This window comes from Nerophis lumbriciformis, linkage group LG18 (genome assembly GCF_033978685.3).
Source record: "Nerophis lumbriciformis linkage group LG18, RoL_Nlum_v2.1, whole genome shotgun sequence".
Lineage (NCBI taxonomy): Eukaryota > Metazoa > Chordata > Actinopteri > Syngnathiformes > Syngnathidae > Nerophis > Nerophis lumbriciformis.
This window is the reverse complement of record NC_084565.2, coordinates 8,758,994-8,831,082: the sequence shown is the minus strand read 5'-3', so window position 1 is coordinate 8,831,082 and position 72,089 is coordinate 8,758,994. Positions and strand designations below refer to the sequence as shown.

The window sequence follows — 72,089 nt, the reverse complement described above, 5'->3', positions numbered from 1 at the left end:
TTGATAAGACATTGGATTGCACATTTGAAATGCTGTCGTGGGGTTGTACACTTTCATTTTCAACACCATCAACAGCAGAACCATCATTTATAGCTTCATCATCATCATCATTGTCATCATCATTTTGAGAATACATCAACCTGTCACCTCCCTCACGAGTGAGGGAAGAGTGGATCGTGAGATCGACAGGCGGATCGGTGCGGCGTCTTCAGTAATGCGGACGCTGTATCGATCCGTTGTGGTGAAGAAGGAGCTGAGCCGGAAGGCAAAGCTCTCAATTTACCGGTCGATCTACGTTCCCATCCTCACCTATGGTCATGAGCTTTGGGTTATGACCGAAAGGACAAGATCACGGGTACAAGCGGCCGAAATGAGTTTCCTCCGCCGGGTGGCGGGGCTCTCCCTTAGAGATAGGGTGAGAAGCTCTGTCATCCGGGGGGAGCTCAAAGTAAAGCCGCTGTTCCTCCGCATCGAGAGGAGCCAGATGAGGTGGTTCGGGCATCTGGTCAGGATGCCACCCGAGCGCCTCCCTAGGGAGGTGTTTAGGGCATGTCCGACCGGTAGGAGGCCACGAGGAAGACCCAGGACACGTTGGGAAGACTATGTCTCCCGGCTGGCCTGGGAACGCCTCGGATCCCCCGGGAGGAGCTGGACGAAGTGGCTGGGGAGAGGGAAGTCTGGGCTTCCCTGCTTAGGCTGCTGCCCCCGCGACCCGACCTCGGATAAGCGGAAGAAGATGGATGGATGGATGGATCAACCTGTCAACCTTGTCAATAAAACCATCAAAATTCAACATTTTTGCTTTGTACCATATCTCATGTTTAGTACACTCATCATCTGGCAACAGAGACAACAAAGTTTTGTGCACTCTTCTGGTTTCATGATAAAAACCCATAAACCTGCTAAATTCCTCCCTTAGCTCATGTGAACGTGTTTCGTCATTTAACAGGGCAATGACCCCCTCTTTCAGCGTTGATAGTCTTTGCAACTTTGATTTTCTTTCCCCCTGCAAACTTTCAATTTTGTGACCTAGAGCTTTGGGTGTCATTTTTACCACACGTTTTTTCCCTTCAACCCCTTGCCCAACATTGTCACGTTCAGCCACATTGTCCTCCTGTGGCTGTTTATGTTCATCAGCGCACATTTGTGCTCCCTCCTCCTCCATTTGGAAAAGTCAAAGTTTTTCAACCCGCGCGCAAGTCAAGTCAAATAGTCACCAATGCATTGGATTTTTTCAATATTTGTGTGCACACATTTTAATAATGGCCGTTTTGCTTTTGTTTATGTCGGCGCGCCGCTAAAACATACCACACAGGTGTAGGACGGGGCTCAACGCTGCTCCGCGTCCTCCTCCACGCACTGCACGCACGCGCGCTGCTTGGCTCGGTGGGATGATCTGCTGCTGCTGCTGCTGGCTGCTGTCCCCAATGAGCGACCCTGTATCTCTCCAGTGGGACTCGTAGCTGCCGATGCAGAGCTTGATTGCAGAAGGTCTCCGCCGCTTCGCCGATCAGTTTCCTCCGCCGCCGATCACCAAACAAACGCTGACAGCGGCCCGTGCGTTCCTCTTCCAAAACGAGCCTCGTAGCTTGTTGCTTCCTAATAAACAACTCGCGTTCCGATGAGGAAGTTTTTGACTAAATGTAGCGGTAAAGTCCTATACTATACATAGTTTTCACGCCCGACTGATTTCCCATGATGCTCCGCGCGATCCGCCATTTTGAAAGGCAAGCGCACCGGTACAACATCAGCAAATTCATATATACGAACCCGTTCACAAACGTATGCATAATGGCCGAGAAACCAGCAAAAAAGAAGTATAAAGAAGGCTTGGACAACCAGACGTTGGAAAGATACAACCAGAAGACACAATGCATAGGCGTTGACCCGTACGAAGTGCCGAAACAAAGTTTCACGTATGACCACAAATGCCTCCCGGCCATAACGTACATAGACATTTTGAACTACCTCGTCAATTACACCAGTGCCTATACAATGGAGGAATTGAGGGCATTCAAGTCTCTGGAGGCGTACAACCAGTTTATTAACGGATGGGTCAGCGACGTTAAAAGCATGACTGCAAACGAGAAAGTGCTTGTAGTGGGCAGGGTATGTATATATAACGTACATTAAAACCATGTGTTTAGCGAGGACACGTCGGACTCCTTAGGATAAGGGGAGTCTGCCCAAGCCTGTCCTCTCCCATCCACTTATATTTATTTATATATGTGATAAATTTGTTGTTATGCATCTCTAATGTATCTAACTTATGACAAGGTTGATACCTAAATATTTTATCCATTGAGATCTACAACTCATTTCGTGTACAAGCAACCTGGGCTGAGATGGGCGCTATATATCCTGAGGGGGGGGGGGGGCTTTCGCTTTCGTGGTCCATCCCATAAAGGGCTTCGAGAATAGCAAATTGACAAAAAAATAAACAATACATCGTTCTAAAATATTTAATAAACAGATTGAGACGTAATCCTACCTGTTACAAAGTGATCAGAACATATTTTGGAATGTTGAGATGGCTCCTCTTTCCTGTTGATGCTTGCCAACCACAAGCGTCGTCTCTCCTCGCTGATTTTCCTTGTCTGTTCTCCTTCGTTGTGTCTAATTTTAGGAATACTGAAAAATCCTCGCTGCACTGATCCATCCCGTCGATTTGTACATCCATTCACCCAACAGGAAATAACCATTATGCGCCTTTCACCAGTGTTTGCTCGAAGCTATTGTCAATAATCGTGAAGCGTGTCAACTAGGCCAGGTGTGTTTTGTTTGCCTCCCAAGATGGCGGATGACCCGGGATAACCCGGATGTGTGACGTCACGTAAACACCATGTATTACTGCTACTGGTTGCCGAATATAACCGAAGCTAGTTTAGACGTGTGCAGCTGGCTAATAATTGATGTCCAGAATTGTGTCCATGTTTAACACACATATTTATTATTATACAGTCACGTAAATCAAACTCACTTGGTAACAAAAACGGAAAATAAACGGGAACAAACAAATCATAGCCTGGCACAGTCAAAAACTGTTGCGCCTCCACTCAGCAACACCTGAGCAAGATCCCAGCCCCTCCCTAAGTAGACTGGCACTTGGCCTTGAGCCAACCCTTTTAATGACGTCATACATTTGACGGACAGAAACAGTAAATGGCTCTAACATATATATTTATATATATATATATATATATATATATATATATATATATATATATATATATATATATATATATATATATATATATATATATATATAAATATATATATATATAAATAAATAAATATTTATTTATTTATTTATATATATATATATATAAAGGGACGGCGTGGCGCAGTGGGAGAGTGGCCGTGCGCAACCCGAGGGTCCCTGGTTCAATCCCCACCTAGTACCAACCTCGTCATGTCCGTTGTGTCCTGAGCAAGACACTTCACCCTTGCTCCTGATGGCTGCTGGTTAGCGCCTTGCATGGCAGCTCCCGCCATCAGTGTGTGAATGTGTGTGTGAATGGGTAAATGTGGAAGTAGTGTCAAAGCGCTTTGAGTACCTTGAAGGTAGAAAAGCGCTATACTAGTACAACCCATTTATCATTTATTATTTATATAATTTATTTATATATATATATATATATATATATATATATATATATATATATAGTATATGGCAACAGATGGATATAAAGTTGATCTATGGTGAAAACAAAAAATAATATATTACTTATTTTTTTACATTGTAATGACTGACACCCTTTTAGGTCCTCGGGACCTTTAACATTCACCAAAATTGAGGGGAGCCCTAAGAGTTACATTATATAATTTATTGGTAGTGGGAAAATTAAAAAATATCAAAATGGCCCCTGCATGCTTTTATTTTTCAGTGTTGGGCCCTCAGTGGAAAATGTTTGGACACCCCTGCTTTAAATACTAAAAAAAAATACTTCAATTGAAAAACAAAAGTCCTTGCATTTTGATCAAGTGAAGCTGTCATTTTGGAAAATGTATTTTCCATCATTGGAAAGTTGTAATACATCTAAAAAAAAAAAATCTATTATATAAAAGATGCTTGTCAATGAAAAACAGTTGCTGTAATTAATGTTTACATGAGCTTTATTGTCAAATGTCTATGAATTATGGAAAAACTAAAAAAAGAAGTCAAGTATATGGAAAGTTGTGGATTATACTTAAATGATAAATTGCAAATTCATGGAATTGCGATCCTCCTTGCTGTCAATTCAAATTCGTGGAATTGAAATTTGGGCCACTTTCTCTCAATCCAGTTCACTCGAACCTTGACTATAAATGTGAAGTGAATTATATTTATATAGCGCTTTTCTCTAGTGACTCAAAGCGCTTTTACATAGTGAAACCCAATATCTGTGTTACAATTAAAACAGGGTGGGTGGCACTAGGAGCAGGTGGGTAAAGTGTCTTGCCCAAGGACACAACGGCAGTGACTAGGATGGCGGAAGCGGGAATCGAACCTGGAACCCTCAAGTTGCTGGCACGTCCGCTCTACCAACCGAGCTATACCGCCCAAATCCAGTCCTAAACTTTGTAACTTTTTTTACACGAGCTCCAACATTATGACTGGACAGCTTGACCCTAACCTCGAAGTCAGTATTTGGGTGAGATTATACTTTTAATTTTACACAAATATATTTTCATTAATCCACTTTATTTATATAGCACATTTAAACAACAAAAATGTTTCCAAAGTGCTGCACAACAATATTAAAAAAACATATTCATTAAAGCAATGCACTTTACATTTAGCCCACTAGAGGGCGACTGTGTGCTTGTCATTGACATTAATAAAGCGGCAATAAGGCACCTTGTCCCAGTTGTTTGTGCTGCAGAAATATTTGGTCGAACTATTATGATTTTTAAGTGACAAAATATTTCTACAGGTATCAGCAAATTCATTTGATGTTTTTAATGCCATTTTTAACGCCACTTTAAAAAATGAATGCCCATGTCCGACCCCACAATGGTTACTATATAGTCAAACGCCTACAGCTGTTTGTAAACGCATAATTGTAAACCTTTGACAAGAATAATCGTGAAGAGTTGAACATGTTCCGGCCGTAGACAATGGCCAATTAAAAGGTTCCGCCTGTCAATCATCACACTGTACCGTCAATCAAAAATGATTAAAGCACTTAAGACCTCTAAATAAACATCCAATTCCGAATGAGCTGATAGATAACACTTTATAGTATTTTTTATTTTTATGTTGTCTCTTTAAAACATGCTGTAAAAATGCATATCCTCTGTAAGTATGACTTATAATAGCCACAAACTGGAAGACACGCTTCTAAATCAGGATACAATTAAAATAATAATAATAATAATACTTGGAATATGGAATAATAAATACTAGGAATAAACATGATGCGTGTGTTCGGAAATGGATGATTGATTGAAACATTAAAGGAAAAAAATTACAAAAAGCACATTAGATGCATTAGAATAGGCTCAGTCAATTTGCATTACTGTATTTTACACACTCAGTTGTTTAAATTGGGTACAATAGAGCAGTGTTTTTCAACCTTTTTTGAGCCAAGGCACATTTTTTTCATTAAAAAAATACAGAGGGACACCACCAGCAGAAAAGGTTAAAATATGAAACTACATCAGGTTGTCGTGCCTTATTGAATTTGTTGTTGTTGTATATTATTTTACTGTTGCCCCCCCTCATCATTTTAAGTGGGCCACGATATCATGTTATTGTTGTCCCCTTCATCATTTTATTGTGGCCCACCTCATCATTTTAAGTGGGCCACGGTATCATGTTATTGTAGTCCCCCTCATCATTTTAAGTAGGCCATGATATTATTTTATTGTTGTCCCCCACATCATTTTATTGTGGCCCAACTCGTCATTTTAAGTGGGCCACGATATCATGTTATTGTTGTCCCCCTCATCATTTTATTGTGGCCCACCTCATCATTTTAAGTGGGCTACGATATCATTTTACTGTTGTCCCCCACCTCATTTTATTGTGGCCCACCCCATCATTTTATGTGGGCCACGATATCATGTTATTGTAGTCCCCCTCATCATTTTAAGTAGGCCACGATATCATGTTATTGTAGTCCCCCTCATCATTTTAAGTAGGCCACGATATCATGTTATTGTTGTCCCCTTCATCATTTTATTGTGGCCCACCTCATCATTTTAAGTGGGCCACGGTATCATGTTATTGTTGTCCCCTTCATCATTTTATTGTGGCCCACCTCATCATTTTAAGTGGGCCACGGTATCATGTTATTGTAGTCCCCCTCATCATTTTAAGTAGGCCATGATATTATTTTATTGTTGTCCCCCACATCATTTTATTGTGGCCCAACTCGTCATTTTAAGTGGGCCACGATATCATGTTATTGTTGTCCCCCTCATCATTTTATTGTGGCCCACCTCATCATTTTAAGTGGGCCACGATATCATTTTACTGTTGTCCCCCACCTCATTTTATCGTGGCCCACCCCATCATTTTATGTGGGCCACGATATCATGTTATTGTAGTCCCCCTCATCATTTTAAGTAGGCCACGATATCATGTTATTGTTGTCCCCTTCATCATTTTATTGTGGCCCACCTCATCATTTTAAGTGGGCCACGGTATCATGTTATTGTTGTCCCCTTCATCATTTTATTGTGGCCCACCTCATCATTTTAAGTGGGCCACGGTATCATGTTATTGTAGTCCCCCTCATCATTTTAAGTAGGCCATGATATTATTTTATTGTTGTCCCCCACATCATTTTATTGTGGCCCAACTCGTCATTTTAAGTAGGCCACGATATCATGTTATTGTTGTCCCCCTCATCATTTTATTGTGGCCCACCTCATCATTTTAAGTGGGCCACGATATCATTTTACTGTTGTCCCCCACCTCATTTTATTGTGGCCCACCCCATCATTTTATGTGGGCCACGATATCATGTTATTGTAGTCCCCCTCATCATTTTAAGTAGGCCACGATATCATGTTATTGTTGTCCCCTTCATCATTTTATTGTGGCCCACCTCATCATTTTAAGTGGGCCACGGTATCATGTTATTGTTGTCCCCTTCATCATTTTATTGTGGCCCACCTCATCATTTTAAGTGGGCCACGGTATCATGTTATTGTAGTCCCCCTCATCATTTTAAGTAGGCCATGATATTATTTTATTGTTGTCCCCCACATCATTTTATTGTGGCCCAACTCGTCATTTTAAGTGGGCCACGATATCATGTTATTGTTGTCCCCCTCATCATTTTATTGTGGCCCACCTCATCATTTTAAGTGGGCCACGATATCATTTTACTGTTGTCCCCCACCTCATTTTATTGTGGCCCACCCCATCATTTTATGTGGGCCACGATATCATGTTATTGTAGTCCCCCTCATCATTTTAAGTAGGCCACGATATCATGTTATTGTAGTCCCCCTCATCATTTTAAGTAGGCCACGATATCATGTTATTGTAGTCCCCCTCATCATTTTAAGTGGGCCACAATATAATTGTATTGTTGTCCCCCACATCATCATTTTATTGTTGTTGTTTCCTGTGGGTAGTGCTTTAGTTCCTGTCTTGCGCTGTTATTTTGGTGACCCTTCCTGTTATGTTGGTGTTTTCCTGTAGCAGCTTCACGCCTTCCTTTGAGTGCTATTGCCCGCACCTGCTTTGTTTTGGCAATCGAGACTATTTCAGTTGTGCGTACGCTATCCTTCTTTGTGGGGACATTGTTGATTGCCGTGTCATGTACGTGGACGCCGTCTCTGCTTTACACGCTGTAAGTTTTTGCTGTCGTCCAGCATTCTGTTTTTGTTGACTTTGTAGCCAGTTCAGTTTTACTTTTGTTTTACATAGCCATCCTATGCTTCATCCTTTTGTTAATTTTTGGTTTAAGCGTTACATACCTTTTTTAACCTGCACGCCGTCACCCGCTGTGCTCTGCATATTGGGATCACAACAAACCATCCTCGACGCGTTCCGACTTCTACAAAGCAATGAACTACCTGCTGCCACCTACTGGTATGGAGTATTACATGGTTACCCCGCCGAGCTCTACACAGCACAGACACTAGACAACGGCACATTATTATGATTATTGATTTGCAAAAAATATTTTTGGGACCAATTAGGTGAAGTTGCATAGTTTTCCACGGCACACCAGACAATATCTAATAGTGTGCCGCGGCACAGTGGTTGAAAATCGTCGCAATAGATGGCAAGTTATTTATAAAGTGTCAAGTCAGCTAAAGGAACTTGAATTCACTTCGGGAACGTCAGAAAATAAGAGTCATCTTGTTTGTCCGTCCCAGGTCTCCGTATGTCACGTGGGGTACCTCAGTCACGTGAGTCGCTAACGTTCGTCAAGTTGGACATGGCATGACGTCACAGTTAAGAACTACACGACCTACACTCACTAAACAATGGCAAAGTTTGCCGTATTGAGGCGGCGCTTGTCACGCTTTCGAGCAGTGTTGGGACTAACGCGTTACAAAGTAACGCGTTACTGTAACGCCGTTAGTTTCGGCGGTAACTAGTAATCTAACGCGTTATTTTTTTATATTCAGTAACTCCGTTACCGTTACTACATGATGCGTTACTGCGTTATTTTACGTTACTTTTTATGTAGTATAAAGTGTGTTTTATCGGAGGGCTGCTGTGTCGTTCTGATTCTTCTTGTGTCACAAGCCGGAGAAGAGAGAGAGACATGCGCTCTGTGTGGGTGGGTGTGAGTGTGGGTGTGGGGAGCGAGGGGGGGGGGGGGGGGCGTGTCTGATCATGGCGGAGCCAGAAGTCGAGTTTGCTAACATGGAGATATTTTCACTACTTTTCTTTTGTCGAGCACAAAGAAAATAAAATTTTAGTTAAATGTAAATTGTGCTTTGGATCAAAGATGCCATCTACTGCCCAAAACAGCAATTCAAATCTGCTGAAACAAGCTACATAAGCAACATGCTTCGACGAAGCTAGTAAAGAGAGACAGAGACTCTGATGCCACTTCACCTCCACCACGACCACCATTCACCGCTGAAGGTACACACTCTGTCAATCAATGTTCCCTCTAATTGTTCATGTGTGAGCAAATGCAAAAAGTCCCTGAGCATTGAGTGGAGTCCATGTGAGCAACTTTAGACGTGCACACTGTGGCTACACCAGCAGCACACCTGTCCCAAACCTCACTAACAACTTACATCTCCATCCATCCATCCATTTACTACCGCTTGTCCCTTTCGGGGTCGCTGGAGCCTATCTCAGCTGCATTCGGCGGAAGGCAGGGTACACCCTGGACAAGTCCCCACCTCATCACAGGGCCATCACAGATAGACAGACAACATTCTCTTATTATTAGAATCAAATGACAGCAGTCATTTCCATTTCTAATATAAGTGTTTAGGCCCACTTACAATGACAATAACAAAAAATATTGTTTTTCATGAACTGTGTACTTGTATTGTTTGTCTGGGTGGAGGTCCTGCTTTGGAAATAATTTGTACCCCTTTCAGACATTGCATTTAGTTCCATTAAAACATTCACATGTTGCACAATGAGATGTAAGCAGGGGATCATGTGTACATTCCTGCAACTTCCTGTTTGTAAAAAATATATTTTTATTAGTATTTATTTAATATACTAACAGCATTTAATGATTAATATTTATAAATTAAGATTCCTAATAAATGACACTAGAATAAGCACACATTTGATTGGTAAATCATAGTGTAACGACCTGGAATTACACTTTATGTGTGGTGTTGGAGTTGTCCGACTTTTTGTGTGGCTGTAAACGCATCACCGGCTAAGTGCCATATGTGCAAGTGTTGGCGCACATGAGAGAGCGAGCGGCTGCTGTTGATATAACAAAGTTGCTTTTGGTCTGGTTTGTACTGCAGAAAATGACCAGTTTTGCTAGATATCATTTTTTTTACTAATGTTTTGGTGATGTGTTTATGGCCGACAGTAAAGAGTTTTGCTCAGTAAAGTGATGGATGGAATTCATGTCCTCAAAGCGTCTCGACAGACGTTACAATATTTGAACAATGATGACGTAAATTGTTATGCGCTTATTTTTTTATTTGATTTTGTGCATGGCATAGATTTGCCGTGCGCAGAGGATGCTTGAGCAGTGCGCAATTGCACATGCGCGCTCCTGAGAGGGAACGTTGCTGTCAATTCTCTTATATACTCTTTCATTCTAGACTTCTAGAGTGTTTGATTATCACATCACTCTAAATATATAGACTATAAAGTTCACAAACATAAAGAGGGATGCTAGTGGGCCAGGCCAATCTTTCCTTATCTCTAAACTAAAACTGGGGAAATGTGTAGTGTTCTGGGTTTCAGACATAATTTTGTATAAGAATTACTTGAGGAAGAAAATGCCTGGTTAGACTTTGTGTATGTAGTGTGTGCCTTTCTTGGTTTACATCTATGCTGTTATTATGCTGTTTGTTACTTATGTATGTTATGTTGCAGCTATTTAAAATAGTTTTGTCAATTTGTTCTGGCCAGAAACAAATTGGCCTTTGTAACATATCTTTGTCTTTGTGTGTTGTATGTAGAGCACATGGCTTAGCAGAGTTGAGTGATGCAAATGCATGTCAAGTTGATCAACAGATTGTATTATTCTCCACTACAATAACAGTACTGAAATGAAGGCTAAAAGGGCATTAATTGGAGCTTTAAAAAAGAAAAAGAAAAAAGAAGTAACTAAATAGTTACTTTTCACAGTAACGCATTACTTTTTGGTGTAAGTAACCAGTGTTGGGACTAACGCGTTACAAAGTAACGCGTTACTGTAACGCCGTTAGTTTCGGCGGTAACTAGTAATCTAACGCGTTATTTTTTTTTATTCAGTAATTTAGTTACCGTTACTACATGATGCGTTACTGCGTTATTTTACGTTACTTTTGATGTAGTATCGGCTAGAAACAGAAGCGCTGCGGTGCCGTTCTTCTGAATCTTCCTCTGTCACAAGCCGGAGAGAAGAAAAGAGGCGCGGTCTATGTGTGTGTGGGGGGGCGGGGCGGGGAGGGGAGGTTTGATCCGCGGTTTGATATATGAAACAAAACAAAAAAAGTTGTTGGCACGTTCAGTCCACACACAGCGTGGTCATGGCGAGCGCAATAACGGAGGAGCTTGAACGCCCAGCGCCATTGAATCGGTGTGTTTATAAGTGCAGATTCGGTTGTGCAAAACGAGGGTTTTAAACACATGCTGAACGTGCTTGAACCACGTTACGACATCCCGTCGCGCACCCACTTCAGCAATAAGATTGTGCCAGATCTTTATGAGCAGGAGAAGAAAAAAGTTGTGGATGAACTATCCCGAGCATCATCTGTTGCGCTCATGACAGACGGCTGGACGTCCAGCGGAACTATAAGCGCTCACTTCATCACAGCAGACTGGGAGATGAGAAGACACGCCCCCTCTACGAGAGTCACCTTGCGCAGGTGCTGACACAAGCAGTGGAGGAATGGAAGATAAAGATATCCCAGTCACACGTGATAATGCCAAAAATCAAATAATTACAGTGAATGAGGCAGGACTGGGACCACAGATAGGTGCTTTGCACATGTAGTGAATTTGGCATCACAGAAGGGAATCTCAGTCAATAGGATGGAGCGCCTCTTTGGGAGGATCAGGAAGGTTTCTTACTTCCACCCAAGCACAACAGCTGCTCATGTGCTTAAGACAAAGCAAGAAATGCTAAAGCTGCCTGCTCATACATGATGTCCCAACGAGGTGGAACTCCACTTATGATATGTTGGAGCAGCAGGCAGCTATATACTCTGCATTGACCCACAACACCCTGAAGACAAATGTCACCCTGTCTGATGATGATGTGAGAGTGGCAGATGAGGTCCTCTAGGTGCTTAAACCCCTCAAAAGTGTTACATCTCTACTGAGCACTGAAACTTCACCATCTGTGTCAATGATCCTGCCACTGAAAACAAGTATTCTACAATCCATGGCTCCAAGTGTGGAAGACAGCAGCATCACTCCAGATGTCAGGCTTTATTTCACTACCTATGTTTCAAGGAAGATGATGTTTCTTCTTATGTTGCACTTAAACTTGTTTTTTATTAATGGTCATTGGTCCAAGTTTAAAGAAAGGAGGAATGCCTTTTTATGTTGCACTGTTTTTCATTAATTATGTTAAAAGGAAAATAAAAATGCATGTCAAGTTGATCAACAGATTGTATTATTCTCCAGTGCAATAACAGTACTGAAATGAAGGCAAAAAGGGCATTAATGGGAGCTTTAAAAAAAAAAAGAAGTAACTAAATAGTTACTTTTCACAGTAACGCATTACTTTTTGGTGTAAGTAACTGAGTTAGTAACTGAGTTACTTTTGAAATAAAGTAACTAGTAATTGTAACTAGTTACTGGTTTTCAGTAACTAACCCAACACTGTAAGTAACTGAGTTAGTAACTGAGTTACTTTTGAAATGAAGTAACTAGTAACTGTAACTAGTTACTGCTTTTCAGTAACTAACCCAACACTGCTTTCGAGCCTTTTCGGGCATGTGAAATGTCCGCAGAAACGCGCGTTTTTAAATGAAATATTTCAGCGTGTACGAGTGGTAGTCTAAGGAGTGTGAAAAGATGGCGCTAACTTTGTTTTCTTAAGCAATATAAACATGGGTGGCTTCACTGTGCGACACACAACACCAGAAATGTGTCCCGTAAAAACCTGTCTGACCGGAAGTCTAACAAAAAAGGTTCCGTGGGTGAATATATTAAATCAAATAAAAAAAAATAGGACTTGTTGGACGCTTGCCTCAGCCGCAGGTACTCGCTGTTCCTCTTGTCTAAACGCCGTACTGACCCGCAGGACGGGGAGACGACAGGGCGCCGAAACAAATTAGCTAGTTAGCATCTAGCTAGCTTACTTGTTGTCGCATGCGTTCGCACTCCTGTCCACAACGTTGAAGGCTTTCTACGTTTCTGCTAATCATATTTGGATTAATACAATCCCAACACTGTTAGTTCCGAACCAGTTGTAGTTCTATACCAGTTATTAGTAGCCAGCGACTACATGACTGATGTAAACATAGACATGTTTTAAGGGTACGCAGCATGGAGCGCTACTGCCTACTGGCGCGGACGAGACCCGGGGCCGCCATCTTGGAGTGGTGATCCGCTCCACTCAGTGCAATTCATTAGGCAGGAGCAATGAACTGTCAGCGCATTTAATTCATCTTACCTCACTGAATACAACTGATTTTCACACCCTTTTTTGTCATACATGTAGCTATGACAAAAGACACATGTTTTATTATTCATAGTTTGCTTAACAGTAATAGAATATTCTTATATGCTATAAGTGACCAGACGTCCCAGATCAAAACTGGGAATATAATCCCTGAGAAGAGGGGAAAAAACGGTCAGCTATTTTTAAGTTGAAGAAACTATATGATTAGGTTATGTATACATGCGTATATCCTACATAAACAATGTATGAATACATTAGATATCTGTATATCTTATCGACTGTATCTCTGTTTCTGCAGCAGCAGAGAGTTTATTCTGTCTTGAATCTTGATATTTTGTATTACATTCTTCCCTTAAATGATCATGTTTACACTGATTGTTTTATATGTATTTTGTATGTATGTCGCTTTGGATAAAAGCCTCTGCCAAATCCTTAAACATATATAAACACCTGAAAGTCTTTATATCAGCTAAACCCACCAATCTGTCTTTTACAATCTTTATTTTCATTTATTTCAACTTTGTTATTCAAGTATGACATTTTTTGATTTAATTCATTTCATTAAAAAGCAATTCTATTAAGGTCATACTCTTGTTTGCTAGCTGCTACGATTGAAGATCTTTGCTCCTTCTCAACTCTGTGCTAATATTCTTTTCACAAAATACAAAATACGTTAATGTTAAATCTTACTTGTGAAAAGTAATCCCCCGATTCCTATTTTCAACAGTCCGCTCATTTGAGCAGGAAAACGCTGAACACCATCTTTGTTTTCTACCTGTCAACTGTCAGTTTAGGCTGCTCATCACCACTTCAAGATGGCGGCCCAATTTCTCGCGTCACAGCAGCCGATGCTGCGTCTACTTATAACATGTCTATGGCTGTAAACAGTAGTCACAACACCGGAAGTGTATTTCACTCGGAGGCGTGGCTATAGGACAGAAACCGGAAGTGCATTTCCCTCGGAGGCGTGGTTATAGGACAGACACCGGAAGTGTATTTCCCTCGGAGGCGTGGCTATAGGATAGAGTTGTCAACGTTTGCATGCTTGTCATAGAATTTTACATGACATTTTAATGACCAAAAAACACATTAAATTGGACATGTCTTTGTCAAAAATCAAAACACAGTAGGTTGTTAGATGAAAATAAATCTAAAAGGTGAAATATAGCGAAGAAATTCACCCAATTGCAGGAAATGTAGTCTTGATTTTCAAAATTTCCTTTTGGGGCAGCACTTTGTGCTTGTAGAAATGTTCCTCTTTTTTTCCCCTCAAAGGGTGCTCACATGCCTGCCATATGAAAGCCGGAGTCGAAGAAAAGAAACACAGATAGACTTAGCAATTTATCGAGGACGGCAAATTTATTGAGTCCATTTTCATTTACCGTTCGATGGATTGACTTACTACTATCGGCCAGGTCCTATCAATCAATCAATCAATCAATCAATCAATCAAAGATTTATGTAACCCTCAATCAAAAGTGTCTCAACATCCGACACAACATCCTGGGCTCAGATCCCACATCAGGCCAAGGAAAAACTCAACCCAATGGGAAACCTTGGAGGGTCCTACAATTGTACAAACATGTTAAATGCCCCTGGACATCGAATTTAATGCTTTTTATTCCCATTTCAAGCCTTCATTTTTGCAAAATCCATTTAATGACCATCAATTTTTGTTAATGCCCTGCGAAAACCATGAGTTATTAATGACTTGTGATTCATAACCCCCCGTCCCACCTTCTCAAAATCTCCCCAATCCATCCCAATTGTTTTTGCTGAAAATAATTTCAGTCTAACTATTATAATTTTTAAGTTACTAACACTTTGTGGCGCTGGTTATGAATCAAATTCGTTAACGTAATTCCTATAATAGTTTTTGTAGCAAAAACCAATGGAAGAGGTTTGGGGAGATGTGGACATAGTTGAGGCGTAGTTATGATTTGTAACATGTCGATTAAACATTAATAAGACAGCTTGTAAGTTATTAACCTTTTAACAACAAAACGATTGGGATGAGTTTGGAGAGATTGGACAAAGTGGGCAGGGCAACTTCACAATATGACTAACTTCCCAGCAGGCACCAGACATTAAAACAACGTTGAGAACTGGTTGAACTAGCAACTTAAACACAACGTTGAAACAACATGCTTTTTCACGACGTTTAATCAATGTTGGGTTCTGACGTTGATTTGACCGTTGAATTTTGGTCATTTCCCAACCAATATATTTAACACAAATACGACGTTTAATCAATGTTGGGTTCTGACGTTGATTTGACCGTTGAATTTTGGTCATTTTCCAACCAACAACGTGGATCCAACGTCAACTGACCAATACAACTATATTGCAACGTTGTTTCAAAGTCATTTTAAAGGACGTGTACGTATAATCAACGTGGTATCAATGTCTTGTGCCTGCTGGGCTCCTATGAGGAAACGTTCATACTGGAAATATCATTCATTTGCTTCAACCCTTACAATCTCCTTGCTAGAAAGGAGAGTTGGAGAACATCTAACTCTTGCACTCTGCTAAACCCGACCATAACAAATATGCGTCACACCCTTTAATGCTACAACTTGCTGCTGTTGTCGCAATGCAAATAAGGTGTTTGCAACTCACCAATAAAAAAAAAACAAGTGTCCAGCTTCACTTCCTGTTGACGCTGAAACAGGAAGTGACATTTCTCACCTGGGCTCACGTTGGCCAAGTTGAAGAAGCAACGTGGCGCGTTCCTCCCTGCAGAACCTGAAGGTGTCACCAGGGAGGCAAGCATCCGCCTGAAAGCTTTGAGCAGCAAGAACCCAACATCTTGACGTTCTACTGGAGGATGGAAGGATCAGTGGTTGCTATGGCGACAACCTCAATCTATTCAAAGGTGTGGATGTTGCAGTGTGACGTCTCCTATGTCCAGTCCAGACTCAGTCATTGTCCAGTTCCTGTCTCACAAGCTCCGCCGACTGCGCGCCGTCACCTGTGAGCTTCTGCAGTCTGGCTTTGAGTGCTTTGTGTCTGGCTTGAAGTTTCCTCTTTTGGGCGCACAGCCTGGCGTGGTCCCTCTGCAGGCGGTAGATGCAGCTTGTGGCCTTCTGCAGGATCACAATCTTGGGCGTCCTGTCGTCGGAGGACAGCTCCCACACGCGCTTGCGCAGTCTGTCAAAGCTTGTCTTCTCCTCTTTGCGCCGCCAGCGCTCCAACACGTTGTGCGTCCACCGCCGCTCGTCCTCCGACGACGAGTCTGACGAGCTCCGAGACGAGCTGTGCTCGTGGCGGTGGCGTGTGGGCGGCGAGGAGGAGGAGGAGGAGCTGTGAGTGGGACACGACACATCCTTGTTGGATGAGCAGGGTGACATGGAGGGCAGAGGAGCAGCGTAGTTGTGCTGCTGCTGGATCACTAACAGCTGGAAAGCACTCTGCTCCTCCCTCTGCTGCTGCTCCTCTCTCTGCTTCTGCTCCTCCCTCTGCTGCTGCTCCTCTCTCTGCTGCTGCTCCTCTCTCTGCTGCTGCTCCTCCCTCTGCTGCTCCTCCCTCTGCTGCTGCTCCTCCCTCTGCTGCTGCTCCTCCCTCTGCTGCTGCTTCTCTCTCTGCTGCTGCTCCTCCCTCTGCTGCTGCTCCTTTTTCTTCCGCTGCCGCTCCTTCTTCCTCCGCTGCCGCTCCTTCTTCTTCCTCTGCTGCTGCTCCTTCTTCTTACTCTGCTGCTGCTCCTTTTCCCTCCGCTGCTGCTGCTCCTTCTTCTTCTTCTTCCTCTGCTGCTGCTCCTTTTCCCTCCGCTGCTGCTCCTTCTTCTTCCTCTGCTGCTGCTGCTCCTTCTTCTTCCTCCGCTCCTTCTCCTCCTTCAGCTGGCAGGCGGAGAGTGAAGAGCAATGTCCCACCGTCACAACGTCAATCTCTTGGTCTGCGAGACACAATCACACATTGGTGACCATGTGTCAAACTCACGGCATGGGGCCAAGTTTGGCCCACCACATCATTCTAATGTGGACCGCCACTTAAACATCATTTTAAGTGGGCCACTATATAATTTTATTATTGTCCCTCACATCATTTTATTGTGGCCCACCTCATCATTTTAAGTGGGCCACAATATCATTTTATTGTGGTCCACCTTGTCATTTTAAGTGGGCCACTATATAATTTTATTATTGTCCCTCACATCATTTTATTGTGGCCCACCTCATCATTTTAAGTGGGCCACGATATAATTGTATTATTGTCCCTCACATCATTTTATTGGGACCCACCTCATCATTTAAGTGGGCCACGATATCATTTTATTATTGTCCCCCACATCATTTTAAGTGGGCCACAATATAATTTTATTGTTGTCCACCTCATCATTTTAATTGGGCCACAATATCATTGTATTGTTGTCCCCCACATCATTTTATAGTGGCCCACCTCATAATTTGAAGTGGGCCACAATATAATTGTATTATTCTCCCTTACATCATTTTATTGTGGCCCACCTTGTCATTTTAAGTGGGCCACGATATCATTTTGTTGTCCACCTCATCATTTTAAGTGGGCCACGATATCATTTTATTGTTGTCCCCCACATCATTTTATTGTGGCCCACCTCATCATTTTAAGTGGGCCACGATATAATTTATTGTTGTCCCCCACATCAATTTATTGTGGCCCACCTCATCATTTTAAGTGGGCCACGATATCATTCTATTGTGGTCCTCACATCATTTTTTATTGTGGACTGCTACTTCATTTAAATATGGCAAGTAACATCATTTTAAGGTGGCACGCCACAACATACTGATGTGCCATTTTATTGTGGACTGCCACTTCATGTAAACATGGCCTGTCCCATAATTTTAACGTGGCAGCCACTTCATTTAATGTAGTCCCCCACCCCCATCATTATAACATGGCCCGTCACACTATTTTTTATGTGTGTTGCAATAGAATTTAACAATTTCAAAATGTTCTGTACCATCATTTGAATGCAGCACGCTACAAAATTCTAATGCACAACATCTTTTGATGTAGTCCACCATTTCATTTCATGTGGTCCACCACATCATTTTAAGGTGGCCCTCCACGTCATTTTATGTGGGCTGCAATATCATTTTATATTGTGGACCGCCACTTCATTCAAACATAATTTAGAAGGACGTGGCCCCCGGGCCTTTACTTTGACACCTGTGATCTAGGGGAACATTAAGATTGTAACACAAAGTGCATCTCAAGTGTCATGGCTGCTGGTCTTAAACAGCAAAAAAAGTATCAAAATTGAGACATTAGGCACTAATGGATGTTGGAAAGTCATAGAGAGGTTTCTTAAGCGCAAAAATGGTGACTAAAGTGGTGAAGCTGGATTTGGTTAGATGCTGGTTTTGCTTCATCTCACCTGAGTCGCTGGACAGGTACAGGGACAGCTCGCCGCCACAGTCTGACAAGGTCTCGCTGGAATCATGCGTCACCATCAGGTTCTGGTCGTCCAGCCCCTCGACGTCGATGTCCGACTGCACGGGGGACACCGGCTTGTCCTCGCCGCTCTTCGCCAGGAGGGACGGCGGCTTGTCGGCGGACGCCCCGTCAGCGCGGTAGACGCTGCAGTTCCAGTCCAACTGCACGTCGTGGCTCTCCGAGACGGAGCCCAGCTGGTCGTCATCGCCGCCCGTCTTCTTGGAGGGGGACTGGGGGGGCGTCACTATGGACTGGAGGTCCTTCAACAGTTTTTGGAAGAACTCTTCGTCAAAGAAGTAGGAGATGTAAGGCAGACCCTGCATGACTCCTTCTGCTTTGGAGATAAACATTGTTCCTACGAGGACAGGAAACATCTTAGCTCACCCTAAACATTTGGAAGACATTTTTCAAGACAACTGGCGTAAGACGCCCCAAAAAGCACCCGCCCTATTTAGGGGTGTGCATCCTTCCAAGGTCCCAGCCTATGCAGTCAATAAGGTAGTCCAGTGTCGTAAACTGGGTCGGTCTACCATTCAGAACACTTCCTGGTTTTTCCTTGCCCTGATGTGGGATCTGAGCCGAGGATGTGGTTGTGGCTTGTGCAGCCCTTTGAGACACTTGTGATATAGGGCTATATAAGTAAACATTGATTGATTGATTGATTGGTTGGGTCACATGTTCACATCCCTTACGCCGGTGTTTATTCACCATAGGACTCTCACACTATTATGTTAGATCCACTATGGACTGGACTCTCACTATTATGTTAGATCCACTATGGACTGGACTCTCACACTATTATGTTAGATCCACTATGGACTGGACTCTCTCACTATTATGTTAGATCCACTATGGACTGGACTCTCACACTATTATGTTAGATCCACTATGGACTGGACTCTCACACTATTATGTTAGATCCACTATGGACTGGACTCTCACTATTATGTTAGATCCACTATGGACTGGACTCTCACAATATTATGTTAGATCCACTATGGACTGGACTCTCACTATTATGTTAGATCCACTATGGACTGGACTCTCACAATATTATGTTAGATCCACTATGGACTGGACTCTCACTATTATGTTAGATCCACTATGGACTGGACTCTCACACTATTATGTTAGATCCACTATGGACTGGACTCTCACTATTATGTTAGATCCACTATGGACTGGACTCTCACACTATTATGTTAGATCCACTATGGACTGGACTCCCACACTATTATGTTAGATCCACTCGACGTCCATTGCACCGGTCGCCCAGGGGGGGAGGGGATCCCCACATCTGCGGTCCCCTCCAAGGTTTCTCATTGTCCCATTGGGTTGAGTTTTTCCTTGCCCTGATGTGGGATCTGAGCCGAGGATGTGGTTGTGGCTTGTGCAGCCCTTTGAGACACTGGTGATATAGGGCTATATAAGTAAACACTGATTGGTTGGGTCACATGTTCACACCCCTTACGCCGGTGTTTCTTCACCATAGGGCCTGTTGTCGGCAAAAATATGTGTTTCTCAGCCGGGATCCCTACGGTCCACCTGCTCAGTGGCCTAGTGGTTAGAGTGTCCGCCCTGAGATGGGTAGGTTGTGAGTTCAAACCCCGGCCGAGTCATACCAAAGACTATAAAAATGGGAGCCATTACCTCCCTGCTTGGCACTCAGCATCAAGGCTTGGAATTGGGGGTTAAATCACCAAAAATGATTCCCGAGTGCGGCCGCCGCTGCTGCTCACTGCTCCCCTCACCTCCCAGGGGGTGAACAAGGAGTGTTCAGCGTTTTCCTGCTCAAATGAGCGGACTGTTGAAAATAGGAATCGGGGATTACTTTTCACAAGTAAGATTTAACATTAACGTACTATTGGTTGTATTTTGTGAAAAGAATATTAGCAGAGTTCAATCGTAGCTGCTAGCAAACAAGAGTATGACCATAATAGAATTGCTTGTCTATGAAATTAATTACATTTAAAAATGTCATACTTGAATAACATAAAGTTGAAATAAATGATGAAGATAAAGATTGTAAAAGCCAGATTGGTGGTTTTAGTTGATATAAAGACTTTCAGGTGTTTATATATGTTTATGTTTAAGTATTTAGCAGACGCTTTTATCCAAAGCGACATACATATAAAACAATCACTGTAAACATGATCATTTAAGGGAAGAATGTAATAGAAAATATCAAGATTCAAGACAGAATAAACTCTCTGCTGCTGCAGCAACAGAGATACAGTCTATAAGATTTATAGATATATAATGTACTCATACATTGTTTAAATAGCATGTATATATAACCTCATCATATTGTTTCTTCAACTTCAAAATAACTGACCGTTTTTTCCCCTCTTCTCTGGGATTATATTCCCAGTTTTGATCTGGGACGTCTGGTCACTTACAGCATATAAGAATATTCTATTACAGTTAAGCAAACTATGAATAATAAAACATGTGTCCTTTATCATAGCTACACGTATGACAAAAAAGGGTGTGAAAATCAGTGGTATTCAGTGAGGTAAAACGAATTAAATGCGCTGACAGTTCATTGCTCCTGCCTAATGAATTGCACTGAGTGGAGCGGATCACCACTCCAAGATGGCGGCCCCGCGTCTCGTCAGCGCCAGTAGGCAGTAGCGCTCCATGCTGCGTACCTTTAGAAGATTTTTAGGAGTGATACTGGTCTGACATGGAAATCTCATATTGCACATGTACGAAAAACGATGTCTAAGAGTATTTTTATATTGAATAAAGTAAAATATGTGTTAGATTATAGGGCAATGGGTATATTGTATTGTGCACTTATATTGCCATATATCAGCTACTGTGTGGAAGTGTGGGGGAACACATATAAGAGTAACAAAGTGTGGGGGAACTCATAAGAGTAACATAAAGGCATTGTATCAACTACAGAAAAGAGCTATAAGGATTATTCATAAAGTAGATTACTTAGAACACACTAACATATTATTTATTAATTCTGGTTTATTGAAATTACAGGAGTTAGTAAAGTTACAGACATTATGTGTCATGTTTAAGGCTAAAAGTAAAACATTACCAGCAAATTTACAAAAATGTTTGTCAGCACTTCTGAGAATGAAGAGCATAGAAGAAAAGGTCATTTCCAACATCAGTATTCAAGGACAACTTTAAAACAAATGTGTATATCAGTGGTGGGGGTTCAACTCTGGAATTCTCTTGACAATGAGATAAAAGACTGTGAAAATATATTCCAATTGAAAAAAAGATATAAAGACAGAACAATAAGATCATATGGACAGCCATAAGTGTTTACATTTTGCTTTATATTTATTATTTTACTTATTTTTTGCCTGGTTTTGTATCATCCCGTGAGGTGTATATTATTCTTTTTTTGTTCGGTTTGTACTTCATGAAGTTTTGCACTTGTTGTGGTTTTTTTGTGTGTTTTCATTATATTTGGATGTAATTGTTGGTTTATATGATATCCATTAAGTAAGACTACGTATTATGTTGAAGGGGGCAGGAAAATGTAAGATTTTTCTTCATCCTGCTCCTTCTCAGGCATTGGCGTGTAAATTAGGGACGTCCGATAATGGCTTTTTGCCGAAACTGATATTCCGATATTGACCAAACCCTTAATTACCAATACCGATATCAACCAATACCAATATATACAGTCGTGCAATTACACATTACACATTATTATGCCTAATTTGGACAACCAGGTATGGTGAAGATAAGGTCATTTTTAAAATAAAATAAAAAATAAGATAAATAAATTAAAAACATTTTCTTGAATAAAAAAGAAAGTAAAACAATATAAAAACAGTTACATAGAAACTAGTAATGAATGAAAATGAGTCAAATGAAGTGTTAAAGGTTAGTACTATTAGTGGAGCAGCAGCACGCACAATCATGTGTGCTTACAGACTGTATCCCTTGCAGACTGTATTGATATATATTGATATATAATGTAGGAACCTACCACAATATTAATAACAGAAAGAAACAACCCTTTTGTGTGAATGAGTGTGAATGGGGGAGGGAGATTTTTTGGGTTGGTGCACTAATTGTAAGTGTATCTTGTGTTTTTTATGTTGATAAATGTTGTCTGTCTATCTGTGTTGGCCCTGCGATGAGGTGGCGACTTGTCCAGGGTGTACCCCGCCTTCCGCCCGATTGTAGCTGAGATAGGCTCCAGCGCCCCCCGCGACCCCATAGGGAATAAGCGGTAGAAAATGGATGGATGGATAATAAAATAAAAATAATAATAATAAATACCAATATCGATAATAAAAAATACGATACCGATAATTATTATTATCGGACATCTCTAGTGTAAATGTATAATTGAATAATTGAGGTATAATTGTCTATCGATCAAAGATGCACATCAATGAAGGAGATGAATAAAAAAATGAAATGTCTATGACTAGTGAGCACGCAAGTATGATCAAGACGCCACATTGGAAGGGGCGGAAATGCACCAATCTGATGAATGCTAACCATGTGAAGAATAAGTAAAAAAAATTTAAAGTAAAAAAAAAAAAAAAAGAGAAGAATAATTGTAGTAGTAGAAATAATAGAAGAATAATAAGTATAAGTAGACGTCGACGGGAAAAAAAACAACCGCCATGTTTGAATATTTTTCAGAGCTGGGCGCGCAAAGGATCTTGGGATATGGAAAGCCGGGAAAGCTCGTCAACAACACGCACACTTTGTGCTACCACGCACTTTGGTCAGGGTTCGAGGGACGATAGAACGCAGAACCCGAATTGGGACAAAACGAACATTTCTCCGTTCGAAGGACCCGTTTAAGCTTTGACAGCCTTGGCGCAGCGCGATGACGTCACTACTCCACAAAATGCGCACTGCGAAGGAAAAAGACCCCTCAAACAACTCCTGTCAAGTGTGAGCAAGTCTCTTTTATTCCCACGCAGCGCGGCCGTCGTTTAGCGTGTGGACACTTCCACTAGGAGCTGCCGATATCGCGTGGGTGCGAGCAGATGAATATAGATAAGTAATAAACACATGGCTAAGCTAGCTATAGTGAGTTAGCACGTCAGAGAAACAAGCTGCGTCCTTACCGACTAGTTGACAGAAGAGGACAAAAAGTGTCAGAAGTGTCCCTAGGAGGTCCACGGGGTTGGGTGGGAGTGATCATTACATCGTGGGGAGAATAATTCCGCGTGGAAAGTTCAAGAAGAAGCAAAAGGTAGCGCGCCAAGTAGGCGTGGTCTGTGGGGAGCTGGGCCGCAGCACGCCTATTTTGCGGGATCTCCTTACGCGGCGAAAGGTGTCTAATCCCAACATCCCCCGCTCCTCTAATCGAAATGTAACGATTAAAAAAAAATATATATATATATATATATGTCGATTGTTCCTCCGATTAGATGCTGCTCGCGGCGAAGGAGTCAGTTTGTAATGTGTCGTACAACCAGGGTTCAGCTCGCAGGGTCGGCGGAAGGATATGAGCGGCCATGTGAAAAGTATTATTAATTATATATAATATTATGTATGTATAAAATAATAATTCTATTTGTGTACTTAAAGTTTGGGGGACTCCAATGTGTATTAGTTACACTCATTGAACGATTAAAGCAACATAATATATATCAAACTTTTTTTTTTCCTGGCAGATTTACCACACGGTGGCGCTGTTGACAAACACTAAAGTTTGACCCCGGAAGTCAGATTCTCCCACAGCTCAACTCTAAACTTCAGAGTGTTAAACACAATCTCACATTGAACTAGCAAGAGTGTTTGGGGAGGAAACAAGCAAAACATATTTTGAAGGCGCACAGTTGGGAATCCAATTTTCCATTAGCCATTAACCATTTGTCTAATGCAACCCAAAATGTTGAAAGAGCCATATTGGACCAAAAATACAACAACAACAAAATATGTCTGGAGCCGCAAAAAATTAAAAGACTTGTATAAGTGTTATTAATGAAGGCAACACATGATGTAAGTGTCTATATTAGCCTACTATCAAAATGGCTTTAAAAGTCTTATACACGTGTTATAATGAAGGCAACACATGATGTAAGTGTCTATATTAGCCTACTATCAAAATGACTTTAAAAGTCTTATATAAGTGTTATAATGAAGGCAACACATGATGTAAGTGTCTATATTAGCCTACTATCAAAATGACTTTAAAAGTCTTATATAAGTGTTATAATGAAGACAACACATGATGTAAGTGTCTATATTAGCCTACTATCAAAATGACTTTAAAAGTCTTATATAAGTGTTATAATGAAGGCAACACATGATGTAAGTGTCTATATTAGTTATATTAGCCTACTATCAAAATTACTTTAAAAAAAGTCTTATATAAGTGTTATAATTAAGGCAACACGTGATGTAAGTGTCTATATTAGCCTACTATCAAAATGACTTTAAAAGTCTTATATAAGTGTTATAATGAAGGCAACACATGATGTAAGTGTCTATATTAGTTATATTAGCCTACTATCAAAATTACTTTAAAAAAAAGTCTTATATAAGTGTTATAATTAAGGCAACACGTGATGTAAGTGTCTATATTAGCCTACTATCAAAATGACTTTAAAAGTCTTATATAAGTGTTATAATGAAGACAACACATGATGTAAGTGTCTATATTAGCCTACTATCAAAATTACTTTAAAAGTCTTATATAAGTGTTATAATGAAGGCAACACATGATGTAAGTGTCTATATTAGTTATATTAGCCTACTATCAAAATGACTTTAAAAAAGTCTTATATAAGTGTTATAATGAAGGCAACACATGATGTAAGTGTCTATATTAATTTTATTAGCCTACTATCAAAATGACTTTAAAAGTCTTATATAAGTGTTATAATAAAGACAACACATGATGTAAGTGTCTATATTAGCCTACTATCAAAATGACTTTAAAAGTCTTATATAAGTGTTATAATGAAGACAACACATGATGTAAGTGTCTATATTAGTTATATTAGCCTACTATCAAAATGACTTTAAAAGTCTTACATCATGAACACTTTTATAAGTGTCTATATTAGCCTACTATCAAAATGGCTTTAAAAGTCTTATATACGTGTTATAATGAAGGCAACACATGATGTAAATTTCTATATTAGTTATATTAGCCTACTATCAAAATGACTTTAAAAGTCTTATATAAGTTTTATAATGAAGACAACACATGATGTAAGTGTCTATATTAGTTATATTAGCCTACTATCATAATGATTGTGTGCCATAGGCTGAAGCAAATCTTCGTTGACAGAAATGTTGAAATGTAATATTTATTTTGCATATTTTTGCAACATTGTAAATCATTAGTAAAATGGAGGCTTCTCACAGGATGAGATAACTTCTGGAAATGACTGTCTTAGAATGACCAAAGGTATAGATGTGTGTGTCCAAGTTAAAGGAAACATCTTCTTCTAATGGATTTATTACACTCTTTGCAAGCTGGGTAACGTTTGCTGTGGTCTGGAACAGCATGGTAACGTTTGCTGTGGTCTGGAACAGCATGGTAACGTTTGCTGTGGTCTGGAACAACATGGCACACAAACAACCATGAGAAATGCAGCCAATATGACATAGAGATAATGTGTCATGAGACATGCAAATATACATTAAATACACAGAGGACATAAGTCAAGGAAATTAAATATAGCTACAAACGAGGCATGATGATGCAATATGTACATACAGCTAGCCTAAATAGCATGTTAGCATTGATTAGCTTGCAGTCATGGATTGACCAAATATGCCTGATAAGCACTCCACACAAGTCAATAACATCAACAAAGCTCACCGTTAGGAATTCACGCACAGTATAAAACATTTGGTGGACAAAATGAGGGGAGCAGTGAGCAGCAGCAGCAGGATCATTTTTGGTGATTCAACCCCCAATTCCAACCCTTGATGCTGAGTGCCAAGCAGGGAGGTAATGGCTCCCATTTTTATGGTCTTTGGTATGACTCGGCCGGGGTTTGAACTCACAACCTACCGATCTCAGGGCGGACACTCTAACCACAAGCATGTTAGGGCTAGGGCCAGGGTTGGGGTTAGGGTTAGGGTTGAGGTTGGGGTTGAGGTAGGGGTTAGGGTTAGGGTTGGATTCCAACCCTTGATGCTGAGTGCCAAGCAGGGAGTTAATGGGTCCCATTTTTTTGGTTTTTGGTATGACTCGGCCGGCGTTTGAACTCAAGACCTACTGATCTCAGGGTGGACACTCTAACCACAAGCAGGTTAGGATTATGGTTAGGGCTAGGGCCAGGGTTAGGGTTATGGTTATGGTTATGGTTAGGGTTGAGGTTTTTATAGTCTTTGGTATGACTCAGTTGGGGTTAGAACTCACAAGCTACCGATCTCAGGGCGGACACTCTAACCACAAGCATGTTAGGGCTAGGGCCAGGGTTAGGGTTGGGGTTAGGGTTAGGGTTAGGGTTGAGGTTGGGCTTGAGGTAGGGGTTAGGGTTGGATTCCAACCCTTGATGCTGAGTGCCAAGCAGGGAAGTAATGGGTCCCATTTTATAGTCTTTGGTATGACTCGGCCGGGATTTGAAGTCACGACCGATTGATCTCAGGGCGGATACTCTAACCACAAGCGGGTTAGGGTTAGGGTAGGGTTAGGGTTAGGGTTGAGGTTTTTATAGTCTTTGGTATGACTCGGCCGGGGTTTGAACTCACAACCTACCGATCTCAGGGCGGACACTCTAACTACAAGCAGGTTAGGGCTAGGGCCAGGGTTAGGGTTAGGGTTAGGGTTGAGGTTGGGGTTGTTGTAGGGGTTAAGGTTTGATCTCCACCTGGGTAAGAAATTCAATATTAGTCATCTATTTGCTGGAAGTCACTAAAAAAAGGTTAGGGTTAGTGTTAGGGTTGGGATTAGAGTTAGGGTTAGGGTTAGGGTTAGGGTTAGGGCTAGGGAAGCCAAAGAATAGAGAAAGAGGGTTGTTCAGGTTTAGGGCTAAGGGTTGGGGTGGGGCGATAGAAAAGAGTGAAAGAGAAGTCCATCTCGTTAAGTTCCCTCTTTCTTCTTCTTCTTTCTGGCTGATAGGACATCTTGGGGGGAAAAGAAAAAAGAATAGAGTTGAGGAGGACACGCCCTTCAGACGTGAGTCAGGACAAGGTGCGATGAGTTAAACGTTCCCGTCGTCGTCGCTATAGTCCCACAGACTCGCTGAGAGAGACAGAGGACTTGTTGTCGTCTTCCCATCCTTCCCCTCAAATTACTACTCTCACCGCAGGATCTGGCCAGAGAGCGTAATGACAGACGCTCACTTTTCTACACATTCCAGTGTCAGCGTCCTGACAAAAGTCCACATCCAGAGGGAAAAAACAGGACAGTCACGTGGTGGAAATGAAGAAAACAACGTGATCTTCATCTCTTTATACGCACAAGTACTACAAGTCAGTACTACAAGTCACTACAAGTCAGTACTACAAGTCAGTACTACAAGTCAGTACTATAAGTCAGCACTACAAGTCAGCACTGCAAGTCAGCACTACAAGTCAGTACTACAAGTCAGCACTACAAGTCAGCACTACAAGTCAGTACTACAAGTCAGTACTACAAGTCAGTACTACAAGTCAGTACTACACGTCAGTACTACAAGTCACTCAATGCAAATACTTTGTTCCCCTTCCTGCCCAGTACACCTTCTTCTGTGCACTTTGGACTATCCAAACCACCTTTTGTTGTATTTTTGCCTTTTTAATAGAGGATGATTTTGTGTATAAACTAGTGTTGTCCCCATACCAATATTTTAGTACCGGTACCAAAATGTATTTCGATACTTTTCAATACTTTTCTAAATAAAGGGGACCACAACACAATGTCATTATTGTCTTTATTGTAACAAAAAATGTTAGTGTAGATGAAACATATGTTTATTATTGTCATTTAGTCCTTAAATAAAATGTTGAACATACTAGACAACTTGTCTTTTAGTAGTAAGTAAACAAACAAAGACTCCTAATTAGTCGTATGCAGTAACATATTGTGTCATTTATACACCTATTATTTTCTACACATTATGAGGGACAAACTGTAAAAAATGATTATCAACCTACTTGTTCATTTACTGTTAATATCCGCTTACTTTCTCTTTTAACATGTTCTATCTACACTTCTGTTCAAATGTAGTAATCACTTATTCTTCTCTTCTTTGATACTTGACATTAGTTTTGGATGATACCACACATTTAGGTATGGATGTGATACCAAGTAGTTACAGGATCATACATTGGTCATATTCAAAGTCCTCATGTGTCCAGGGACATATCACCTGACTTTATAAACATAATATGAATTTTTTAAAAAGGGAAAGAAATGGTGTGATGCTAAAACAAAATATTGATGTAATCATAGTAGTATGGACTAGATACACTCCTGTACTTTGTATCATTACAGTGGATGTCAGGTGTAGATCCACCCATAGCATTTGTTTACTGTGGGTTCAGATCAGGAGATGTGGTTGTGAGGTTATTGAGACACCTGGGATTAAGGGGTATGAATGAACATTGATTGATTGATTGATTATCAATATACTTTATAGGAGTCAAAACACCATTGAGTGTATGTTAAGTTCAAACCTTAATTGAGCTTGGATGGGTAGGTTGTGAGTTCAAACCCCGGCCGAGTCATACCAAAGACTATAAAAATGGGAGCCATTACCTCCCTGCTTGGCACTCAGCATCAAGGCTTGGAATTGGGGGTTAAGTCACCAAAAATGATTCCCGGGCGCGGCCACCGCTGCTGCTCACTGCTCCCCTCACCTCCCAGGGGTTGATCAAGGGTGATGGGTCAAATGCAGAGAATAATTTCGCCACACTTAGTGTGTGGGTGTGTGTGTGTGTGTGACTATCATCGGTACTTTAATTTTAACTTATATGGAAAATATTTTTTTTTTAAATGTTTGTGGTTGTGCGGCTTATATACCGGTGCGCTCCACAGTCTGTGGAATGCTCTTCCTGACCACCTTAGGGCACTACAGACTGTGGATGCTTTTAAAAAAGGCTTAGAAACCCTTCTTTAAAAAAAAGAGGGAAAAAAAGCCTTTTTTTAGATATATGCATACTAGTTTTAGCTGTTTGGCTGTTCTAGTTTTTATTTGTATTATCTTTTTATTATCTTTTTATTTTTTATTTTCTTTATTTTTTTTAAATTTATTTATATTTTTATTTTATTTTTTTTATTTTTTTTTATTTTCTCATACACTGTAGCACTTTGAGGTTGTTTACTCAATGTAAAGTGCTTTTTACAATTAAAATCTATTATTATTTATCATTATTATCATTATCATTAATTATTATCATTTATTTATCAAATCTATTATTATTATTATTATTATTATTATTAAAAACAAGTAAATAATCAATTACGAGACTTTTGGAGAGGGTGGGGGGTGGTTTCATTTGCAATCTGGAACGCTTCCAGAATCCAACATCTTGCAGACAGACTCAAAGAGGGTTAGGGTTATAAAAGTGACTGCGGAGCGTCGTTTACACCAAAGCAAATCCAACATACATCCAGACCACAAGGAAGTTGTTTTAAATGGCGATTCAAATCATCATAGGTCCCCTTTAAGATTTGGGTTTTCACGCACATGTGGACATGGCATTCAAGGGAGTTCCGCAGGGCTCCATTTGGGGTCCCCTCATCTTTAATCGGTGCTATGTTTGTCTTCAAAACCACGGTGTGTTGTGAGAAGGAAATGCCTGGGCAGCGAGAATTGATTCATCAAATTTCAAAGCCGACCACAATGAGAAGCTGCAGTCGGTCAGGAGAAGGTGGCGTGGAATGCGGCGGGCCTGTAACTATTGTTCTAAATATTCAGTAGCATCTGGCCGCAAAGACCACCAGCAGCTTCCAGTGGTTTGGGCGGAGCAGATCTGATTTATTTTCTTCTCCCTCCACGACTGCAGCCTCACCTCAGCCAGCCGCCGGGAGGAGAAGAAGGGAAAAGGGTTTAGTGGCGGCATGAACCTCGGTGTGGGTCTGTGGCGCTCATCAAAGACCCCGACCGCACTTTCACATGCAGAAGAAGCTCCCAGACCGCCGTGCTGGGCTAATTACCAGCGAGGCCTGCTGGAGACCTCCTCAGTGAGACATGTCCATAGTCACATGCTCTTGTCGTTGTTGTTGGGACACCTCGGGGTTGGAAGGTCACATCCTCCACCACCTTGGAGACCAGGTGAGCAGACCTGTGTGAAGTCCCCCCCCATTATGTCCATGTCCATGAACACCTTTAGGCCACACCCTCTATGAACAATCACATCATGATTCACTACAATTAGCATTCAATACGAGTTGGAAATGTGTGTGAGTGCGTCAAAAGTAGAGGGAAATCAGTTGCGTGTGTGTGTGTGTGTGTGTGTGTGTGTGTGTGTGTGTGTGTGTGTGATCAGTAGTCGGCTGTGTTAGGACAGATAGGGTAAACAGTGTGTTTTCTGCTTGCTCTTGATAGTCAGGATTCACCCTATCAGCTATCTGCTCACACACACACTAACAGTGACAGTTACACACTAAAACTGGGATCTGTAGTCCATCAAGAGGACCTTTTCCACCAAAAGTTCAGGACCTTCAGGTTCCTCTAGGAGTGTGTGGTTTGTGTTTCCACAGCATTTCAATCAATCAATCAATCAATCAATGTTTACTTATATAGCCCTAAATCACAAGTGTCTCAAAGGGCTGCACAAGCCACAACCACATCCTCGGCTCAGATCCCACATCAGGGCAAGGAAAAACTCAACCCAATGGGATGACAATGAGAAAAATTCATAAAAGAAGCAAACTTCATGACTGTTTTTTGTGACCAACAAGTATGTGCTCCAATCACTACATCACAACAAAATAAGACTTGTAGAAATGATTGGAAACTCAAGACAGCCATGACATGATGTTCTTTACAAGTCTATGTACACTTTTCACCACCACTGTATATATATATATATATATATATATATATATATATATATATATATATATATATACAAAACCTGTTTCCATATGAGTTGGGAAATTGTGTTAGATGTAAATATAAACGGAATACAATGATTTGCAAATCCTTTTCAAGCCATATTCAGTTGAATATGCTACAAAGACAACATATTTGATGTTCAAACTCATAAACATTTTTTTTTGTTGCAAATAATCATTAACTTTAGAATTTGATGGCAGCAACACGTGACAAAGAAGTTGGGAAAGGTGGCAATAAATACTGATAAAGTTGAGGAATGCTCATCAAACACTTATTTGGAACATCCCACAGGTGAACAGGCTAATTGGGAACAGGTGGGTGCCATGATTGGGTATAAAAGTAGATTCCATGAAATGCTCAGTCATTCACAAACAAGGATGGGGCGAGGGTCACCACTTTGTCAACAAATGCCTTAGCAAATTGTTGAACAGTTTAAGAAAAACCTTTCTCAACCAGCTATTGCAAGGAATTTAGGGATTTCACCATCTACGCTCCGTAATATCATCAAAGGGTTCAGAGAATCTGGAGAAATCACTGCACGTAAGCAGCTAAGCCCGTGACCTTCCATCCCTCAGGCTGTACTGCATCAACAAGCCACATCAGTGTGTAAAGGATATCACCACATGGGCTCAGGAACACTTCAGAAACCCACTGTCAGTAACTACAGATGGTCGTTCCGTCTGTAAGTGCAAGTTAAAACTCTCCTATGCAAGGCGAAAACCGTTTATCAACAACACCCAGAAATGCCGTCGGCTTCACTGGGCCTGAGCTCATCTAAGATGGACTGATACAAAGTGGAAAAGTGTTCTGTGGTCTGACGAGTCCACATTTCAAATTGTTTTTGGAAACTGTGGACGTCGTGTCCTCCGGACCAAAGAGGAAAAGAACCATCCGGATTGTTCTAGGTGCAAAGTGTAAAAGCCAGCATGTGTGATGGTATGGGGGTGTATTAGTGCCCAAGACATGGGTAACTTACACATCTGTGAAGGCACCATTAATGCTGAAAGGTACATACAGCTTTTGGAGCAACATATGCTGCCATCCAAGCAACGTTACCATGGACGCCCCCGCTTATTTCAGCAAGACAATGCCAAGCCACATGTTACATCAACGTGGCTTCATAGTAAAAGAGTGCGGGTACTAGACTGGCCTGCCTGTAGTCCAGACCTGTCTCCCATTGAAAATGTGTGGCGCATTATGAAGCCTAAAATAGCACAACAGAGACCCCCGGACTGTTGAACAACTTAAGCTGTACATCAAGCAAGAATGGGAAAGAATTCCACCTGAGAAGCCTCAAAAATGTGTCTCCTCAGTTCCCAAACCTTTACTGAGTGCTGTTAAAAGGAAAGGCCATGTAACAGAGTGGTGAACATGCCCTTTCCCAACTACTTTGGCATGTGTTGCAGCCATGAAATTCTAAGTTAATTATTATTTGCAAAATTTACATCTAACACAATTTCCCAACTCATATGGTAACGGAGTTTGTGTGTGTATATATATATATATGTATATATATATATATATATTGTCAACATGGAAAGAAGAAATCTATTTAATAAAAAAAATAAACAGTACTTTATTGACTCATGTAATTTGCAGGTGGTTGCAGGCCACATCAAATGAAGTGGCAGGCCACATGGCCTAGGTCAGTGGTTCTCAACCTTTTTCCAGTGATGTACCCCCTGTGAATTTTTTTTTAATTCAAGTATCCTAATCAGAGCAAAGCATTTTTGGTTACAGCACTATGTCATCACTTTCTGATTTATTAAATTGTATAAGAGTGCAAAATATTGCTCATTTGTTGTGGTCTTTCTTGAACTATTTGGAAAAAAAAGATAGGTTTTTATTTATATTTATAAAGGATTTTTGAATTGTTGCTATTTTTAGAATATTTTAAAAAAAATGTCACGTACCCCTTGGCATACCTTCAAGTACCCCCAGGGGTACGCGTACCCCCATCTGAGAACCACTGGCCTGGAGTGTGGCAGAATGAAGATAGTGGTGGAGGACAGAGGACGCATGAAGCGTAAGCAATAAGAGGACACATGAAGCGTAAGCAATAAGCCTTCACTCTGCAAACATTCTCCACTTCTCCATTCAGTCGCTTCGCAAGCCCTTCATTCACGAGCGGGAGGAAGAGGAGGAAGAGGAAGGGGCCTCCCTCGCTCTTCCTCTTTCTGACCCTCACTAACGTTGCACATGTGCAGACGAGAGCTGAGCATTGTTGCGCCACATGTCCTTTTGGTGGCCACACGCCGTCACTGACTTTGACACCTGTCTATGGGACTGACCTTTACTTTTTGCTCTGTTCAAATTTAGCCAGAAAGAGTTGAGTTGATTGGCCACACTAAATGTGTGATGTCTATCTGTGTTGGCCCTGTGATGAGGTGGCGCCTTGTCCAGGGTGAAACCCGCCTTCCCCCTGTGATGAGGTGGCCACTTGTCCAGGGTGTACCCCGCCTTCCCCCTGTGGTGAGGTGGCCACTTGTCCAGGGTGTACACTGCCTTCCCCCTGTGATGAGGTGGCCACTTGTCACATGAAACAATGGAGGGCCACATGAAATGACCTTGTGGAACTTACAGAATGAGATGGCAGGCCAGATGTGGCCCCTGGTGTCTTGAGTTTGACACCAGTGCTGTCATGGTGTGCCACAAACATGAGTGCTGTCATGGCATGAGTGCTGTCCTGGCATGAGTGCTGTCATGGCATGAGTGCTGTCATGGTGTGCCACAAACATGAGTGCTGTCATGGCATGAGTGCTGTCCTGGCATGAGTGCTGTCCTGGCATGAGTGCTATCCTGGCATGAGTGCTGTCCTGGTGTGCTACAAACATGAGTGCTGTCATGGCATGAGTGCTGTCCTGGTGTGCCACAAACATGAGTGCTGTCATGACATGAGTGCTGTCCTGGCATGAGTGCTATCCTGGCATGAGTGCTGTCATGGCATGAGTGCTGTCATGGCATGAGTGCTATCCTGGCATGAGTGCTGTCATGGCATGAGTGCTGTCATGGCGTCCCACAAACATGAGTGCTGTCATGGCATGAGTGCTGTCATGGCGTCCCACAAACATGAGTGCTATCCTGGCATGAGTGCTGTCCTGGTGTGCCACAAACATGAGTGCTGTCATGACATGAGTGCTGTCCTGGCATGAGTGCTATCCTGGCATGAGTGCTGTCATGGCATGAGTGCTATCCTGGCATGAGTGCTGTCATGGCATGAGTGCTGTCATGGCATGAGTGCTGTCATGGCGTCCCACAAACATGAGTGCTGTCATGGCATGAGTGCTGTCATGGCTTGAGTGCTGTCATGGCGTCCCACAAACATGAGTGCTGTCATGGCATGAGTGCTGTCATGGCATGAGTGCTGTCATGGCGTCCCACAAACATGAGTGCTGTCATGGCGTCCCACAAACATGAGTGCTGCCATGGCAGGAGTGCTGTCATGGCATGAGTGCTGTCATGGCGTCCCACAAACATGAGTGCTGTCATGGCATGAGTGCTGTCATGGCGTCCCACAAACATGAGTGCTGTCATGGCATGAGTGCTGTCATGGCATGAGTGCTGTCATGGCGTCCCACAAACATGAGTGCTGTCATGGCATGAGTGCTGTCATGGCATGAGTGCTGTCATGGCATGAGTGCTGTCATGGCGTCCCACAAACATGAGTGCTGTCATGGCATGAGTGCTGTCATGGCATGAGTGCTGTCATGGCATCCCACAAACATGAGTGCTGTCATGGCATGAGTGCTGTCATGGCGTCCCACAAACATGAGTGCTGTCATGGCATGAGTGCTGTCATGGCATGAGTGCTGTCATGGCGTCCCACAAACATGAGTGCTGTCATGGCATGAGTGCTGTCATGGCATGAGTGCTATCATGGCGTCCCACAAACATGAGTGCTGTCATGGCATGAGTGCTGTCATGGCGTCCCACAAACATGAGTGCTGTCACGGCATGAGTGCTGTCATGGCGTCCCACAAACATGAGTGCTGTCATGGCGTCCCACAAACATGAGTGCTGTCATGGCATGAGTGCTGTCATGGCATGAGTGCTGTCATGGCGTCCCACAAACATGAGTGCTGTCATGGCATGAGTGCTGTCATGGCATGAGTGCTGTCATGGCGTCCCACAAACATGAGTGCTGTCATGGCATGAGTGCTGTCATGGCATGAGTGCTGTCATGGCGTCCCACAAACATGAGTGCTGTCATGGCGTCTTACAAACATGAGTTCTGTCATGTCATGAGTGCTGTCATGGTGTCCCACAAACATGAGTGCTGTCATGGCGTCCCACAAACATGAGTGCTGTCATGACATGAGTGCTGTCCTGGCATGAGTGCTATCCTGGCATGAGTGCTGTCATGGCATGAGTGCTATCCTGGCATGAGTGCTGTCATGGCATGAGTGCTGTCATGGCATGAGTGCTATCCTGGCATGAGTGCTGTCATGGCATGAGTGCTGTCATGGCATGAGTGCTGTCATGGCGTCCCACAAACATGAGTGCTGTCATGGCATGAGTGCTGTCATGGCATGAGTGCTGTGATGGCGTCCCACAAACATGGGTGCTGTCATGGCGTCTTACAAACATGAGTTCTGTCATGGCATGAGTGCTGTCATGGTGTCCCACAAACATGAGTGCTGTCATGGCGTCCCACAAACATGAGTGCTGTCATGACATGAGTGCTGTCCTGGCATGAGTGCTATCCTGGCATGAGTGCTGTCATGGCATGAGTGCTATCCTGGCATGAGTGCTGTCATGGCATGAGTGCTGTCATGGCATGAGTGCTGTCATGGCATGAGTGCTATCCTGGCATGAGTGCTGTCATGGCATGAGTGCTGTCATGGCGTCCCACAAACATGAGTGCTGTCATGGCATGAGTGCTGTCATGGCGTCCCACAAACATGAGTGCTGTCATGGCATGAGTGCTGTCATGGCATGAGTGCTGTCATGGCGTCCCACAAACATGAGTGCTGTCATGGCATGAGTGCTGTCATGGCGTCCCACAAACATGAGTGCTGTCATGGCATGAGTGCTGTCATGGCATGAGTGCTGTGATGGCGTCCCACAAACATGGGTGCTGTCATGGCGTCTTACAAACATGAGTTCTGTCATGGCATGAGTGCTGTCATGGTGTCCCACAAACATGAGTGCTGTCATGACATGAGTGCTGTCCTGGCATGAGTGCTATCCTGGCATGAGTGCTGTCATGGCATGAGTGCTATCCTGGCATGAGTGCTGTCATGGCATGAGTGCTGTCATGGCATGAGTGCTGTCATGGCATGAGTGCTATCCTGGCATGAGTGCTGTCATGGCATGAGTGCTGTCATGGCGTCCCACAAACATGAGTGCTGTCATGGCATGAGTGCTGTCATGGCGTCCCACAAACATGAGTGCTGTCATGGCATGAGTGCTGTCATGGCATGAGTGCTGTCATGGCGTCCCACAAACATGAGTGCTGTCATGGCATGAGTGCTGTCATGGCGTCCCACAGGGCAGCTGCCCAGGTCAAGTGTCCTTCTCAGTCTGCTTGGAGATCACAAATGTACGCTTCAACACGTCTGCACAACCTTCTGTTCTTGCTGCGCCATGTTGGAATTCCTCTTCCCCTCGACGGACCGCAGTTCTCTTGCAGCATTCGTGCGTCCCCAGACTGTGTGACGCAACCAGGCTTGACGGGAAGGCACACTTGTGTTGGCAGGCATTCAGACAACAACATTGTCGGTGGATAGTACATCCAGACCGCTGTAAAAAGCTGCACGCTGACTACTCTAAAGTACATCCAAGTCTATGATATTGGGGGGGAGGAAAAAAAAGAAGGATATTATTATTGATCTTTGGTGTGTAGGACCAGCACAAACACACTTTGGCTTCTAACTTGACTTCACTCTCTCACTTGTGAGCTCCATGTGGGGAGAGTGTGTGTGTGTGTGTGTGTGTGTGTGTGTGTGTGTGTGTGTGTGTGTGTGTGTGTGTGTGTGGTGCTCCATGTGGGGAGAGTGTGTGTGTGTGTGGAGCTCCATGTGGGGAGAGTGTGTGTGTGTGTGTGTGTGTGTGTATTGAGCTGGCTCGACTGCCAGGGATTCTAGGAACTTCAGGAACGAGGCTGAGTGGGAGAGCGGGGTTTGTGTGGTGGACTTTATTTTTAGGGTTAGCAGGGAGAACGGGACGACGTTGGGAGCATTCATGTGCTGACTTTTGTGCATGGTGTGTCCTTCCTTCCTCTGCAGCGTGTTGCATCATTCACACTCGCACGCTTATCTCATCTGAGGCTGCAACTGTTTCCTGCGTGCAGGACCACATGACATCTGCAATCTGCATGCAGGACCACATGACGATGAGGCTGCTTTCTAACGTTTTTTTGTTTTTGTTTTGTTTTGGGGGGGAGGGGGGCGATTTTTGAAGCTTTTTAGGTGGAATTCATCTTGTTCAACAGTCCAAGGGTCTTCATTGTGCTATTTTAGGCTTCATAATGCACCACACATTTTCAATGGCAGACAGGTCTGGACTACAGGCAGGCCAGTCTAGTACCCACTCTCTTTTACTATGAAGCCACGTTGATGTAACACGTGGCTTGGCATTGTCTTGCTGAAATAAGCAGGGGCGTCCATGGTAACGTTGCTTGGATGGCAGCATATGTTGCTCCAAAAGCTGTATGTACCTTTCAGCATTAATGGTGCCTTCACAGATGTGTAAGTTACTCATGTCTTGGGCACTAATACACCCCCATACCATCACACATGCCGCCTTTTACACTTGGCGCCTATAACAATCCGGATGGTTCTTTTCCTCTTTGGTCCAGAAGACACGACATCCACAGTTTCCAAAAACAATTTGAAATGTGGACTCGTCAGACCACAGAACACTTTTCCACTTTGTATCAGTCCATCTTAGATGAGCTCAGGCCCAGCGAAGCCGACGGCGTTTCTGGGTGTTGTTGATAAACGGTTTTCGCCTTGCATAGGAGAGTTTTAACTTGCACTTACAGATGTAGCGACCAACTGTAGTTACTGACAGTGGGTTTCTGAAGTGTTCCTGAGCCCATGTGGTGATATCCTTTACACACTGATGTGGCTTGTTGATGCAGTACAGCCTGAGGGATCGAAGGTCACGGGCTTAGCTGCTTACGTGCAGTGATTTCTCCAGATTCTCTGAACCCTTTGATGATATTACGGAGCGTAGATGGTGAAATCCCTAAATTCCTTGCAATAGCTGCTTGAGAAAGGTTTTTCTTAAACTGTTCAACAATTTGCTCACGCATTTGTTGACAAAGTGGTGACCCTCGCCCCATCCTTGTTTGTGAATGACTGAGCATTTCATGGAATCTACTTTTATACTCAATCATGGCACCCACCTGTTCCCAATTAGCCTGTTCACCTGTGGGATGTTCCAAATAAGTGTTTGATGAGCATTCCTCAACTTTATCAGTATTTATTGCCACCTTTCCCAACTTCTTTGTCACGTGTTGTTGGCATCAAATTCTAAAGTTAATGATTATCTGCAAAAAAAAAAAAATGTTTATGAGTTTGAACATCAAATATGTTGTCTTTGTAGCATATTCAACTGAATATGGCTTGAAAATGATTTGCAAATCATTGTATTCTGTTTATATTTACATCTAAAACAATTTCCCAACTCATATGGAAACGGGGTTTGTATGTATATATATATATATATATATATATATATATATGTATATATATATATATATATATATATATATATATATATATATATATATATATATATATATATATATATATATATATATATATATATATAATGTTACAGTCTTATTCCAAAATGGAAATATTACATTTTTGTCCTCAAAATTCTACACACAATTCCCCATTAAAAAAAATAATTGAGAAATGTTGGTAAGTTTATTAAAAAACCAAGTAAGGAATCACACGTACATTCAGTAAGTATTCACAGCCTTAGTGGCTTTCCTACGTTCCTGTGTTCCAACATGGCCTGGACTGGCTGCAGGTGGAACGTCCGGTTGAGGAAAATCATGACATTTGAAAGGACACTTAACATTTTTTTATTCATTTTTTTTCAAGTTCCTCGACACGTTTTGAAGCGGTCCCGTCGCCATATTTGGCCACGCGTCAGGCACACATTCCTGCACTGCTCCCTCTCCCCGTCAGCCTGAGCTTCATTGGGTCATCTTCTCAGAATCAAAAGCCACTTTTAGACTCGGCATTGCATCGTTTATATTTATTTATATTTCCAGCTCATTTCAGGATTTCAATTCCATATCGAAAGGACTTTTTCCCTGACGTACTCCCAGGAACATGCGTTCTTCCGGCAAGACGAGAAAAATCTATCACGGCTCTCAATTTGTTTGCCTCCGCTTCCAAGAACACGCTCAAGCTTTTCATGACGTCACCAAGGAAACACCTCCTAGGTCATGGCTGTGACCCGGCCCCCTACTGTAGTGACGTGCTCCTGCCCTATGTGCACAGCTTTGTCCACATTTTCTTATGCTACAGCCTTCCTCCAAAGTCATTTTTGTCCTTAAAATTCTCCACACAATACCCCATAATGACAGGAACATGTTACAAAGAGACTGGAAGCTGACTCAGTTTTGGACCTTAAATCATTTTTAATTAAACTGAGAGAATTTGAAGCAGCTTCAGTTATCTGGAACCCTTTGACTTCATGTCCATCCTGTCATTTTAATGTGCAACGTGAATGTCATCTTGAGTGTAACTATAGATAGATAGATAGATAGATAGATAGATAGATAGATAGATAGATAGATGGATAGATAGATATTTATCGTCATTGCACAAGTACAACGAAACTTTGTTTGAAGCACAAACCCGTTGAAGATGAGACAAACAAACAGTGTACATGGTTACAGAGCAGGAATGCTGATGGGCCCCGTAAAAGATGGGGAAAAAGGTCAAACGCTGGGGAAGGGTGAGTAAAAAAAATACAATCTATACTGGGCTCGATCGTAACAAGATCATGTCCAACCAACTGAATTGACCACAGGTGGACTCCAATGAAGCTGTACGAACATCTCAAGGATGATGTTAGGGGGAATTGTGTGAAGAATTTTGAGGATAAAATTGAAATATTTCCATTTTGGAATAAGGCTGTAACATAACAAAATGTTGAAAAAGTTAAGTGCTATGAATACTATCCGGATGCACTGTATACGGCATGGCGTAGTGGGTAGAGCAACCGTGCCAGAAACCTGAGGGTTGCAGGTTCGCTCCCCGCCTCTTACCATCCAAAAAAAAAAATCGCTGCCGTTGTGTCCTTGGGCGGGACACTTCACCCTTTGCCCCCGGTGCTGCTCACACCGGTGAATTGAATGATAGGTGGTGGTCGGAGGGGCCGTCGGCGCAAATTGCAGCCACGCTTCCGGCAGTCTACCCCAGGGCAACTGTGGCTATGAAAGTAGCTTACCACCACCAGTTGTGAATGATTGATGGGTTCTACATGTAAAGCGACTTTGGGTACTTAGAAAAGCGCTATATAAATCCCAGTTATTATTATACACCTACGCCCTATGTATAATATATATATATATATATATATATATATATATATATATATATATATATATATATATATATATATATATATATATATATATATATGTATATATTTATATATATATATATTATATATATAATATATATATATGTATATATTTATATATATATATATATATATATATATATATATATATATATACAGTATATATATATATATATATATATATATATATATATATATATACATATATATATATAATTTATTTATTTATTTATTTTTCTTGTTTTCCTGTTTACATTGATTTCTTAAAAGAATATATATATATATATATATATATATATATATATACATGTGTGTATGTATATATATATATATATATATATGTGTGTGTATGCATATATATATATATATATATATATATATATATATATATATATGTATTTATTTAGTTATTTATTTACATTAAAGTGTCTTGAAAGTGTCGAGGCTGGAACCAATTATTCATGTTTACATTGATTCTTATAGGGATAATGTAAACCAAGTGAATACTTGGTTCTAGCCTCGACAAAAGTCTCTTTTTTGGTTAAAAAATAAAACTGCACACTTTTCAAGGCACTTTAATGTATATATATATATATATATATATATATATATATATATATATATATATATATATATATATATATATATATATATATATATATATATATATATATGTGTGTGTGTGTGTGTGTGTGTGTGGGGGGGAAAAAAATCACAAGACTACTTCATCTCTACAGGCCTGTTTCATGAGGGGTTCCCTCAATCATCAGGAGATTTTAATAGAAGCATTCACATACCATGGTTTATATAGGGCACATACCATGGTTTGTATAGGGCACAGGATGGGTAGGGTATACAAACCAAGTATTCATGTAAACATGAATACTTGGTTCTAGCCTTGACAAAAGTCTCTTTTTTGGTTAAAAAATAAAACTGCACACTTTTCAAGGTACTTTAATGTATGTGTGTATATATATTTATTTACATTAAAGTGTCTTGAAAGTGTCGAGGCTGGAACCAATTATTCATGTTTCCATTGATTCTTATAGGGATAATCTGCTTCACTATACAAAACTTTTCGATTTACAAATCATGTTCAACAACCGATTACGGTGAGTTCGTAAATGGAGGTTCCAGCGTATTTCCTGATGGATTGTAAAATGAAATCATGTTTGTTAGGGACACTAAGAAACTTGTGTCATGTTTGGGAAGCCCACGTGAAGTCTCCCAAAATGTGTGGACAGACCAGAGTCCTGAAGAGTCTGATGTGGAGTCTCAACTCTGACCTCCATGAAACCTGACACCCGCGTGACGAAACATGGACTCCTGTTAGCGCGGCGCTCGCTCGGGCTGACGTGGCGTACACAGCTAGGCGGCACGTGGTAGACAAGCGGGGTCGCCTCCGTGTTTCCCCGCTTCACACAAACACTGGGCTCTGGGCTGGCTCCACACCAGCGTGGAGAGGGAACACGCGGACTTCCTCTTCTTGGGGGACATGTGACACGGAACGAAGGTGCAGATGTTGCACGGATGTCGCTCAAATACTTATCCAACTCTCTTTGACTCCATGGCAGAAACTGTTCCAGCAAGTACACTTCCAAGTACCACCCTAATGACCAACATTCAAATACACTAGCATAGTAGGCCTACGTATTCATTCAAAACAAGGTTTAATATTTTTGGCCACTAAACAGTTTGATATATAGAACAATAAAACACTGTACTTTAATCAAGTCATTCTTTGGCGCACCACTAGATGGAGCCCGCGTACCAGGAGTGGTACACGTACCACAGTTTGACTGCACTCGCACTTCAGCGTTTTGTTGCACCTTGTCAAGGGACAAAAGTAAACCTGGATATGCTTTAGAGTAGTCAGTGTCAATGAAAATGAGTCTAAACCACAATCGTGTAAACAACTACAACAGTCAGTATCAAGATAATAATAGTAAAAATAGTAATAATAATGATTATAATAATAATAAACAAAATAATTACGATAATAATAACGATGATAATAATAATAAGAAGAAGATGAAGAAGAAGAAGAAGAAGAAGAAAAAACAGCTCTAACAGTTAGTAGCAAGATAATAAAATAATAATAATAATATGATATTCATAATAAAATAATAATAATTATAAGAAGAAGAAGAGGAAAAAGCTATTACAGTGGCAAGATAATAATAATAATATAATAATGATAATACTATAAACATGTACACACATTATTAGCAAGAAAATAATAATAATACAAAAATAACAATAATAATAAATAGCTGCAACAATTAGTCGCAAGATCATAATAATGCTATAATAATAATAAAAATAATAAACGGCTACAACAGTTAGTAGCAAGATAATAATAATGATAATAATAAAATAATCATTATAATTATAATAATTATAAACAGCTACAATAATAAGTAGCATGATAATGTTAATGATAACAATAATTATAATAATAATGAAATACTACTGGTAATAATTAACATTATTATTATTAGAATAATAATTATTAATATTAATAGTAATAATAAAATAATAATCATTATAATTATTATTATAATAAACAGCTACAATAATAAGTAGCACGGTAATATTAATCATACAAATATAATAGTAATGAAATACTACTGATAATAATTAACATTATTATAATAATATAATTATTATTATTATTATAATAAGCTACAACAATTAGTATATAGATAATAGAATAATAATATATTAATAATAAAATAACAATAATAATAATAATAAGAAGAAGAAACAGCTATGACAGTAGCAGGATAATAATAATAATATAATAATGATAATAGTATAAATATGTACACACATTATTAGCAAGAAAATGATAATAATGAAAAAATAACAATAATGAATCACTACAACATTTAGTTGCAAGATAATAATAATACAATAATATTAATAAAAACAGCTACAACAGTTAGTAGCAAGATAATAATAATGATAATAATAAAATAATAATCATTATAATTATTATTATAATAAACAGCTAAAATAATAAGTAGCACGGTAATATTAATCCTACAAATAATTATAATAATAATGAAATACTACTGATAATAAATAACATTATTATAATAATATAATTATTATTATTATAATAATAAGCTACAACGATTAGTAACAAGATAATAAAATAATAATAATAATAATATATTAATAATAAAATAACAATAATAATAATAATAATAAGAAGAAGAAGAAGAAACAGCTATGACAGTAGCAGGATAATAATAATAATAATATAATGATAATAGTATAAATATGTACACACATTATTAGCAAGAAAATTATAATAATGAAAAAATAACAATAATAAATGGCTACAACATTTAATTGCAAGATAATAATAATAATACAATAATATTAATAAAAACAGCTACAACAGTTAGTAGCAAGATAATAATAATGATAATAATAAAATAATAATCATAATTATAATAATATAATTAATAATAATAATAATAATAATAAACAGCTCCAATAATTAGTAGCACGATAATGTTGTTAATAACAATAAGTATTAAAATAATGAAATACTAATGATATAAATGAATATTATTATTATAGTACTTATAATAAACAGCTAGAAGGATTAGATAATTGTGTCCTGCATGGTGGTGATAGTGACGTCACAGTCTTGGCCTGCAGGAGAAAAACCTCACAAGTCATCATTGCCTGCGAGAGGCAATGATGAGAGATATAGCAGATTAGTCTCGCTTAACAAGTGGCTGGCTAGCTTCTGTAGACAACAGGGACTAACGTTTATTGATAATTGGCCCTCTTTCTGGGGCAAACCAGGCTTGCTGATGAGGGACGGCCTTCACCCTAACCAGGAAGGCGCCATCATCCTGTCTAAGAATATAGACTACTGTTTAAGTCACATTTGACTAACTACACTAGAGCAAGCCCGGCCACAGGCAATTACAGAGCCTGCTAGTCCGGGTGAGGAGTCAGTTAAGCTAGAACTAGCCAGCACCAGGCTGGATAATTCCTGTACGCATAGCAATTTTCTTAGAATAACACACAACTCACATAATGTGTTTTCTGTTGTGAATGTGTCCGGGGTAGATATGCATTCTACTGAGGTGGCAAATCATGATGCGTTCAGTCGATCGCAGCATCAAGCAAACAATCTGAAAATTCCCGTCGTATCAATTCCTAGATATGGTCGAAACTATTTAAAGTGCACTACGTATAATAAACGCAACATTATTAATATTTCTACTACGGATAATTTAAACAAAAACTCGTCAAAACAGCCCAATACTTATAATATGGGCTTTTTAAACATAAGATCATTGTCTCCCAAAACGTTATTAGTTAATGAGGTCATTAGAGACAACAATCTTAATGTCATTGGTCTTAGCGAAACCTGGCTCAAACCAGACGAATTTTTTGCGCTAAATGAGCATCTCCTCCTAACTATACGAATGCGCATATTGCCCGTCCCCTTAAAAGGGGTGGGGGGGTCGCACTAATATACAATGAAAACTTTAACCTTACCCCTAACCTAAATAATAAATACAAATCGTTTGAGGTGCTTACTATGAGGTCTGTCGCACCGCTGCCTCTCGATATGGCTGTTATCTACCGCCCCCCAGGGCCCTACTCGGACTTTATTAATGAATTCTCAGAGTTCGTTGCTGATCTAGTGACGCACGCAGACAATATAATCATAATGGGGGACTTTAATATCCATATGAATACCCCATCGGACCCTCAGTGCGTGGCGCTCCAGACTATAATTGATAGCTGTGGTCTTACACAAATAATAAATGAACCTACGCATCGCAACGGCAATACGATAGATCTAGTGCTGGTCAGGGGTGTCACCACCTCCAAAGTTATGGTACTCCCGTATACTAAAGTAATGTCCGATCATTACCTTATAAAATTCGAAGTTCTGACTCATTGTCAACAAACTAATAATAATAATAACTGCTATAGCAGCCGCAACATTAATGCCGCCACAACGATGACTCTTGCTGACCTACTGCCTTCGGTAATGGCACCATTCCCAAATTATGTCGGCTCTATTGATAACCTCACTAACAACTTTGACAATGCCCTGCGCAAAACCATTGATAGTATAGCACCGCTAAAACAAAAAAGGGCCCCTAAAAGGCGCACCCCATGGTTTACAGAGGAAACCAGAGCACATAAATTATCATGTAGAAAGTTGGAACGCAAATGGCGCGCGACCAAGCTTGAGGTTTTCCATCAAGCATGGAGTGATAGTTTAATATCGTATAAACGCATGCTTACCTTAGCTAAAGCTAAATATTACTCAAATCTCATCCGCCTCAACAAAAACGACCCTAAATTTTTGTTTAGTACAGTAGCATCGCTAACCCAACAAGGGACTCCTCCCAATAGCTCCACCCACTCGGCAGATGACTTTATGAATTTCTTTAATAAGAAAATTGAACTCATTAGAAAGGAGATTAAAGACAACGCATCCCAGCTACAACTGGGTTCTATGAACACAGATACAACTGTATCTACGACGGATACTGCAATACAAAATAGTCTCTCTCTTTTTGATGAAATAACATTAGAGGAACTATTACAGCGTGTAAGTGGGATAAAACAAACAACATGTTTACTTGACCCACTTCCTGGGAAACTTATCAAGGAGCTTTTTGTATTATTAGGTCCATCAGTGCTAAATATTATAAACTTATCACTTTCCTCTGGCACTGTTCCCCTAGCATTCAAGAAAGCGGTCATTCATCCTCTGCTCAAAAGACCTAACCTTGATCCTGACCTCATGGTAAACTACCGACCGGTGTCCCACCTTCCCTTTATTTCGAAAATCCTCGAAAAATTTTTCGCACAGCAGCTAAATGAACACTTAGTGTCTAACAATCTCTGTGAACCTTTTCAATCCGGTTTCAGGGCAAATCACTCTACGGAGACAGCCCTCGCAAAAATGACTAATGATCTACTGCTAACGATGGATTCTGATGCGTCATCTATGTTGCTGCTTCTTGATCTTAGCGCTGCTTTCGATACCGTCGATCATAATCTTTTATTAGAGCGTATCAAAACACGTATTGGTATGTCAGACTTAGCTTTGTCGTGGTTTAACTCTTATCTTACTGACAGGATGCAATGCGTCTCCCATAATAATGTGACCTCGGACTATGTTAAGGTAACGTGCGGAGTTCCTCAGGGTTCGGTTCTTGGCCCTGCACTCTTTAGTATTTACATGCTGCCGCTAGGCGACATCTTACGCAAATACGGTGTTAGCTTTCATTGCTATGCTGATGACACCCAACTCTACATGCCCCTAAAGCTGACCAACACGCCGGATTGTAGTCAGCTGGAGGCGTGTCTTAATGAAATTAAACAATGGATGTCCGCTAACTTCTTGCAACTCAACGCCAAGAAAACGGAAATGCTGATTATCGGTCCTGCTAAACACCGACATTTATTTAATAATACCACCTTAACATTTGACAACCAAACAATTACACAAGGCGAATCAGTAAAGAATCTGGGTATTATCTTCGACCCAACTCTCTCGTTTGAATCACACATTAAGAGTGTTACTAAAACGGCCTTCTTTCATCTCCGTAATATCGCTAAAATTCGTTCTATTTTATCCACTAGCGACGCTGAGATCACTATTCATGCGTTCGTTACGTCTCGTCTCGACTACTGTAACGTATTATTTTCGGGTCTCCCTATGTCTAGCATTAAAAAATTACAGTTGGTACAAAATGCGGCTGCTAGACTTTTGACAAGAACAAGAAAGTTTGATCATATTACGCCTATACTGGCTCACCTGCACTGGCTTCCTGTGCACTTAAGAAGTGACTTTAAGGTTTTACTACTTACGTATAAAATACTACACGGTCTAGCTCCGTCCTATCTTGTCGATTGCATTGTACCATATGTCCTGGCAAGAAATCTGCGTTCAAAGAACTCCGGCTTATTAGTGATTCCCAGAGCCCAAAAAAAGTCTGCGGGCTATAGAGCGTTTTCTATTCGGGCTCCAGTACTATGGAATGCCCTCCCGGTAACAATTAGAGATGCTACCTCAGTAGAAGCTTTTAAGTCCCATCTTAAAACTCATTTGTATACTCTAGCCTTTAAATAGCCCCCCTGTTAGACCAGTTGATCTGCCGTTTCTTTTCTTTTCTCCTCTGCTCCCCTTTTCCTTGAGGGGGGGCACAGGTCCGGTGGCCATGGATGAAGTGCTGGCTGTCCAGAGTCGGGACCCGGGGTGGACCGCTCGCCTGTGCATCGGCTGGGAACATCTCTACGCTGCTGACCCGTCTCCGCTCGGGATGGTGTCCTGCTGGCCCCACTATGGACTGGACTCTTACTATTATGTTGGATCCACTATGGACTGGACTCTCACAATATTATGTCAGACCCACTCGACATCCATTGCTTTCGGTCTCCCCTAGAGGGGGGGGGGTTACCCACATATGCGGTCCTCTCCAAGGTTTCTCATAGTCATTCACATCGACGTCCCACTGGGGTGAGTTTTTCCTTGCCCGTATGTGGGCTTTGTACCGAGGATGTCGTTGTGGCTTGTGCAGCCCTTTGAGACACTTGTGATTTAGGGCTATATAAATAAAGATTGATTGATTGATTGATTGACAAATTGGGCAAATTCCAAATGGATCGTTTGAAAGACGTATGAAGGAAGGCAAGATTATTTGACAAATATCAGCGCCATGCCTCCTCCAGGGTTTCATCTCAAATTTTCGGGATTTATGCAGATCCAAAATACACAAAAGCAGGTACCAAACGTTGTTTTTGCAAAACAAGTCCCCTTTAAGTTTGACAGCCTAAAGTTGACGTCCTACGATATTCTTCTTTAAGAAAATATACTTTGTTTGCTGAAATGTTCTGTGCAAATACTGGAATGACCCTTAAAGGTTTTTTTGCACTGACTCATTGTCTGGCTGTTGTGTTTCGCAGCCGTTCGGAACCAAAACAAGAACCTCTGGTGAGTCACATTACAGCCAAAAAAGTCCCCCCCACTGTGTTTTTTTGGATCATGTTTGATATTTTCCATTTTTCTAAGAAGGAAGTCGAAGCCGCTTCAGACGTGAGTCAGGTGGGGACGTCCGCCTGTCTGCTCCCGAACATCGTCCCGACAGGAAGTTAGTTCTATGTTCAGAACCCCCCGTCATTGTCCTAGTCAGCATTTATCTTTTTGGCCTGGGGGCTTTTAACGGCTCGCGACACATTCCACATTAAAAAAAAAAAGTGGAATAAAAGAGCAAACAGGTGAAATGGAAATAGAAAAAGTTGTGATGTTGACTTTAATAACAGAAAACTGCAATGCAGGCAGTTTGTTCTTTAAAGTAGCAGTGGAGTGGGAAAACAAGTTGCCTCTATATTGAAGCTATTATAATTTTTATCTGATTTATGACACCAAAACACTTCCAAAGTTTGCAAATAAATATATATAATCAATATAGTATCAATATCATGGAGATTCCCGAGCCATTTTGAGAGTTAAGGAGGAAGCAAGTCATGTGACGTAGAGGAGGAACCACAGATCCCTTCCCCATCAACAACAATGCTACCGAAGCAGACTTTGCGGGGACGGTATGGCGTGGTTGGGAGAGTGGCCGTGCCAGCAACCTGAGGGTTCCTGGTTCAATCCCCACCTTCTACCAACCTCGCCACCTCCGTTGTGTCCTTGAGCAAGACACTCCACCCTTGCTCCTGATGGGTGCTGGTTAGAGCTCCCGCCATCAGTGTGTGAATGTGTGTGTGAATGTGGAAATAGTGTCAAAGCGCTTTGAGTATCTTCAAGGTAGAAAAGCGCTATACAAGTATAACCCACTGACCATTTGTGAGAGCCAAAAAATGATGATCCAGGACCTTATATTTTTGAGCCTGAAAACAATGAGGATGAGTAATAAGTTTTAGACGCCGAGTGCTAAATGGATGTAGCTTTATTGTGACACCATAGCATCAGCAGCATTGCTAGGCGCTAAACATACAAACTAACCATAATAAAACAATGTCGCTGGGATGTCGACCGACGGGACGCTCACATAATTCCGTTTAGAAGAAGATTCAATCACAATCCTCACGAAGGGTTAAAAAAAAGTTGATGCAACTGGCATCTTTTTGTGCCTTTTTCGTCGTCTTGGGGCGGGGGGTGAAAGCAAATTATATATTATATACTTTATATATAATATGTAAATATTACATTTATGTTACTACTTGATACCTGCATTATCCTTTCCATCCTTACCCTTTCCATCCTTTGTAACTGAGCTACTTTGTGGAACAAATTCCCTTGAGGACCAATAAAGTTTGTCTAAGTCCAAGTCTAAGTCCGACCAGCCTGTCGGTCCATGGCCACATTTGTCTACTAGCAGGTGAGAGATGCATGAATTATATTCTAGAACAGTGGTTCTTCACCTTGTTGGAGGTAGCGAACCCCCCCACTTTCATATGCGCATTCACCCAACCCTTCTTTAGGGACAAATTAAATGTTTGTTTTTTTCAAATTCAAGACAAAGTTATATGTTTTGGTAACACTTTAGTATGGGGAACATATTCTAAGTAACAAAGACTTAATTTAGAGTTATTTGGACACTAGAGGAACATATTCTAAGTAACAAAGACTTAATTTAGAGTTATTTGGACACTTGAAGAACATATTCTAAGTAACAAAGACTTAATTTAGAGTTTTTTGGACACTAGGGGAACATACTCCAAGTAACAAAGACTTAATTTAGAGTTATTTGGACACTAGGGGAACATATTCTAAGTAATAAAGACTTAATTTAGAGTTATTTGGACACTAGGGGAACATATTCTAAGTAACACAGACTTAATTTAGAGTTATTTGGACACTAGGAGAACATATTCTAAGTAACAAAGACTTAATTTAGAGTTTTTTGGACATTAGGGGAACATATTCTAAGTAACACAGACTTAATTTAGAGTTATTTGGTTAGGGTCAGAGGTGGGTAGAGTAGCCAGAAATTGTACTCAAGTAAGAGTACTGTTACTTTAGAGATGTATTACTCAAGTAAAAGTAAGGAGTAGTCACCCAAATATTTACTTGAGTAAAAGTAAAAAGTATGTTGTGAAAAAACTACTCAAGTACTGAGTGTCATGACTTGGACTGTGGAGTTTTTGTTTTCCCAAGATGCAAAAGGATTTGGATCGGACATGGCTTGAAGGTAAATACATTTTTAATAATAACACTCAAAAGAACAAAAGGCGCGCTTAAGGCGGATGTACAAACTTGACTAATGAAAACAAAAGACTTGCACGGGGGCAAAAAAAACTATGAACAATAAAAAACACTAACTGTGGCAATAATAAACAAACTTACTTGGCATGGACATGAAGTGCGCAGACGTGGACAGAGTGTGACAGGGGGCATAAATGCGAGGATAGCAGGGTGAGAAAGGCTATGACTCCAGGACGAACATCAGAAAAATGAAAAGCTTAAATAACACAGACATGATTAACAACAGGTGCGTGACTCAAAACAGGTGCGTGACATGACAGGTGAAACTAATGGGTAACTATGGTGACAAGACAAGGGAGTGAAAAAGCCAGAAACTAAACAAAACATGACTAAGACAAAACATGATTACACAGACATGACACTGAGTAACTGATGAGTAACATACACACACATATCATATATATATATATATATATATAAATATATATATATATATATATATATATATATATATATATATATACATACACACATATATATATACACACATATATATATACACACATATATATATATATATATATATATATATATATATATATATACACACACATTTATATATATATATATATATATATACAGTATATAATTTATATTTATTTATTTTGCCGTTTTTGTTTACATGTTAAAGGTGTTTTAATGCATATACATGCATGTTTAACACATATAGATTCCTTTCTTTCATGAAGACAAGAATATAAGTTGGTGTATTACCTGATTCTGATGACTTGCATTGATTGTAATCAGACAGTAGTGCTGATAGCGTCCACGTTTTCAAATGGAGGAGAAAAAAAGTTCCTCCTTTCTGTCTAATACCACATGAAAGTGGTTGGTTTTTGGCATCTCTTATTTGTCCAGCTTCCATATTCGTTTTTATACACTTTACAAGAAATACATTGGCGGCAAACTCCGTAGCTTGCTAGCTTGTTTGCGCTGGCTTTCGGAGACTCTTGTTTTGAAAGCGCAGGGGCGATGGAGCGACACTTTTATTGTGAAGACAGGAACTGTGCAGTCAGTCTTTAGGCTTTTGACGGGATGTACGGTTGAAATAAAAAAGGGTCTTTTTTCCTTCACACTTTTGATTGATTGATTGAAACTTTTATTAGTAGATTGCACAGTACAGTACATATTCCGTACAATTGACCACTAAATGGTAACACCCCAATAAGTTTTTACACTTGTTTAAGTCAGGTCATGTGACCGCCTGGCTCTGTTTGATTGGTCCAACGTCACCAGTGACTGCATCTGATTGGTGGAACGGAGTGAACGTCACCAGTGACTGTATTTGTTGAAACGCAGGCACTATGAAGGTCTGTCTGACAGACCAAAACAAACAAAGCGTGCATTAACAGATCGATAAAAATTAGTAGCGAGTAGCGAGCTGAATGTAGATAAAAGTAGCGGAGTAAAAGTAGCGTTTCTTCTCTATAAATATACTCAAGTAAAAGTAAAAGTATGTTGCATTAAAACTACTCTTAGAAGTACAATTTATCCCAAAAGTTACTCAAGTAGATGTAACGGAGTAAATGTAGCGCGTTACTACCCACCTCTGGTTAGGGTTAGGGCCAGGTTTAGAGGGTTAGGGTTATAATAAGGCCATACCGAATAAGGCATGAATAAGTACTTAATAATGAATAGTTAAGAGCCAATATGTTACTAATTTGCATGTTAATAAGCAACTAATTAATGGTGAATATGTTCCCCATACTAAAGTGTTACCATGTTTTATTACTGGTGCACAAAATGAAGCGTGCATGAACATCACCTTGTTCAAACAACAAAACCAACACAGTGCATAAACCCACAACAAATTACACACCTGCAAATCAGTCAGCTGTATCCGTAATACGCTGATAGGGAGAAGTTTTTATTTACATGATGAGTCAGGTGTGTTTTGACCTCCGCCAAACACCTGAGGCCGACTCACTGTAGGGTTCCATGGAACCCAGGTTAAGAACCACTGCATTAGATTTGACTTTTAGCAAGTTTAGAAGCAGCCGCCGACTTATAGTGTGTCAACAATAGCAGCATAAACTAGCATTAGCTCACTGCTATCAATGAGCTTATAATAACAATATCACTCATATTTGGTTCATTTCCAGGTCACGACATGTCAATGGAGTATTGTTGCTTCTTTCTGGATGTTTTTTTCAAAGAGTATAATGAGCGTAATAGAGGAACCTCCATCTGTTGACTCAATTGTTAGATATTTATTTATTATTTCGAATGCATAAAAAAAAAGCCGAGCATATGTGTTCTTGTCTTACATAAGGATTGTGAATGATACCCAGCATCTCTTTACAATGTTTGCATATTTCCAGTATGACTGATCTAATAATATGGTCAGAGTGCAGAATCGTTACTACAGTGACGTAGAATTAAAGTCAAGTTAAAGTAGCAATGATAGTCACACACACACTAGGTGTGGTGAAATTTGTCCTCTGCATTTGACCCATCCCCTTGTTCACCCCCTGGGAAGTGAGGGGAGCAGTGGGCAGCAGCGGTGGCCGCGGCCGGGAATCATTTTTGGTGATTTAACCCCCAATTCCAAGCCTTGATGCTGAGTGCCAAGCAGGGAGGTGATGGCTCCCATTTTTATAGTCTTTGGCCGGGGTTTGAACTCACAGCCTACCCATCTCAGGGCGGACACTCTAACCACTAGACCACTGAGCAGGTGGAATCTATTGAATTGGTCAAAAATATTTGGAGTGGAATATTGAAAATGGCAGACTGAATTTTGTGGCATTCTGTGATGTTTAGACGGTATCTTCACATACTTTTGGGATTGTGAATACAAAGTGATATGATTTAATGGATACAAATACTTGTTTTCCCACTCTACTGATACTTTAAAGGGGCCCTTTGCATACTGGTAACCAACTTGTTTCTAACCTGGTAGTACCTGCTTATGTGTATTTGGGGTCTGCATAAGTCCCAAACATGTGGAAACAATCTGGCCTTCCTTTATATGTCCTACAAATGGTCCTTTTGGAATTAGCTCCTTTTTTTGTTTTGTTCAGCGGGATTATCAATACTTGGCAGACATTTACCCAAACATCCTTGCGCGAGTCAGACAATTTAAAATTGATGTAAACAACATCAAAAATATTAATATTTTGTATCGGTTTTGGAAATGAAAGTGGAAAAGGTTTGGACAGCCCTGCTGTAAGAGACATACTTGACCATGGAAAACTGCCATGATGTAAACCACCGGTGCCTCCATGGAAATGCTCCCCTCTACCTCAAAGAACTGCTCACCCCCAAATCCTCCACGCTCCGGACAGGCTAACCTCCTCCAACCTCCGAGGACAAAGCTACGAACAATGGGAGACCAAGCTTTCTGCTCCGCCGCTCCCAGTCTGTGGAATGCTCTCCCTGACCACCTGAGGGCACCACAGACTGTGGATGCTTTTAAAAAAGGCTTAAAAACCCTTCTTTTTCAAAAAGCCTTTTTTTTAGACATATGCATATTTGTTTTAGCTACTTAACAAAAACCTCTATGTAGGTCTCACTTAGACCGAGATTTCATACACTGACAACCCCCAGCAAAAATCAACAGGAAGTTTGCAATTCCCCCGTCAAAACAAAAGTTGTGTAAAAACAGTCACCTTTTTTCAAACATTATCTCCTCTGAGCGCGTTTGTCGTGTCGGCTTCAAATTAGCACAGGAGAGAGATTGAACTCTTTTGATTAAAAGTTGATGAAAGAGTTTTAATTACTGCTCCGGTTTGGATTTTATGAGCCCTCAAAGTCGGTCCCGTCCATCGCTGCTTGCAGCTTTAATTATTATTAAAATTGCATGTTATCTTTCCCTCAATGAACCGAAGCTTCCCGCTGCTGTCAGCACTCGTGCAGCCCTAGACCGTGACGCTAGCACCAACTATCCTGCCATTCACTTCTGAACCCAGCGATGAACTGTACACAATATTTGTTGCGTGTCGGCTCCTCTTCAGTGAATATATGCCGCTTTTCCAGCTGTACACGGACTTCTCTAAAGTATATGCAGGTGTACTTTCTTTCCTTCCCCAAATGTAGTGACTTTTAGGAGATGCAGTAGCAGAGAGGATCATCATGGCAGTAAGAGGAAGTGGTCTATTAAAAGCACACGGAGCGAGCAGAGAGTCCTAATAAGGATGAGAGCCCAGCTGTGGGGGGCACACTTGCTGCAAGGACATCATCCCACCTCCCTGGCGAGCGTGTCCTACATTAGCTCTCTGCTCCAGAGTTCACTGGGCCAGTCGGACGCTTCATTGACCTTTTTCAGCCTGCTGGAGCTCACCTTACGTCAGGGGTGTCCCTGTAAGTTCTGTACAATGTCAGATGTAAGTTCTGTACAATGTCACATGTAAGTTGTGTACAATGTCAGATATAAGTTCTGTATAATGTCAAATCTAAGTTCTGTACAATGTCACATGTAAATTCTGTACAATGTCAGATGTCAGTTCTGTACAATGTCAGATATAAATTCTGTACAATGTCACATGTAAGTTCTGTACAATGTCACATGTAAGTTCTGTACAATGTCACATGTAAGTTCTGTACAATGTCAGATATAAATTCTGTACAATGTCAGATGTAAGTTCTGTACAATGTCACATGTAAGTTCTGTATAATGTCAGATGTAATAATGACTCTGGGGGCCACCAGGATACATTTTCTACATGAGTAATGCTAAACGCCAACCAGTGTATGTCAGAACCAGAATCAGAAATACTTTATTAATCCCAGAGGGAAATTAAGATTTTCAGCACAATCCCATTCAAGAGCAGAAAAAACATTACAGGGAGACAGAACAGGATCAAACATTACAGGGAGACAGAACAGGATCACTGACGGGTCTGCCAACTTCCGGCGCCCCTTACAAAAAAGGTGAGAAACAGGTAAACAATGGGGGGGGGGGGGGTCGGTCTAAGCCTGGGTCCAGACTGAGGCCAAGGGAAAAAACAACTCATAGCCATAGCACACATCCCTCTTACATGTGTAATTCAATGTATGCTAAGCTATCTTAAGAAAACATCCACGTTGGCTTTTTGTTATAAAGATGACAAAGGAAATGAATGGAAAAAAATAAAAAACTACACTCTCTCTCTCTCTCTCTCTCTATATATATATATATATATATATATATATATATATATATATATATATATATATATGTGTATATATATTTTTTTCTATATAAGCGGTAGAGAGAAAAAAATGGATGGATGGATGGATATATACCATCACTGATGGTGGAAACTTTACACTAGACTTCAGGCAACGTGGATCCTGTGCCTCTCCTGTCTTCCTCCAGACTCTGGGACCTCGATTTCCAAAGGAAATGCAAAATTTGCATGGTTGGGTGATGGTTTGGGGTGCCATGTCATCTGCTGGTGTCGGTCCACTCTGTTTCCTGAGATCCAGGGTCAACGCAGCCGTCTACCAGCAAGTTTTAGAGCACTTCATGCTTCCTGCTGCTGACCTGCTCTATGGAGATGGAGATTTCAAGTTCCAACAGGACTTGGCGCCTGCACACAGCGCAAAATCTACCCGTGCCTGGTTTACGGACCATGGTATTTCTGTTCTAAATTGGCCCACCAACTCCCCTGACCTTAGCCCCATAGAAAATCTGTGGGGTATTGTGAAAAGGAAGATGCAGAATGCCAGACCCAAAAACGCAGAAGAGTTGAAGGCCACTATCAGAGCAACCTGGGCTCTCATAACACCTGAGCAGTGCCAGAAACTCATCGACTCCATGCCACGCCGCATTAACGCAGTAATTGAGGCAAAAGGAGCTCCAACCAAGTATTGAGTATTGTACATGCTCATATTTTTCATTTTCATACTTTTCAGTTGGCCAACATTTCTAAAAATCCCTTTTTTGTATTAGCCTTAAGTAATATTCTAATTTTGTGACACACGGAATTTTGGATTTTCATTTGTTGCCACTTCAAATCATCAAAATTAAATGAAATAAACATTTGAATGCATCAGTCTGTGTGCAATGAATAAATATAATGTACAAGTTACACCTTTTGAATGCAATTACTGAAATAAATCAAGTTTTTCAAAATATTCTAATTTACTGGCTTTTACCTGTATATATATGTGTATATATATATATATATATATATATATATATATATATATATATATATATATATATATATATATATATATATGTTTTTTTGTTTGTTTGTTTGCTTTTTTCACCCTAAAATGGCGCTGTAGTGGCTGCTGGTTGCAGGAGCTCTCCTCTCTCTCTTTCTCTCTCTCTCTCTCTCTCTCTCTCTCTCTCTCTCTCTCTCTCTCTCTCTCTCTCTCTCTATATATATATATATATATTTTTTTTTTCTATATAAGCGGTAGAAAAAAAAATGGATGGATGGATGGATATATATATATATATATATATATATATATATATATTTTTTTTTTTTTGTTTTGTTTTGTTTTTGTTTTTGTTTTTTTTTTTTTTGTTTTTTTTTTGTTTTTTTTTGTTTTTTGGTGGTTTGTTTTTCACCCCAAGATGGCGCTGTAGTGGCTGCTGATTGCAGGAGCTCTCCTCTCTCTCTCTCTCTCTCTCTCTCTCTCTCTCTCTCTCTCTCTCTCTCTCTCTCTGTCTCTCTCTCTCTCTCTCTCTTTCTCTCTCTCTCTCTCTCTCCCTATATATACCGTATATATATATATATATATATATATATATATATATATATATATATTTTAGTAACATTTTTTTGTTTGTTTGTTTGTTTTCACCCCAAGATGGCGCTGTAGTGGCTGCTGGTTGCAGGAGCTCTGTGCTCTTGTGTTATTTCCTCTTCTTGTTTTCATGTGTTTTGGTTGGGGGCTCTTTCCGGATTGTGCGACAAGCTTTCTGGTGCTTTTTTTGTGAACTTTTGAACAGGGAGCCTTTTGGCCATGGCCATGTTTTGCACCTAAGCAAGATCTAGTGGGCAGCCGAGGAAGTCAGTCGGCTCTTTCGGTTGCTTGGTTGAGTCTGTTCCTGGGTCTGGACGTGCGAGCCGCGTGCAATTTTTTTTTTTTTTCCATTGTGTTTTACGTTTGTAGCTGTATGTAGAATTGGCACCGCTCTGTCCTCTATTAATGTCTTTTATGTCCTTTGTTTTCTTTGATGTTTCCCTCTTGTTTGTTTTCATGTGGTTTTGTTTACCTTTTGTGTTGTGGACTCTTTGTTTCTGCCCTGCCACCACACCACTTTGGGATAAATAAGGTCTATCTCCTCCTATTACAACAATAACTAAGGCTGTCAAAAATAATGAGGTAACTCATGCCATTATTCACAAAAAAACATTGTTTTAATGGTGTACACAGACTAATCACGCCATTTGTTTTCTTCTTTTAGCTTCCACTAAGCTACAAACATTTCAAAGCTTTTGTGGAACCACAAACACTACAAATTGTTTTTCAAGAGAAAAACATTTCACTTCCTGGAAATGTTCAAAAGCCATTAACTGAAATATGTATATATATATATATATATATATATATATATATTTTTTTTTTTTTTATTTTTTTTTTTTTTAATGTTTATATATATATATATATATATATATATATATATATATATATATATATATATATATATATATATATATATACAGTGGTGGTCAAAAGTGTACATAGACTTGTAAAGAACATCATGTCATGGCTGTCTTGAATTTCCAATCATTTCTACAACTCTTGTTTTTTTGTGATGTAGTGATTGGAGCACATACTTGTTGCTCACAAAAAACATTCATGAAGTTTGCTTCTTTTATGAATTTATTATGGCTCTACTGAAAATGTGAGGGTGAAAAGTATACATACAGCAATGTTAATATTTGCTTACATGTCCCTTGGCAAGTTTACCTGCAATAAGGCGCTTTTGTTGGCCATCCACAAGCTTCTGCTTGACCACTTGACCACTAAATTGCTGCAGTTCAGCTAAATGTGTTGCTTTTCTGACATGGACTTGTTTCTTCAGCATTGTCCACACCTTTAAGTCAGGACTTTGGGAAGGCCATTCTAAAACCTTCATTCTAGCCTGATTTAGCCATTCCTTTACCACTTTTGAGGTGTGTTTGGGGTCATTGTCCTGTTGGAACACCCAACTGCGCCCAAGACCCAACCTCCGGGCTGATGATTTTAGCTTGTCCTGAACAATTTGGAGCCAATCCTCCTTTTTCATTGTCCCATTTAAAGCAGCAGTTCCATTGGCAGCAAAACAGGCCCAGAGCATAATACTACCACCACCATGCTTGACGGTAGGCATGGTGTTCCTGGGATTAAAGGCCTCACCTTTTCTCCTCCAAACATATTGCTGGGTATTGTGGCCAAACAGCTCACTTTTTGTTTCATCTGACATCACATGGACAAAGATAAGACCTTCTGGAGGAAAGTTCTGTGGTCAGATGAACCTAAAATGGAATGACAGAGCTCCTCACCCTGTTTACTATTTTCTCTATTTTGCTATGCTAAGTTAGCCTCGAGCTTGGCACGTGCTTTCTCTGGGGCAGAGAAGTCTCCGTTATTTAGTGACCTGTTGTTGGAATAAATCACCGTCTTACTTGCGCGCTGCTTACCGACGTCCTTCTGCAACCTTGGGGGAACGACCACCGCAAAGCTTTGTTTAACATGTCCAAAATGAACTACTACTACCTTACAATCTATTCCAACAATAACACTGCATTTGTGTCTCAATATCGGGGCCTTTTTTGAAGTTTGAATTGGAATTTTGCAAGTGAGTCATTTTATACAAGTACACTGCAAAAAGTGAAATCTAAGTAAGATGAAATATGTCAAATAAGTGTGATATTTGCTTATTTTCTGACTGATAAGATAATTCTTCTCACTAAGCAGATTTTATGTTAGTGTTTTACTTGTTTTAAGTGTTTTGGTCCTAAATGATCTCAGTAAGATACTACAGCTTGTTGCTGAGATTTGATGACCTATATTGAGTAAAACATGCTTGAAACTAGAATATCAAGTGTTGCAAAGCTGTGTCATCAACACTCACAAGTATAAAACTACTTTTTTAAAGTCATCATTTCTTATTTCAAGCATGAAATAAAAAATCATGACTTTGACACAATTGTGTCTCATAATTAAAACAGATGACAGCCAAATGCTGTTTTATTTTCAATGAAACAATAGAAAATAGGTACTCATATAGTAGTACAGTTGGCACAGTACAGTAAACTGACAGTTAATATTTAAACATTTAACATTTTAACTATTTTGAACAGAAATAGTTCATGCACATTCAGATAAATTCTTCAAAATTACAATTTAAAAAAATTGGGCCGAGGGCCGAGCTGTAAATATATGTATATATATATATATATATATATATATATATATATATATATATATATATATATATATATATATATATTCCTTGCACACTAATTGACTGAAAGAGCACGCACTTGGCGCGATGATGTCATGTTGTCGATGGAAAAATGCATTTTTAGACAATATGATTTGCCTGAGCGGCTAGGAGACCCCGAGAGTAACAAGCGCTTGCCTTGTTGCCTTTCCATTAAGAACAATAAATTAGTTTTTAGTATAAGTTTGCTGCTTTCAAGAAATGTAATATCATTATGTCAAGATAATGGCACTAGCATTTACTTCATTTAAGAATATTTTTCAACATATTGAGCAAAAAGGTCTCAAACTTGTTTTTTCTACCAAGAAAAGTGCACTTGTTATTAGTGAGAATATACTTATTGTAAGATATTTTGGGGTTAATTGAGGTTAGCAAATGTTACTTGTTTTGGAAAGTCTTGACAAGCCAAATTTTCTTGTTCTATTAGCAGATAATTTTGCTTAGTTCAAGTAAAATACCCCTAACTTTTGTATTTTTGTTCTTGTTTTTGAACACTGACTTTTTGCAGTATAATACTTGCGATTAATCCAAACGTTGAAGTTGATCTGATTTGAAAAAAGCCATTTTCAGCAGTAGAAACAACATCTCAATAATAATAATGTATTCCTTCGGGCTGGGACGTGCACTTTGGACATCTTGCTATAAAGATGCAAATGGGCCATTTTGCGCTGATCTCGGCATTTAAGAAGGTGCGGTGGAACAAAAACACCACATGGATAAAGTGAGTACTTTTTGCAGGAGCAGCATTTGCATCTGCATGGCCTGACGACTGTGCTGCAGAACATATGCGTGTATCGATGGTAGCGCTCGTTTGCAGCCGTGGTTTTGCAACACAATACCTCACTCGACAAACACCCATTGACCGGCATCTACATTACCAAGGTGGGGACCATCTACTCCACCCCAAAAAAACAGGACTAAAAAGTATCCTGTTGCAAATGATGTTGTAAAGTTCATGCATTTGTTCAATTATAGCAAACAATAATGTTGCACCAAGTGAAAAGACATTGGCGTAAACCAGGCCTGGGCAATTATTTTGACTCGGGGGCCACATTTAGAGAATAAAACTGTGTCTGGGGGCCGGTATATCTATTTTTTAGGAAAACTAATACAAAACCTGAGCTGCTGTGACGTAGATTACCATAGTAACTAGTTGGGTTGTACGGTATACAGGTATTAGTATAGTACCGCGATACTGATGAATCATATTCAGTGCCATACACTGCAAAAAGTCAGTGTTAAAAAACAAGATAAAAAAATACAAAAATGAGGGGTATTTTACTTGAACTAAGCAAAATGATCTGCCAATAGAACAAGAAAATTTGACTTGTCAAGACTTTCCAAAACAAGTCAAATTAGCTTACTTCAATTAACCCAAAAATAGCTTAAAATAAGTATATTCTCACTAATAACAAGTGCACTTTTCTTGCTAGAAGAAAAAATGAGACCTTTTTGCTCAATATGTTGAAAAAATTCTTAAATGAAGTAAATGCTAGTGCCATTATCTTGACATAATGATATTACATTTCTTGAAAGCAGCAAACTTATACTAAAAACTAATTTATTGTTCTTAATGGAAAGGCAACAAGGCAAGCGCTTGTTACTCTCGGGGTCTCCTAGCCGCTCAGGCAAATCATATTGTCTAAAAATGCATTTTTCCATGGATAACATGACATCATCGCGCCAAGTGTGTGTTCTTTCAGTTAATTAGCGTGCATATATACAGCCCGGCCCCCGGCCAAAACAATTTTTAATTGTAATTTTGAAGAATTTATCTGAATGTGCATGAACTATTTCTGTTCAAAATAGTTAGAATGTTAAATGTTTAAATATTAACTGTCAGTTTACTGTACTGTGCCAACTGTACTACTATATGAGTACATATTTTCTATTGTTTCATTGAAAATAAAACAGCAAAGTCCATTTGGCTGACATTTGTTTTAATTATGAGACACAATTGTGTCAAAATCATGATTTTTTTGTTCATGCTTGAAGTAAGAAATGATGACTTTAAAAAAGTAGTTGTCTACTTGTGAGTGTTGATGACACAGCTTTGCAACACTTGATATTCTAGTTTCAAGCATGTTTTACTCAATATAGGTCATCACATCTCAGCAACAAGCTGTAATATCTTACTGAGATCATTTAGGAACAAAACACTTAAAACAAGTAAAACACTCTAACATAAAATCTGCTTAGTGAGAAGAATGATCTTATCAGACAGAAAATAAGCAAATATCAGCCTTATTTGACATATTTCATCTTACTTAGATTTCACTTTTTTCACTTTTTACCTACTCAGTGGCCTAGTGGTTAGAGTGTCCGCCCTGAGATCGGTAGGTTGTGGGTTCAAACCCCGGCCGAGTCATACCAAAGACTATAAAAATGGGACCCATTACCTCCCTGCTTGGCACTCAGTATCAAGGGTTGGAATTGGGGGTTAAGTCACCAAAAATGATTCCCGGGCGCGGCCACCGCTGCTGCCCACTGCTCCCCTCACCTCCCAGGGGGTGATCAAAGGTGATGGGTTAAATGCAGAGAATAATTTCGCCACACCTAGTGTGTGTGTGACAATCATTGGTACTTTAACTTTTTTTAACTTTAACTTTTGCAGTGTAGCGCCTCTGAAAAGTACCGGTCCGCCGCACCCTAACCCTTTTTGTTAAAATAAAGCCAATAATGCAAATATTTCTGGTCTCCTTTATTTAGAAAAGTACCAAAAAGTATCGAAATAATATTGGTATCAGGACAACACTAGTCACTAGTATATCATGCAGATTCCAAGCATGTAAAGACTTAGTATAGTTGAAGGTGATTATAAAAGATGAGTGCACATCATAATGGCAGCTACACTTTACATCTTAAACATCTAAAAAAATAATTTGGGAATGTCCGGCAGGCCAGATTGAAAAGCATAACGGGCTGCATGTGGCCCCCGGGCCTTCATTTGCCCAGGTCTGGCGTAAACTGCTGTGGCTGTAGGGAACCTCCTATTTGTCTTACGGTCCGATTCTCCCCGAAATGTCGACATTTTTCAACGTCGATTCCTATTTTGGTTGCTCGGTGCGCCAAATTTGCAGCTAACCGTCTACCTCGAGTGGAGCCACTCCGCTAAGTCCCCAATCCTCCATTGTGTAACATGAACTACATTTATTACAAGTAGTATTATCACTGGAGGACTTCATCGACATGTTAGACACAAGCTAATCGCAGAGTTAGCCGCTAAACTAGCTCGAAAGAAGACTGCTTATCAAAGTTTAGTAAACAGAAACATGTTGCAACAGGAAGTCAGCAGTTATTGACAGGAAATGAACAAGTAAGAGTTGGAGGGAGGTTAATATAATGTGATTCCAGGGTCTCATACTGAGTACAATTCAGGTTGATATTGACAATACTGATCCGATACCTCTGTGCAAATGTACCTAATGTGTCGGCTAAAATGTAAAAATTGCACGTTTTAAATATATCTCATTACATAAAGAATACAATGCAAAGTTTTATATTTATTTTAAACTGTGAAGTAAAAAAATAAAATAAAATAAAAAAATATAAATTAATAAACTGTGAAGTATATTGAAGTGGGGGTTGGGGGTGATTGACAACAGAAAAAAAAACTAAGAAAGTACACAAAAACGATGTTTTGAACTATAAACAAAGGAAATAAGTGGAATAATAAAAGCATTAAAATAATAAATTATAGGAGGTATCATTAGAATACAAGGGAAGGTAAAAATGTTGGAAGAAAAGAGCAAAAATGTGGAAGGCAATGAGAAAAAAGCTGACATTTTAAAACTAATCATGAAGTAACTCATCAGCAGCATTACAAATGTACAAAATATGCTTTATTATTGGTCATGACTTGTCACATGTGAATGAGCAGCCTGCTGTGGTCCACTTCAATAGCACAGTCCTTATGGCATGGGTGTCAAACTCCAGGCCCCGGGGGGGCCACATCATTTTACGTGGCCCCGTGAAAGCATTTCAAAAATGACTTTATCTTTCCTTACTAAATGTGTTTGTTCTGTCCATTTCGACATCATAGATACACACACGTGCCTTTTTAACCTCAATAGTCTCTAACAATCCAACAAAATATTATATTATACAATCTAAAACTAAATAAATACTTAAATATCTGACCTATATCTGTATTTTAATGTTGTCATAATGGTGGTACTTAATGAATACTTAGGTCTACTACACTACTGTATTTAATGTTGTCATTATAATAATAATAATAATAACTGGGATTTATATAGCGCTTTTCTAAGTACCCAAAGTCGCTTTACAAACATTCACACCTGGTGGTGGTAAGCTACTTTCATAGCCACAGCTGCCCTGGGGTAGACTGACGGAAGCGTGGCTGCAATTTGCGCCAACGGCCCCTCCGACCACCACCTGTCATTCATCATTCAATTCACCGGTGTGAGTGGCACCGGGGTGCAAAGGGTGAAGTGTCCCGCCCAAGGACACAACGGTAGCGATTTTTGGATGGTAAGAGGCGGGGAGCGTACCTGCAACCCTCAGGTTTCTGGCACGGTTGCTCTACCCACTACGCCATGCCGCCCCTATGGTGGTACTTAATGAATACTTAGGTCTACTACACTACTGTATTAATGTTGTCATTCTGGTGGTACTTGTGTGTTATTATTGTGGTACTTTGAGGGCCAAGTGTTTTGTGAGGTGGTACTGGCGGCCTATGAGTTCATGATGTGTGCATGAGTCATCTTCTTAATGGTTGATATGAGGTTGATATGATGCAGGAGTGAAGTGAAGTGAAGTGAAGTGAAACGGCCTGTAGGTGGCACATTAACCCACTTCTTCACCGCTGTTCCAGAATGTTGGCCTGCTGCACCCTGCCTGGCGCGTCCAAATCTGGAACACTCCGCACTGCTTTTTATCAATGTGCTGCAAGAATAATAATCAAATAAAATAATTAAAAAGAAGCTGCCACGGCGCACAAAAGGCAGCTTGCACGTGTGTGGCGTTTAATGGTGCGTGGACGTGGGTGATGTGATGTGATGTGATGGTCTCCGTCAAGCTTTGGCGTCTCCTTGCAGAATTCCTTGGACCATGCCGAGCGTCACGTGCCCCTCAGGGCCGCCTGTGATTGGCTGGAGTCTGCAGCACGTGTGTGTGTGTGCGTGTGTGTGTGTGTGTGTGTGTGTGTGTGTGCGTGTGTCTGTGTGTGTGTGCGTGAGTGTGTGTGTGTGTGTGTGTGTGTGTGTGGGTCCCCCCCCCCCACTTCCCCCCAACCGTTATGTAAGGGAGGAGGACGTACTGCGGTATTATGGGAGGCTGCATGGACTCATATTCCGACGTTCCCCCTTTCACGTATTTTGGTACGCTAAAGTGCATCAAAGTTGAGTAAAAAAACAAAAAGTTGTAAATCAGGACATGATGTACTGTGTTCGGCAGATTAGTTCAATCATTATATTAAAAAAAAAGAAAGAAAAAAAAAAAAGGTAAAATGTGCCACCGTGACACTATTGTTCTTTTTTTTTTAATGTTTTTTTTTTTTTTTTTTTAAATAAATGGCTTTCATGATAATATTGCTATGTTGGAATTGTTATTGATATTGTTGATATTATTCATTTTTGTTTGACTACTTTTGGACTGTTTTGTGTCATGTTTGTGTGTCTGCTCAATTGTTCTGTTGGTTTTGGAATTGTATTAGTATGGTATTACTGTGTATTATGTTGTTGGATTGACTAATTAAAATTTAAAATATATATATAAAATAAAAAGGTAAAATTATGAAATGAAGCAGACATGAACTTATATGAATACACAATATTTAAATTCTAGCTTATTTGAGAAGGCTTTACTGTTTATTGATTGACGCCTCACTAAAATGCTACAAGCGGCCAGTGATGCTTTTAAAAGTAAATAATTATAGTCAAGTTTTTCTTTAAAAAAAGGCGCTGAAAGACATATTTTGATTGTTTAAATACAGTAGTTGAACAACAAACATGCACAAAAGTGTCCTCAAGTTGTTGATATTCAGTGTTTCTGTGTTTTTTTTAAACAGCATATTACCGGTACTGTAAATGGAATGGAAAAACAATACCACTGTTTGTTTGTTTTTTACGGTAACATAATACAACTGAGCAGCCCTTTTTTATATACAGTAAAATCCTCAGTTGTTGTTTTTATAATGTATATAGTAAACAGTATAGTGATTCTCAAACTGTCTGTAAGTATGTACTATATACTGGTGTCATTGTTGATGTTTGTGCATTGTAATGTCACGTAATAATAAAACCATCCATCCATCCATTCTCTACTGCTTAATCTCTTCGGGGTCGCGGGGGGCGCTGGAGCCTATCTCAGCTACAATCGGGCGGAAGGCGGTGTACACCCTGGACAAGTCGCCACCTCATCACAGGGCCAACACAGATAGACAGACAACATTCACACTCACATTCACACACTAGGGACCATTTAGTGTTGCCAATCAACCTATCCCCAGGTGCATGTCTTTGGAGGTGGGAGGGGCCTATCCCCAGGTGCATGTGTTTGGAGGTGGGAGGGGCCTATCCCCAGGTGCATATCTTTGGAGGTGGGAGGAAGCCGGAGTACCCGGAGGGAACCCACGCAGTCACGGAGAGAACATGCAAACTCCTTATATATATATATAATAAAATATGGTTTTATTATTTATATATAATAAAACCAAAACGTTTAAATACACTTGTTAAATGAAACCTCTGTCTTGTTTTTAATGAATACATAGGCCTACTATGCTACTGTGTCTTAAAGTTGGTCATTATGCTGATACTCGATGTAAAAAGTTGGAGAACCACTGCCAAAGTGGAAATGCAGTAAGGTTGTTTTTAATCCAATCCACTCTATTTATATAGCACATTTAAACAACAAAAATGTTTCCAAAGTGCTGCACAACAATATAAAAAAAAAACAATATTAAAAACAATATTCAAATATTATCCTTAGCTCCACTAATGACTGAATAAAAACAAAAAATAAATAAACATAAAACCAATATAAAAATAAATATGATTGAAAACGATTTTAAGGTAAAAAAAAAAAATGCCAGAATTTTACCGTAATATGTAGTGCATCTGCCTCACAATACGAAGGTCCTGAGTAGTCTTGGGTTCAATCCCGGGCTCGGGATCTTTCTGTGTGGAGTTTGCATGTTCTCCCCGTGACTGCGTGGGTTCCCTCCGGGTACTCCGGCTTCCTCCCACTTCCAAAGACATGCACCTGGGGATAAGTTGATTGGCAACACTAAATGGTCCCTAGTGTGTGGATGTGAGTGTGAATGTTGTCTGTCTATCTGTGTTGGCCCTGCGATGAGGTGGCGACTTGTCCAGGGTGTACCCCGCCTTCCGCCCGATTGTAGCTGAGATAGGCTCCAGCGCCCCCCGCGACCCCAAAGGGAATAAGCGGTAGAAAATGGATGGATGGATGGATGTCTGTTGCCATTTTTACTGTGTACGATTTGATAGATAAATTGCTTTTAAATTACAAGTCAAGCAGATATTTAAGGTTTTTTTGTTTGTTTTTTTAAACAAAAACGTTTTTTATAGGGATGTCCGATAATGGCTTTTTGCCGATATCCGATATTCCGATATTGTCCAACTCTTAATTACCCATACCGATACCGATATATACAGTCGTGGAATTAACACATTATTATGCCTAATTTGGACAACCAGGTATGGTGAAGATAAGGTCCTTTTTAAAAAAATTAAATAAAATAAGATAAATAAATTAAAAACATTTTCTTGAATAAAAAAGAAAGTAAAACAATATAAAAACAGCTACATAGAAACTAATAATGAATGAAAATGAGTAAAATGAAGTGTTAAAGGTTAGTACTATTAGTGGAGCAGCAGCACGCACAATCATGTGCAGACTGTATTGATATATATTGATATATAATGTAGGAACCACAATATTAATAACAGAAAGAAACAACCCTTTTGTGTGAATGAGTAAATGGGGGAGGGAGTTTTTTTGGGTTGGTGCACTAATTGTAAGTGTATCTTGTGTTGTTTATGTTGATTTCACAAAAAAAAGAAAAAAAAGAAAAAAAGATACCGATAATTTTAAAAAACGATACCGATAATTCCCGATATTACATTGTAAAGCATTTATCGGCCGATGATATCGGCAGGTCGATATTGTCGGACATTTTGGATTATTAGAGACTATTGAAGTTTAAAAGTGTGTATTTATGACGTCAAAAACGGACAGAACATTTAGTCAGGAAAGATGAATTAATGTTTAAATATCAATTCCAGGCTTTCAGGGGTCAGACAGACGGGTGAGCGCGAGACAGGCGGCGTGGGGCGACAGACAGGCAGAGAGACACCCGGCTTCTCCTCTCTATCCACGTGTGGGATTGTGCTCACTACTTTTACCGCCATCCTTTTCCTGGAAACCACCCTTCGCTCATACCAATCCGCCTGGCCCAGGCGAAGTAGACCCCTCTTTGCGCCGCCGAGTACAAACGCGCGCCTCCACCGCCGCGTTTCCCGAGCGGGCTTTTTCGAGAGAGCGAGCGAGGACGTGGAATAATCGCCAGGTCCCACGGAAGGGGAGTGCTTGCTGGCGGTTTGGACGTTTTCGCGCGTTTTTTTTTTTTTTTCCTCCGCGTAGGGACACACCGGCGAGACGGGCGTATAAAAGCGCCGCGGCCATGCTGACCACACCCACTTTTTGGTGAGCTAGGACACGCGCACCATGCTGCCTTGTTCCCGCCTCAAGTTTACACGCAGGAAAGTCCACGCCAAGTACGCCCTCACCCTCACCGTGGACTTTTAAGTGGACCTCCTCGGGACACTTTGCTCACTTCCACCAACCGCGTCCTCTTTGTTCTCTCGTGTCAACTGCCGGTAAGAACGCTGCTTTTTTATTTTTTTCCCTCCAACGTGTCTTTAGCTAGCAAGCTAGCTAACATGTGTTTAGTAGTAAAACCCACGCGTGGCGGCTCCACGCTCGTAACTTGCGTGGGCTTTTTTTTTTTTAAATGCCGGCTGCACTGCGTTGTATGCAATGTGCAACGTGTAGTATTCAATGCGTAACGTGTATTATTCAATGTGTAACGTGTAGTATTCAATGTGTAACGTGTAGTATTCAATGTGTAACGTTGGCTTCAAAGGCGGCTTTCAAGCACTTCCGCCCTGCGTAACGTTTCGCCTTATTTTTACGCAAACTGCGCACTGCCCTGAAAGTAGACCGGCCCGGTGGGAAAATGGTCCACGCGTGGAATGTAGCCGACTTTAAAAAGGGCGCATGTGTGTCTGCGCCCATAAAGCCGTGCTTTTAACTCCTCGGACCGGCGCACAGTGTGGCTTTGTTCCGCAGCCGGACCTGCTGCACTTGAACGCACCATGTGGTTTATGACAGCGGCCCCCACGCCCTGCTGCGCTAAATCTTGCGTCTACTTTGAGTGGGGGGGACGTCAAGTGGAAATGACCATATGTATAGATGTGTGTGTCTGAGGCCGTCTTCTAATGGATTGATTACAATCTTTGCAAGCTGGGTAACGTTTGCTGTGGTCTGGAACAACGTGGCAGACAAACATCAGAAATGTAGCCAATAATGCATACAGAGAATGTGTCATGAAACAACAATAAACTACATAGACAAGAGGACATAATGCTGGGTAACGTTTGCTGTGGCCTGGAACAACATTGTTCCAGACCACAGCAAACATTACCCAGCATTATGACATCTGTGTACGTAGTTTATTTTTGTTTCATGGCACATTCTCTGTATGTATTATTGGCTACATTTCTGATAGTTGTTTGTCTGCCACGTTGTTCCAGACCACAGCAAACTTTTTTCCAGCATTATGTCATCTGTGTAACGTTTGCTGTGGTCTGGAACAAGCAGACAAACATCAGAAATGTAGCCAATAATGCGTACAGAGAATGTGTCATGAAACAACAATAAACTACATAGACAAGAGGACATAATGCTGGGTAACGTTTGCTGTGGCCTGGAACAACATTGTTCCAGACCACAGCAAACATTACCCAGCATTATGACATCTGTGTACGTAGTTTATTTTTGTTTCATGGCACATTCTCTGTATGCATTATTGGCTACATTTCTGATAGTTGTTTGTCTGCCACGTTGTTCCAGACCACAGCAAACTTTTTTCCAGCATTATGTCATCTGTGTAACGTTTGCTGTGGTCTGGAACAACGTGGCAGACAAACATCAGAAATGTAGCCAATAATGCATACAGAGAATGTGTCATGAAACAAAAAATAAACTACGTACACAGAGGACATAATGCTGGGTAACATTTGCTGTTGTCTGGGACAACGTGATGACGTTTGCGGTGGTCTGGAACAACGTGGCAGACAAACAATTATCATAAATGTAGCCAATAATGCATACAGAGAAGGTGTCATGAAACAAGAACAAACTACTTACCCAGCATTATGTCCTCTGTGTAACGTTTGCTGTGGTCTGGAACAACATGGCAGACAAGCAACTATCAGAAATGTAGCCAATAATGCATACAGAGAATGTGTCATGAAACAAAAAATAAACTACTTACACAGAGGACATAAGTAAAGGACATTAAATAGCTACAAACGAGGCATGATGATGCACTGTGTACATGCAGCTAGCCTAAATAGCATGTTAGCATGGATTAGCTTGCACTCATGCAGTGTATATATTCCTGATTAGCATTCCACACAAATAACATCAACAACGCTCACCTTTGTGCATTCACGCACAGTATAAAACGTTTGGTGGACAAAATGAGACAAAGATTGAGTGAAATTAAACCTGCCTTTCTGTGGCAGCGTCGGAGAAAGTTGTACATGTAAACAAACTGACGGTGAGTTCATGGGACACTGAATTTAGTAGGACAAAACAGCGCTCACCAAATACCGTGAAGCATGTTTAATATAAACCGTGGGCTTTCTAACAATTAGGAATGTTTGTGTTTTTTGTCCTCCTACTTAAACAAAATACATTTTTTACCCATTTCCATACAAGTCAAATATTTCGATCAAGAACTTTCTTTGAATTTGTCAAAGAGGTGTTCTGCACCTCCAGCTGTTGCTGTGATGTCATGGGGAGAAGTGGGGGGGTTGTTGAAAGGAGTGGGCGGGGCTACCTTGATGTAAAGCACATATAAAAGGCATCAATCTGGGGGGGGTGAGTGCTTTATCAAAGGACTTCAGATGGCTAACTACTTCATTGATTTCTTCCTGGGCAGACTCTGCGATTGAACATGTTGCAGAGCTTTGGTCAGTCGCAAGACTGGCTTTACTCGGACCCCCTGTTCTTTGACG

At 40.4% G+C, this 72,089-nt stretch overlaps 2 protein-coding genes across 2 annotated transcripts in view; one reads left to right on the top strand and one right to left on the bottom strand.

Annotated features, from left to right (window-relative positions):
* Window positions 1–14,259: 14,259 nt before the first annotated feature.
* On the bottom strand, window positions 14,260–24,081 carry LOC133617567 (uncharacterized). The gene is made up of 3 exons (XM_061977605.1): window positions 23,711–24,081; window positions 18,586–18,999; window positions 14,260–17,118 (listed from the first exon to the last, which is right to left on the bottom strand). The coding sequence occupies exons 2-3, from the start codon at window positions 18,992–18,994 to the stop codon at window positions 16,145–16,147; spliced, it is 1,383 nt and encodes a 460-aa protein (XP_061833589.1). The 5' UTR covers window positions 18,995–18,999; window positions 23,711–24,081; the 3' UTR covers window positions 14,260–16,144.
* A 45,399-nt stretch (window positions 24,082–69,480) lies between these two features.
* Window positions 69,481–72,089, top strand: part of mych (myelocytomatosis oncogene homolog) — a 6,237-nt gene continuing 3,628 nt past the window's right edge. The window contains exons 1-2 of the mRNA XM_061977604.2: window positions 69,481–69,662; window positions 72,014–72,089. The exon at window positions 72,014–72,089 is cut by the window's right edge and continues 468 nt beyond it. Coding sequence (XP_061833588.1) covers window positions 72,029–72,089 — 61 coding nt within the window. The 5' untranslated portion in view covers window positions 69,481–69,662; window positions 72,014–72,028. The remainder of the gene's footprint in view (window positions 69,663–72,013) is intronic.

Coding starts and splice junctions, on each gene's coding strand:
- LOC133617567 (XM_061977605.1), bottom strand. CDS start 18,994: ATGTTTATCTCCAAAGCAGAAGGAGTCATGCAGGGTCTGCCTTACATC. Junction 17,119..18,585: donor GTACCTGTCCAGCGACTCAG/GTGAGATGAAGC, acceptor TGTGTCTCGCAG/ACCAAGAGATTGACGTTGTG.